Genomic DNA, 72,089 nt, shown 5'->3' with positions numbered 1-72,089 from the left:
TCTGTTGGCGCCTTCGGGCAAATACGCTTTCCCTCTTGCGCTCGCGCATTTCCAATCGAACCGTTTTCTGTTTTCTCAGTTAAAACCCTGGAACTTTTCTGTTTCATTACAGATAAGTCCCTGGACAGAAACCTTTATAACTTTTAAATGAAAAGGGATTTTTGAGTGATTCTTTTTCTGCAAATCTTCAAATTTTGTCTAGTTTTTTATGGGATTTATTTGAATTTGTTTTGGAAAAGTTTCTGTGCGCCCATTGGTTTTGATGTTAGTACCCGTTTCGTGATTGCCATAGGTTCCAGAAGAGGTGACGGAGCCGCGAACTTCGCCGAGCTAGACTCCGACTTCTCCGAACCAGGCAAGTGTGTTTTGAACATTTGATATGATAAGTGTTTTGCATGTTTGCTTGAAAGTTTGTGTGTGGCATATGAGTGTCGGTAAATACCTCGTTGCTTGTAAGGCAACTACCCGCATGTTCCAAAGTTGCGATGATCTCTGATGAGAGATGGCCTAATCATGTGGTGACATGAAGGGCAGCAAGGTGGTACTGTTGTAGCATACCAGCCTTGTGTCATCCGACTTTCTCCGACGTTAACGTGGACGGAGTCACGTTATCGTTCTTTTCCCGCATGTTCCAAAGTTGCGATGATCTCTGATGAGAGATGGCCAAATCATGTGGTGACATGAAGGGTAGCAAGGTGGTACTGTTGTAGCATACCAGCCTTGCGTCATCCGACTTTCTCCGACGTTAACGTGGACGGAGTCATGTTATCGTTCTTTCCCCCTTCCGTGCTACCACATGTCTCATTGCCAGGATGCGGTTTAGTAAGTTGGTAACCTCTTTCCGTGTACACACCAAACAGAGAGGCCGGGATGATGGTACCTTGGCCCAGGATTAAAGCCAGTCATCCGGTCAGGGGGCATGGGTGTTTCCGGTTGGGACCGAGAGGGGGGGCACCCCCTTAGAGCGCGCGTATAGAAATTTGATCCCATGCTACGCGAGGTTGTAGCCTCCCCGTCTCAAGGTTTTTCATGAACGTTGCCGAGGGTGATCCCTGGCTTTGGAATGTTGAATTGGGTGTGTACTGGTTAGACGCGTTTCTTCCAAAACACCGTAGACGGAACTAGTCCCCGTGACTACTGAAATCCGTTGGCTGTGGTTAAGTACAAACTCTGCAGAGTCAATTCCTTCCAAATCATCGTATCCATGATCTAGTAGTCAGTATATCCATATCTATCCGCGTGGAAAACTTGTCACCGGTGAACAAGCTCAAGTGGTAAATCCAGATTTATTGTTATTTCTGTGGATGGACTAACTTTATATTTGTCTCGTACTTGTGATAATTTATGTTCCCGAACTATTGTATTATTGAGCTGTATTATAAGCCCTTTATGTGACGTCGCGCAGACGTCCGACTGTGGCGTGTTCTTGTTTCTTACTTTAAATATAAGCCCTTTATGTGATGTCGCCCAGACGTCCGACTGTGGCACGTACTGCTTTTATTTTCTGTTATGAGCCCTTTATGTGGTGTCGCCCTGACGCCCGACTGTGGCATTATTATTCTGCATTTTCCTCTCGAGGAGTCATTCAAACACTCGTTTGGCACCAACATTATTATTCTTGCAGTTTCCTCTCGAGGAGTCATTCAGACCCTCGTTTGGCACCAGTATTATTATTCCGCAGTTTCCTCTCGAGGAGTCTTTCAGACACTCGTTTGGTACCAGTATTACTATTCTACACTTTCCGCTCGAGGAGTCTTTCAGACACTCATTTGGTACCAGTATTACTATTCTACACTTTCCGCTCGAGGAGTCTTTCAGACACTCGTTTGGCACCAGTATTACTATTCTGCATTTTCCGCTCGAGGAGTCATTCAGAGACTCGTTTGGTACCAGTATTACTATTCTGCAGTTTCCGCTCGAGGCGTCATTCAGACCCTCGCTTGGCACCCCGTATTTATTATCTCTATGCCTGAACGCACTGGTTAATTGTTCATATGCTTCATGTTTACATTTGTTATATCTTATGTCCGAACTGTCTTGCGAGTACTTTCATAGTACTCACCTGGCTTGTTGATTTGGCCAGATGTTGACGAAGGTGATCTCTTGGATGAAGAGTTTGATAGCGCGTCCGACGCCTAGAGGAGTCCCAGTCAGTCCTGCGCGATCCCGGATATTGGTCACTTGTATTATATACGCTTCCGCCACCCGCAATAAGTCTCCTCGAGCCTCACTCCGACGCTCGAAGAGCTGTAGTCTTCTGGAATCATATCACTCGCTTCGCGGTGATATTTCCACCACCGTTATTTTCGCGAGTTAGTAGTTTGCCACCCTATCCGCCGTCTTGTTTTATCGGCGTGCATGTAATAAATTGTTGGGCAGTCTCCGCTCAACTTTGTATTATATTCAGTACTCCTGGTATTTTTCTTCTGTGCCCAAGATATTGTCTACCAGTGAGAAGGAATTCTTCCTCGCTGGTCCGTAAAAGGGATTGGTCTCTCAATAATTATTTTATTGAAAAACTGGTCGTGACACTAGATGAGTCACGCCCTGGGCCGCAGGCAGGCAAGTCTAGGTACCCCCGTTCCCAGAACGCCGACAGTAGCCCCCGGGCCCAAGGCGCGCTCGGACTTGGCTTCGAGGCAAAGCAAAAGGGCAAGTGCGGAGCGCCGTGGGCCCCAATAGCCTACGGCCTTGATTGACGCGTGGCGACTGATTGGACGTGGGCGTCTCCACTTTCCCATGCAGCCTTGATTTCCGCCTGGCTAGGCAACCACCGTTGCCTACACAGCACCACTCCCATCACAGGCGAACGCTCCGCAGCTCCCTCATCTTCTGGCAAACAGTGGATCCTCTCCTCTGGCCTGGTCTCACACCTGCTCTTTGTCAGGACCGGTTTTCGGGATATTAATTTCCCAGAAAATGGCCCTTGTGCTCACCAGCCCCAGGATTACTGTTAGCTGATGAGGCACCAACTCGATACAGAAATTCCAAGCAAAGTACATAATATGTAGTACAAGACCATTCTGGCCTATGAGTACAACAACTGGTTTCTAGTGGTTGATGGCGGAAGCGGTTTGTGGTTCATCTGTGTCTATGGGACTCCCTTTCCCACAGGAACAGCTGACCAGGATAACTCCTATCTTCGCGAGGCTGCTATCATCATTGCATAGGTTCCGGGGCTGTCATCGCAACGCTCCTCTCCATGCGAGAAATCTGGCCAAGACAATAGCCAGGGACAAGCCAGTGAGTACTTTTGAATGTACTCGCAAACATTAAGAGCACGGGTATAATATAACAAAATGATAATCATGCTCCGAAATATTCTATGATCATAACGTCAGTCATGAAATAAACAAAATCCAGGATGCACGCATGCAGGTTGTTCATATAAAATATGAATATGCAATACGGAAGTAGAAATAGAATGCACCGACCGAGTGTCTGAAGCGACGCCTCGAAAGGATAATAAGATAAACCATGCCTCAGTCGGGCGTCTAAGCGACACCACATAAAGGGCTTATAAATAAAGGACATAACGAGCATGCCACAGTCGGGCGTCTATGCGACACCACATAAAGGGTTTATAAATAATAGAAATAACAAGCATGACACAGTCGGGCGTCTGAGCGACACCACATAAAGGGCTTATAAAGTAAATAAATAACAAGCGTGCCACAGTCGGGCGTCTGAGCGACACCACATAAAGGGCTTATAAAGTAAATAAATAACAAGCGTGCCACAGTCGGGCGTCTGAGCGACACCACATAAAGGGGCTTATAAAGTAAATAAATAACAAGCATGCCACAGTTGGGCGTCTGAGCGACACCACATAAAGGGCTTATAAAGTAAATAAATAACAAGCATGCCACAGTCGGGCGTCTGAGCGACACCACATAAAGGGCTTATATAAGAATATTCACAGTGAATATCCAGGAGGTAGAACTGTCCCAGGGATACTCAATAATTCAAGTAATAAAAAGGGTTAGTCCAATCTAATAATAATCACAATCATCATAAGTCACAAGTCATGATCCATGTTCCGGTTTAGCAGTTTTTCCTCCGAAGACCGACACTAAACCCATCTCAGACTATAGTCCTTACCCATGGACACGGCTATTCGAATGGTTTTAACCTCTGCAGAGGGTGTACTCTTTACCCACGAGTAACGGATTCCTTTAGTCCATCGGGACTAATTCCATTTACGGTCTTTTAATTGAAAACACACCTGACCCGCACACACCAGCTTAACTTACCGGTGTCTGGAATCACCCACGACACCTGTCGAGCAAAACTCTAAGTCGGGAGGCTACAACCTCGACTTAGCATGGGATCAAATTTATATCACGCGCTCTAAGGGGTGCCCCCCTCTCGGTCCCAACCGAAAACACCCATGCCCCCGGACCAGGTGGCATGCCTACCGGATGCAGCCGGTATCTTCCACCATGGCCTCTCTGTACGGTGTGTGCTTGGAAGGGGTTGACAACTTACTGAACCGTACCCTACCTGCGGCAGGGACAAGTAGTAGTACGAAACAAGTATGGGGGAGTTAGTGGAACAAGACTCGATCTACGGCCGACTCAGGAGGTTCAAGTATTCCCTGTATGATTAGCATAACAAATATATCTCAACTAACCGACATAATCACCACTCATCATACCTCATCATGCCATACCGGACACACTCGTCTCGACGAGGAACTAGGGACAAGCTCGTGTCTACCCAAGACAGAGACTTTCCCGGCTTCCTTCCGGTATGCATGAAAAGCATATGAGGATGATTACTATCACCAGCATATCCATCTCTAACAGCATAGAATCTTCATTATGCACTCATGCGTATGATTGTATCGTCACATAAAATGACGAATGCTCCATGTCAAGGTGGTGTTGTAACCGTATCAAACAACACACAAAAATATTACGCCAGGGTTCAGAATGCTTGCCTTCAAGAGTATGCAAGGGGGTGCACTTTTTGAAAGTTGCTTTCCTTCTTCAAAAATCCTATTTTGAGGAAATTTATATTAACACATAATTTTAAAACAGTACAAAAAAGGTGTCTGGAAAATTTTCAAATAAATATGAAAATAAACTAGACAAAATTTGAGAAACAACAGAAAAAGAATCAAGTCATTTGTACTTATATTTAAAAAGTTATAGCCAGTCAAAGTTTAGGCAAAGTTCTGTTTTTAAATAAAACAGAAAAAGAAAACGGTTCAAATAGAAATACGCTTTCGAGACGGAGGAGACGTACTTTTGGGTTTACGCTTTCACTTAAACCAGCGCGGGCCGTCGCTGTGTCACTGACAGTGGGTCCCTTGGGCCCACTGGTCAGGTTTGACCAGTCGCCTCTCCCTCCTCTTCCTCTGTCCGAGCGGAGGCGGGACTCCGGCGATCGCCGTCGACGAACGGCGGTTCCCCACGGGGTTCTGAGGGCAGGGATGGACCCTCTGGTCCAGGGCGGTCCTCCCAGTGGTTGACAGGCTGGCGGGGGTGGAGGGGGTCACCGGCGGCGAGCTCCGCGGCGGACGGTGGTTCGGGAGCAACTGGGGCTTTGAGCTACGGTGGTTTTCGATCAAGTTTGAGAGGTGGGGTGGCTCCGCAAGGTCTAGGAGAGTCGAATGGCGGCGTTGGATGGACCGGGGAGGTCCTGGTTGCGACGAGCGGGACTGGAACGTGGCGGCGGCCGAGCTCACCGGAGCGGGGGAAGACAACCTTCCTTGGTCGATTGCAGGCTATGGGAGTGCTAGGTGGGTGCATTGAGCTTTCCTGAGTGACTGGACGAGCTCGGGGCTCCTCTTATAGGCGGCCAAGGTCGGTCCCCGCAGCGGCCGTGGATAAGAACATCGGCGACCGCCGTTCTGTAGCTGCAGGGCGACGTGGCGAGCGGATGAGGATGGACTGTTCTAAGGGGCAGCTGGCGCGCTGGAGTGGCTCGGACTGGTGCCGTCCACGGCAGGGGCTGTCGGAGCGGCAGTGGCGGCTAGCGTCGGTGGCGCTGTGGAGCTCCAGGAGCGGCTCTGCGGCGAGGGAGGAGTCGGGCGTGTTGGCGGTGACTGGCCAAGGGTTAGCACGAGCGCGGGGAGGGCGGCAGTGAGACGCGGCGGCTCGGTGCGCGCGCGTGCAAAACGTGCGCTCTGGGCGCGCCCAGCGCATGCACGCGAGGTGTTCGGCAAAATGCCAAGGCATGCCAGGAGGCTTGGGTGGGGCTGGGGATTACCAGGTCTAGGCTAGGGTTTGCAAGGAGATCAGTGGACAAGTTTGTAAGGTCAGGGGATCAAGTTCACAGTGCAAACTAATGATCATGGCAAATCTTTTCAAGCACTCAAGGTGTTCGACAGAATGCTAAGTGCATCTTGGAAACTCTTGGAGTGGCCAAAAACTCCAGACCAGTGTCTCTTTAGATGTAGGTGGTGGTGGCAAGGTTAGTTGGTCAAGACCAGAAACTTGTTAGTGCAAGTTTTTGAGAAAACCAAATCTGGACAGAAACTAAAGGCTGTAATTGCATGAACCAAAAATACTCCAATGGGTCCACTCTCCTGGACTAAAGGGTTTTGTAGGGAGGACTACAAGCAAGAAAAAGCTCATGGGCACTAGAGCAAAATAAATTAGGGTTGCAGTAGAAAAAGCCAAACTGGGCTAGAGAGTAAAAGAGGATGATTTGCTCAAATTTTTCAAATCACACTCATAGGTTTTTGCATAAAGTTGAATTATATACTCCTACTGACCTCCCCTAATTTTGGTGGAAGTTTTCAAGAAATATTTAAATAGGTTGAAGTGCAAATCACAAACTGGGCCAGATTTGAAAACTTGAGGTAGGGCTCAAAATCTCCAAATGACTAAAAGAGATTTTTGCATAAAAGTGATGTGGGAACATCACATGACATCTCCAAATTTTGGTTGGAATTTTAGATACATTTATCAAATGGTTGCAGTGCAAAAGAGGCTCCAAATTTATGAAAAATCATTTTAAAAGAATAAAGCTCAGCAAAAACAATTATGCAAATAAATCCACTGATAAAGAATTGTTTTATTGAGAGAGTATACAAGTCCAATAATATTTTTGTAAAGTTTCCACTTGAGGTAAAAACCCACAATATTAAAAAGAAGAGGGGTTCTGAAATCAAAAGATAAATCCAAAAAATAAAAATTTAATTTTCTGGCAAAATTTTAATTAATAAAACAAGGTCAAAATTTTGGGGTGTTACACTCTCCCCGCCGCCATGGCACCAAGCCAGAAGAAGAAGGGGAAGAAGGAGTCCCATACCTCGGCTCCCATGCCGCCGGTCTTTGAACCCGTTGTCGAGCGGTCGGTGGTGCTCAACCTGGAAGCGATGGGCAAGGTGCGCCCAACGCTCGCCGCGGCCTCCATTGAGTGGGGGGCGACGGTGGCCTGGCCTGCTTCCCGCGCCGAAATCGACATGATGGCCAGCGAGGTCCCCCTCCATCTTCACGCCCTCTAGGCCGGTCTGACCCCCCTTCTCCGACTTCTTCAATGCGGTGCTTTCGCATTATCAGATCAACGTGCTGCACCTTGATCCCCAATCTATCATCCTCCTTGCTGTCTTCGCCTTTGTCTGCGAAGCCATGGTGGGCATTGCCCCCTCGGTGGCCCTGCTTTGCCACTTCTTCTCGCTGCACCTGACAGATGCTCTCCAGCGCTCAGGGTGTGTACCCTTTCAAGCTGTCGCGGCGACGGCCGGCTTAGGGATCGATTTTGAACTCTCGCCGGTCGTCGGTGGCTTTAGGAAGCAACGGGTGTTTGTGGATGTTGGCATGTGTAATCCCTTGCTGCTGCTTCCATGGATTCCGGCCGCCCCAAGCTCCGGCTGGGAGCAAGCAAGGCTCGCCGATCAGCGGCTTGCTCCTGTCTGGCTCTGGCTGGCCAGGTTGAAGTGCCTCCGGGTGACGGCGCCTATGGTGGTGAAGGAGTTCATCCGCTGCGGTATTGCTCTGCTTCAGCATCACTCTCGGCCGATGTGGACCTTCTCCGGCAACCGGGACAGCATGAGGCTTCAGGTGCCGGCTCTTGCTCTTGAGGCGCGGCGCACGGTGCTCGAGCTCCTGACTGGTGACCCAGCGCCAGCCAGCCTGCCGGAAGAAGGTTGTCTTCTATACTGCCCGGCTGGCCTTGAAGGGCCTCGTGAGAGCCCTGTCTTCGTGGCTCCCTTGGCTACCGCCAGCGCGGTGATCTCCCCGGAAGTGGGCCCAGGGGGGCGACCACCACCGGCTGCCGGCAGCGCGGCTTCTGAGGAACCAGCACCGCTCAGGGCTCCTGAAGGGTCGTCTCGCGGGCCCTTGGAGAGCCGTCCTAAGGAAGCGGCACAAAGGACGATGCAACCTGATTCTACTGAGGCTGAAGCCCCCGAGGCCCTGTCGAGCCGTCACGAGGAGGGAGCCGAGGTCTCCACGCAGTCCAGCACCCCTGAGGTCGCCTCCTCAGGAGCCACAACAGCCGCGCCCAGTGCTAGCGACCGCACCTAGGGCTTCGGCCGGCTCCGACTTAACTTTGACGCGCTCCAGAAGAGAAAGGGATCTCCAAGCTGCAGCGGTGATGCCTTCCAGCCATTTAAACAGAGGAAGTACATCGCCATTGACAAGTGAGTACCTCATCTTTGCAATTTCTTGAGTGTTGCTTCCCTTCCTGACCATTCCTCAGGTCCCTTTCTGCCAAGGCGACGAAGTCTCCCGAGAAGCAACCTCCTCCTGCCCCGAGTCCTCCGCTGATCCTGAGCGCCCCTAGCCATCCTGCCGTACTTGACGCGAGGTCGGCCATAGAGGAGGGCTCACCGGCCTGGCATCTCGACCCCACGTTCTTGTCGTTCCTCCTTCGCGGTCTTGCCCAGGGTGGGGAAGGTGTGCTCAGGGCTCCTCCTCTGGTTATTGGCCAAGGCTGGGTGACCTCGGCCCTTGCATCTTCTTCGAACAACGAGCCTCCGCACCTCCGGGCCCCTGCTAAAGCCTGGAGGACGACTGGAAAGGGCCCGGCCTCCAGCCCCCTGCTGGGAGGAGACGAGCCTCTCCGAACTTCTTCGATGACCTCCGGCGTGGAGGACGGACCCGGCCGTGCGTTCGAGCTTGCGCGCAAGCGAGGCGCTGTTCATCATGAGCTTTTCCGGGAGGCGATGGGTGCACTGAGCCGTCTTAGGGCAGACCTTATGGATGTTGACGCCCGCCTTGAATCCGAGGGCCTCCGGCTAGTGGATGAATGGCATCAACTGAAGGTGGCCATCAACCTGGGCGTCTCCAGCGCCAGCGCACTAATGCGAAGGCCGAGACATCCCTTGCAACCTAGCGTGAGGCCAGCGCCTGAGCCTTGGAGGAGGCCAGGGAGGCTGACCACCGCCGCGAGGTCACAGAGAAGCGCAGGTAGGAGCTCCAGGCCTTGAACGCCTCCCTGGAGCAGCAAGCTGAGGCGCGCGCGGCTTCCTTGATGTCAATGAAAGGGGCGCCTTCCGAAGAGGAGGAGATCTTAAGGCGTGAGGAAGCGCTGATGTTGGAGGCCATGGAGCGCAGCCTTGAGCTCGAGCGGTTGGAGACGAGGGAGCGCCTAGTCACCCAAGCGGAAGTTGCTGCCAGCGCGCGCGAGGCCAGGATCCAGGAGGAAGTTGACCGTAGGGTGGCGAAGGCTCGTGAGGGTCTCGCTAATGAGTATGCCCTGAAGTTGAAGTTCTTGGAAGATGAAGCTGAGGGTAGAACCGCTGCCCTCCGGTCGAAGCTGAATGAAGCGGAGCAGCGTGAGAAGGCCGCCGCTGCAGCCCTGATCTCCGTTCAAGCCGAGTTGGCCTCCGCCTGCGCTCAGCTGCTCCCGCTTCAGCGCCGAGTTGCAGACGCCGAGTCCTTCGCGCGGTAGAGCAGGGAAGAGGTGCTCCGCCGGCAGACGTTGCTGCGCGAGCACACTCCCATGCTCAGGGACCTCAGGACAAGTGCCAACCTGGCGCTTGGCGCCATCTGCGACAAACACGCCCCTCATCCCCATGCCGAGGACTATGCCAGCCATCTTCACTTCTTCACCGACGTCGTGACGCGCCTGGAGGACCGGGCCGAGAGGGCTCGCGAGCTTGTCGAGGAAAAGAGCCGGGGCCTCCTTGGACGCGCATTCTCCCGCGTCCTCAGCCATCTTCAAAATGCCGACATAACTTCGACTTTGACGCAGCCATCGCCCCAGCGTCCGGAGTTATCCGAGACAACCTGGCGCGCTGGGTGGATGATAATGTGGACGCTCTGGTCAGGGCCTTCGCCACCGAGGACGACAAGGCCGTGGTCATGGTGGAAGAAGGCGGCGCGGTTCACGATGGTGAAGACGACGCCAGTGACAGCGCCGGCAGCATGCACGAGAGCGTCTCGGACGATGCTGCGAGCGACATGTCTGACTGAGCTCGCGCTGCTCCGTTTTGACCCTGCACGCAAAGACTTGGAGATGGCCCCGCAGGGTGTGAGAGCATTTGATGGGGGGAGCCCCCTATGTGTATAAATTGATGTTTTACTCTTCTTTTTCCCATCTTAAAGCCGAACATGGGGCATGCTTCCGTGAGTTCGCGAGCTCCTGAGCAGGGTTGCCATTGCGACTCATCTTGATCTACCTAGCCTTGTGTAGGTTCCGAGGCTGTTGGCACGCCTCTCTCCTGAGATAAACCGCTAGGGGTCCGTGGCCCGTAGCCTCCTGAGCAGCATGCGGCCCCGCTCTCGGGAGCCTGGCCAGGGCATCCTACAGACCACGGCAGGATGTGTACGCGGCAATTTTGTGGCGCACACGCTCTTGCCCCGAGGGGGTCCTGCCGAGGCTGCATAGACCCGCCTGGTGGGATAGGCCGTCCAGCCCCCGAGCCGGAGGGCCCGAGGCGCGAGCCTTAAAAACGAGGTACACGACCAGAAAGTGATAGAACCAGGAGAAATCAAAGGAAAACTCCCCCACTTTTTGGCAACGAGAAAGACTTCAAATTCAATGCGAAAGGGCGATGAACCAAGTTACAAAGAAAAGAGAGAGGAAAGCAAATAGCCGCGTCCGGCACCTAGCTAGTTTTCTTGTCTTCCACCAGCGCGGAGCTAAGTGCTATCACTGGTCGTGAGCATAGTCATTGGGGGACAGTGTCGACGGCCAGCACGGAGCATGGTGCTTCCACTAGGACGTGGGCAGGAGCCCCCGAGGCCTGAGGGCGGCACTCCGGAGACTCCGGGGCGTGTACAGCCCCACTCATTATTACGTGAGAGTGTCACAAGCGGAGAACTTCACAGGCGTGAGCCTTACTTCATATCGCCAGACGAGGGCCCCGCCTTGCGCCACCCCTGACCACCGTTGGGGCGTCCGAAAACCAGGACGAGACCAAGGGGCAAGGGGGACGCTACCGGCGACCACGGGCCCTCTGCCGGGGGGGGGGGAGGGCTCACTGGCGCTCCCCCGGCAGAGGACCTACCTCCGTACGGCGCCTTGCTCCATGCGGCATGGGGGAGGCCGTGGCTCCAAGCCTCCCACGCGCAGCCCCCAATGTTCTGCTCCGGTTGGGGGCGGAACCGCCGCCCTTGGGTCTCCGACCACCGTCGCAGTCTGGTCCACCTGTAGCCCATGGTTAGTGCACACCTGCTCCTGTGATACCTGCTGTACCCCGTCGTCATCGCTGAAGGGGTCGGCAGAGCCTTCGGGCGACTCGTGGAAAGCTCCTGCTTCCAGCGTTCCACCGTCCCATGCTGGCCCGAGGAGCGTATTGGGGCCCTCCTCGAGTATGTACTCCAGGTTCACCATGCGGGGCACATAGGCATCGACGGCTGCCCCCCTCGGGGCCACCACCTGAGCGCCCCGCCTCTTGAGCTCCTGGCCGCGGCACCGGCCCTGGCGGCTACTGGGTTGCACTCCAGCGTGCCCTCGTGGTAGGCCGCTAGCGCCTGCTCCCGCCCGTGATGAAGTTGCTGCGGTAGGACGGGCAGCGTCAGTGGCCATGTTGGTGTCATCAGGCTCCTCCATTGCCCGGGGTGTGTGCGAGCTTGCCGGGGCCTTGCGCGTGCCTTAGCCATAACCTGCAGCGTGGGCAAGGAGCAGAAGGGCGGCGCAGCCCTACAGGCACAGTCCAACAGCTCGGCGACACATTCCAGCAGCGCGTCGCCGCCACTCTCGGCCAGCCTGCACCGTAACAGCTCCCGTGCCACGATGAGAGCGGCCCGCATGTTTGCCTGCTCCCGCCGGGTGTGCGGTGCTGTCGCCGTGGCGTAGCTTGAGGCCCTCGCGCGCCGCGGTGTGAGGGTGGACGGTGCCGGTCCGTGTCGCCCGCGTCCCGCGGTGTTCGGCGGTGTGCGGGCCGCCTGAAGTGAAGAGTTGAGGTCTTCTTGGGTGGACACTGCTGCTCTGACGGGCCAAGCTACCCAACGGTCGGCGTTGGTCCTCGGGTTGCCAGACATCAGAATCGCGGAGCGTCGACGGATCAACTGACGAAAGAGAGGCTTCCGCGCACCCCTAACTAGCGCGCCAAATGTCGGATTACGGGTTCCGGCAAACCCTTGAGGTTCGAACACTGGGGTGCGCATGAAGACCTCCCTCTCTCTCTAGCTCGCTCTCGCCACGATCTCAAGGCCTAACTCAACGAACTCGAAGAACAAGAGACACAGAGATTTATACTGGTTTGGGCCACCGTTGTGGTGTAATACCCTACTCAAGTGTGGTGTGGTGGATTGCCTTGTAGGCTGGGGATGAGAAAGTACAAGGGAAGAACAGCCTCCTAAGGAGAGGTGTTCTTGGGCTCGGTGAGCTGATGAGTGCTAGGGTGGTCTCAACGATCCGTCCCCTGATGAGTTGGCTCTTCTATGGTGGTGGCTAGTCCTATTTATAGAGGTCGTAGTCCTCTTCCCAAATATTGAGCGGGAAGGGATCCCACAATGGCCAAGTTTGAAGGGGGACAACTAGCACAAGCTATCCTGACAAAAGTAGTCTTCGCCTGCCAAAGGCTCTAGTGGTGATGCTGTCCTGGGCTCCACGATGACCTTCATCCTGCTGGTCTTGGTCTCATTGCACCGATATGGAAACCTTGCCTGATGCCTCGGGACTCCTCGCCTGCACTTGCTCTTTAGCACCAAAGAGGAAACGGGTACTCTGTGCCCGCTGGCACCCACCTGGTGCCGGCCTGGTCTTTCACTTTCTTGGGGGTCCAGGGCCCCTTAGGTTTCCCTTTAAACTTTCCTTGAATCACTGCCGCAGTTTCACGAGGCCCTGCAGGCTTAGCTTTACGCTTCTGTTTCCGATTGGAATTGCCTCCACAGGTGTCCTGACCGACTGGTTTGCTCTTTCCACTGCGGAGTCGATCCTCTTCTTCTCCGTTACCGTACCGAGTGGCTATTTCCATCATCCGAGTCAGAGACATATCTCCCATCCGACCAAATTTCAGGACCAGTTCTCGATACTTAACACCTTCCTTGAAGGCACAAACTGCTGGATGCTGGGACACATTTTCCACTGTGTGATGCAAAGTGGTCCACCTCTGAATGTAATCTCTCAGAGTCTCATTCGGTTTTTGCATGCAATGCTGCAATTCTGTTAATCCTGCTGGCCGTGGGCAAGTTCCTCCCAACTGAATATACTGCTTGGTGTTAACTGAGTCAACCATGCTCTGGCTGAACCTTCCAACATCAGAGGAAGATGCTTCATGGCCACTTCATCATTGCCGCCACCAATTTGCACAACCACTCGATAATCCTCTAGCCAAGTGTCAGGCTTGGACTCACCAGTGAACTTGCTGACTCCAGTTGCCAACCTGAAGTTGGGAGAAATCACCGCGGCCCTGATGGCTCCGCTGAAACACTCTGGACCTGAAACATGAACTCTGCTGCCAGTCGGATGATCTCTGTCATGGCCCTCTCTGTGTGCTTTGTTCCTGTCGACTAGACCTTGAACGAGAATAGATCTCACATCAAAGCCTGGCTCCCTTGGGTCGACTGGTATTCTTCGCTCGCAACTTTGAGGGCGTCTGTCATCATATTGTCGAGGCACATATGATCCACTCCTCGGAGGAGGTGTGGGCACTCGACGACGGTCATCACGGCCGAGTCGGTGATCATACTGCTCGTGGTTCCTATACTGAGCCTGCCGATGCCCATGTCCCTCACGCCGCGGTGGCGATCTTGGGCTGTGGGCCGTCTGAACTGTATCTGCCATCACAGATCTGCTATGAATCCTATTCCGCGACTGAGATACTGCTGTGCTCTGCTCTCCTGCTTCTCCGAGTAAGGCCCGGATCTGCATCAAACCTCTGCCAGCCTCTGACTAGGAAGGCTGAATTGACTCTGCTATACGGGCCGCAGCTGTGAGATTTTGAATCGGAGTGCGGTATACATGAGGTTGAGGCGGAAAAAGCTGTCGTCGACTGGACTCAGGGATCCGCTGCCGAGCACGCTCGTCGAGTGCATGCTGAAGGTTCTCCAGTCGAGTGCGCTCAGCCAAATTGGCCAGGCACGCCTCCTCCAAGGCCCGAGCCTCGGAGGTTTCCCCAACGATGGGCATGTGGAGCGCATCCATGTTGTGGCGGCGAAGCTCTTCCCTCTGCTACGAAGAAAGGGGTTCGGGGCGGTACTCCTCGTGAACGCGTGACGGATCGCTGCCAACATCACCGCCGTCGTCGCGGCGGAAGCCAGGCGGACTACGTGGTCCGTGGACCACCAAGACTTCAGCTGCAGGGTCGCTGCTATCGCACTCGGATGCGGTCTCGACGGAGCCAGTCGACAGGTCGAACAGGCCATAGAGAGTTTCGTCAGGCTCGATTGCCGTGACTTGTGGGGTGGCCGACTAAAGAACCACCGCGTGTTTCACCCACTGCTGAAGCTGCGACCGACCGGATCGCTTGTGTCGGTGAACAACGGGGAGCGAGGACACCACGGGAGCCGACCAATACTGGGTCAACGGCTGCCGAAGAAGGACGTCGCGAACACATGCGCGAAAGGGCGTCGCCCCGCGGACGGGGAGCGTCTCAACGTCAAGGGGAGCTTCCTGAAGCCAGGCGGAGTCGTCTGCAACAAAGACGAGCGCGCCGATACGGATCTCGCGGCCCTCAACCAATCCACCGCCGGAAACCATGATGATGGGAATCGGAAAAATCACAACCTCACCAAAAAGTCGCTAAGACACCTGCCCCAAGGTTGGCGCCAACTGTCGTGGTTCTAAGACTGACAGTAGAATGGGGGGTAGGTATGAGGAGGCAAGATCCCAGCTATGGTAAAGTTGTACACACAAGGTTTACGAGTTCAGGCCCTTCACAGTGGAAGTAATAGCCCTACGTCTCAGTGCCCGGAGGCGATCGAGTGGATTATATGTGTGTGGAGTTACAGGGGGTGCGGACCCTTGTCCCTGAGGAGGGGGGTGGCTTATATAGAGTTCGCTAGACCCCTCCCGCCCTCAGTTACACAGGGTTTAAGGTACATAAAGATGGGGCGTTTCTGGTAAAGCTAGTAATAAAGGTAAATAAATGATCATTAAGCCTACAGAGTAAACGTCCGACCATTGCTGTACAGAGCGGCTTTCGATCTTCTGGTCGTCGAGTGACTATTGTCATGGTCGAGTGACATTGAATCTTCCGACTGGAATGCTTCTGGTCGAGTGGATGATGGTATCCCTTGAATGCTTCTGACTTTAGGGTGATGTCCTAGGGGAGGGTGTTTAGGTCAAGCCTATGACCCTACCCTAGGTACATAGCTTCATCACTCCAGGCCTTGAAGTCTTCTCTCGAGCAGCAGGTTGAGGCGCGCAGGGCCGTCTTGGCGTCAATAAGGGGGGTGCTCTCCGAAGAAAAGGAGATCCAGAAGCGTGAGGAGGTGCTAATGCTGGAAGCCTTGGAGCGCAGCCTTGAGCTTGAGCGGCTAGAGACGAGGGAGCGTCATGTGGCCATGGCCGAGGATGCCGTCACCACGCGCGAAGCCAAGATCCAGTAGGAGGTTGACCGGAGGGCGGCGAAGGCTCGTGCAGATCTTGCCAACGAGTACGACCTGAAGTTGAAGTTCCTGAAGGCCGAATCAGAGGGCAGGACTGCCACCCTCAGGACAAGGCCGGACGAGGCGGAGCAGCGCGAGAGGGCCACTGTGGCCGCCTAGACCTTCGCCCAGGCTAACCTGGCCTCCGTGCGTGCTGACTTGCTCTCGCTTCAACAACAGATTGATGACACCGTGTCCCTTGCGCAGTAGAATAGGGAGGAGGCGTGTCGTCGACAGATGCTTCAGCGCGAGCACGCTCCCATGCTCCAGGCTCTCAGGGTGAGGTCCAACCGAGCGCTGGGCGTTATCTGCGAGGAGAGTGTCCCTCATCCCCGCGTCGAAGATTATGCCAGCCACCTCTGGTTCTTTACCGAAGTCATGACGCGCCTGAAGGACCAGGCTGCGAGGGCTCGCGAGCTTGTCGAGGAGAGAAGTCGGGGCCTCCTTGGGCGCGCGATCTCACGCGTCTTTAGTCATCTTCAGAGCCTTGACCCCTACTTCGACTTTGACGCCGCCATAGCCCTAGTGCCCAGGGCTATTTGGGACAACCTGTCGCATTGGGTGGACAATCATGTGGACGCTTTGGTCAGGGCATTCGCCACCGAGGACGATGCAGTGGTGGTCGCGGTGGACGAAGATGGCGCGGTCGACGACGGCGAAGACGACGCTGGCGATAGCGCTAGCAACGCGTACGAGAGCGACTAGGGCGACGCGGTGAGCAGCACGTCTAGTTGAGCCCTCATTCCTTCGCTTGAACCTGCACACAAAGATTCGGACACGGCCCCGCAGGGCTTGAGAGCATTTTGGAGGGGGAGCCCCTCGTGCATGTAAATTGATGTTCTATCAATAAGCCAGACCTGAAATGTGCCTTGTGAACTTGTGGGCCCTTGAGTAGGGTTGTAGCTGAGACTTATCTTGATCCTAACAAGCCTTGAGCGGGATTTGAGGTTGCTGATGTGCCTTTCTCCTGGGGGCTCCCCAGGTTTTAGATCTCCTAAGGAACCTGCTGGTCCGCCCGAGAGAGCCTCGCGAGGAGCGAGTGCCAGGCTACGGCAGGGCGTGTGCGCGGTGGTCCTGTGGAGATTGTATTCTTGATCCTAGGGGGTTTGTCGCCTCCCGGGCTTGCCCGAGCGCGGTCAACGTGCGCATACCACGCCCAGCCCTCGCTCGTGAGGCGCTCGCAAGGGGTGAGGTAGTAGGTATGAGCCTCGAAATAAAACACGCAACCAAAACGCAGGAAATCAACACGAACAAGAGAAGACTCCCCCCACGCTTGACAGCAAAAAAGACTTCAAGTTCAAACCAAAAGGGCGGCGAATCAAGTTACAGAAAAAGGGATGAAAGCAAATGGCCACGTCTGGCACCTAGCTAGTCTTCTTGTCTTCCCACCAGCGCGGAGCTAAGTGATTTCACTGGCTGTGAGCATAGTCATTGGGGGACAATGTTGAAGGAAATATGCCCTAGAGGCAATAATAAAGTTGTTATTTATATTTCCTTATATCATGATAAATGTTTATTATTCATGCTAGAATTGTATTAACCGGAAACTTAGTACATGTGTGAATACATAGACAAACAGAGTGTCACTAGTATGCCTCTACTTGACTAGCTCGTTAATCAAAGATGGTTAAGTTTCCTAGCCATAGACATGAGTTGTCATTTGATGAACGGGATCACATCATTAGATAATGATGTGATTGACTTGACCCATTCCGTTAGCTTAGCACTTGATCATTTAGTATGTTGCTATTGCTTTCTTCATGACTTATACATGTTCCTATGACTATGAGATTATGCAACTCCCGAATGCCGGCGGAACACTTTGTGTGCTACCAAACGTCACAACGTAACTGGGTGATTATAAAGGTGCTCTACAGGTGTCTCCGATGGTGTTTGTTGAGTTGGAATAGATCAAGATTAGGATTTATTACTCCAATTGTCGGAGAGGTATCTCTGGGCCCTCTCGATAATGCACATCACTATAAGCCTTGCAAGCAATGTGACTAATGAGTTAGTTTCGGGATGATGCATTACGAAATGAGTAAAGAGACTTGCTGCTAACGAGATTGAACTAGGTATTGAGATACCGATGATCGAACCTCGGGCAAGTAACATACCGATGACAAAGGGAACAACGTATGTTGTTGTAACATCCCAAATTTTCAATTTGGAATGTTATACATTAGATCATCATTGCATATCATATTTACTGCATTTTTGTTTGATCCTAGCCTACGCAACTCAAGGACCCGCGGAGAGAGTTGGGGATTTCATTATTTCCATATTCGAGTTTTCTCGAATTTTGAAAAGAGGATCGTTTGATTTTAATTATTTTCTCTTCGAATATTTCTTTTATAAAAATAAAAGAGAGAGGATAAAATGACTTCCTCAAAATAAAGAAATAGCAGAGATTTAATATTACAATCAAATAAGAATTTTATTCAGAGTTTTATCGCTATTTTATTTGAATTAGGAAAAATATGCGTTTTTTCAAAATTTCATTTTAAGCCCAAATAAATGTTCACCTTGTCCGGCCTATTTTTAGAGGACGAGGAAAATTTATTTCGGGATTTTTGGAGTCCGTTTAGTATTTATTTTCGTTCTTTTCTGCACGTAGGAATTGTTTTAAAGAAAAAGTCAAACCGACTCCGGGCCGTACCTGAGCGGGACTCCGCCCGGGGGGCCTTTATAAGCCGCCACCCCAGAGCCGCCAAAGCCCACCAGCGCCGCCAGCCCAACCCGTGGCGCCGCCCAAACCCTAGCCCGCGCCGCGAGGTAGTCGCCGCCGTCTCGGTTTTCGCGAAAGAACAGACGTTTTTTTTCTAAACCTAGATCCGTTTTGGTTTATTTTTTTTCGGTTTAGTTGTTTAGCGAACGCCCGTTTGTTAGTTTGTTTTAACGAGCAGTTTTCACCGTTTAGCCGCAGACAGCGAACGTTCGTTCGTTAGCCTGTTCGCCAGTTTTTCTTTTTCTCGGATTTTCCGCGATTATTTTCGATCGCGATTTCTGATCCGATTTTTGTTCTAGTATAACTTTTCGCTCGTTTATCGGAATCAGATGATTCAAGCGTTTAGAGTTTTGTCTCGAAGCCCTCTTTCCGTTTAACCAACTTAAACAAGATTTTGCTACTGTAAAATTTGACTTTAGTCCAGATTAGTAAACGAAGCTTGTTTCTTTCATCGTTTGAGTTGTGTTGCTTCGTTTGATTCGATTCTTTTTGCAAACCGGAGTTCTTAAGTTGAGCTTTCTGGTTAGATCTTTTATTTGAGTTTTACCCGTGCCCTTGCTTGATTGCTTATTGTATGCTTGTTTGTTTGCGATAGAGTACCCGGAGTGTGAAGCATGCTACTACAAGTCTCTAGGTTTCGCGGATCATCAGCAAGGCAAGTAACACTTTGATCATACCTATTTCATACCCAGTTTTACTGCATTAGATCAATCCTCAAACAATTGCATGGTTAGGATCTGATTTTAAATTGTGGGATTGGGAAGTAGATGAGGTAATACCTATTCACCTGTTTATTATCAAACCCCGGGAGTTACTTCTACGTTGCTTATATTGCTATGCTATGCTCGTAGACGTGGTTTGGGTTTGAGAGTATTCATGACAGATGTGAGATTGTTAATTAATGGTTAACTTAAGGTGGCAACTTTAATACACATCTGGGTGGTCGGAGGCACCTGGGGAATTCTAGTGATTGCCTGTATTTTTGGAAATCCCGGGGATTCTCCTATGGACTGCCACCCAGGCTCAAAGAGATCATAAGATTATTCATGCTAGAAACTTCCGTGTGCAGCCACATGCCATTATGGGCTCTAGCGTAGTTGAGTAAGTTGTGGGAAACCTTTCCATGATGGGCTAGCAGATGTAGGGGATTGTAGGTGTACCGGCCTATCTATCGGTTAAGGGGACCTCTTTGGAAAGACTGTGTCTCGGTCATCCGTTTCTCAAACATCATGTAGTGCGAAAAAACCAACGGAGGAGATCGAGTCTTGTGGGGAAAAGTGCACAAACCTCTGCAGAGTGTACAAACTAACCGTGGTTAGCCGTGTCCCTGGTTATGGACATCTTGAGTATCTAGTTTCTTGGATTATCATGTGGATCTCATCACTCTTAATTATAAAAGTTGATTGGGTTATTAGTTACTTTTTAATTGGGATTGAGATGGGGTTTACTATTGTCAATGCTTAACAACCACCATGATAGTTAAATAAAATATATTCCTTTGTTGTAGGGAAAATTGGCTTTTCGCAAAACATATTAACAATACAGCCTCCACCAGCCATATATGCATGTAGTGATAGCTTTATTCTGTTCATTACTCTCTTGTGTTACATTGCCAGCATATTCCATGCGCTGACCCGTTTTCGGGCTGCAACATATCATGTTGCAGACTTTTCAGACGGCGATTAAGGAGCCTTAGGTCATGGTCTTTCACTTAGTGATGCCATTGGAGTTGATGGACTCACTTTATCTTCCAAGCCTTCCGCTGTTATCGTATTAGATGGCCTTAAGCCATATTTATTGTAATAAGTTCTCTTTTGAGACATTCGATGTAATAAGTGTGTGATTGCTACTCTGTTATAAATCCTTCAAGTACTGTGCGTGTCAGCATTACCGATCCAGGGATGACACTGATGCACAGAGATCAGACTGTTTGAGGTCTGGTCGCTACAAAGATGGTATCAGAGCACACGCTGACTATAGGACACGACCACTAAGCTAAAGCCCTAGATCACTACTCTCTTCTCATTTTTGACTCCTCTCCATTTTTCTACTCTTTAGGATGGCGGATGCAAGGATCAAGTTCACGCATTTGGATGAAGACACCCCTTTTGGACGCCACTTGAAGGAAGTCATTAGGTACCTGAACATTGGAATACCAAGCTTCACCGGGACTTACAACGCCACTTTACCAGAAGAGGAGCGCTGGATGATTCAAGTTCAAGTTCCAGGAAGGACATTCACGCCTGTCACTGAGTCCATAGAGTTTTCTTTTGATGCACCAACCTGGAGTCTAGGAAAGAGTATGGCAGCTCACATCACCATGGGACGCATTGGAGAAGTTTACCACAATGATCTCAAGGACACTATCTACCAGATTTGTGGGCGCCGAGATGAGAAATGGGAGATGATCAGCACCAGGAAGGATAGATCGATTGCCGCTTTCATCCAGGAGTTAAACCAGCACATTCGACGCCAGGAGAACCAGATGTGCGCAGGCATGACAGATTTGAAGAAGGCGATGACAAGGATCACGGAGCTGGAGGAAGAACTCAAGGCTACACACGAAGATTATGAGGAGGAAATCATCGTACTAGTGGAAAAGAATGACGACCTGACAAGGAAGTTAGGAGTTTTCATGGGAGATCCCTCGCCAGGAGGAGAAGATGACGATTCCACTTGCCCGGAGAACTACATCATCATCGACGACACCGACTCGGATCCTGACGATAGCGATGATGACTATGTTGATGAAGCTGGAGCAGATATCATGGAGTCTTCGACTGATCAATTTTTCTAGTCGACCACCATATCAGTAGTAGTATTCCACCATGTATATAGTATAGTCCAAGCACTTTGGTAGCGATAGTTCCAGAACGATTGTATGCCCTTCTTTGATTGATTCAGTGAAATGTTTGTGTTTGTCTCATGTGCATATGGGTAGTGTTTTTCCCCTAGAACTCATTCTATTATGTTTTCTCATCTCTTCTAAACCTAGCAGATGCCTCCGAGACGCGACAATGGATTTGTTTTCCCACCGGAGCTCACTCAGTTGATCCAGCAGCAGAATGCATTGATGCAGATATTAGTCCAGAATCAGAACCAGGGGAACAACAACAACAACAACCCACCACCACCACCACCAGTTGATCACTTAGCCCGTTTTCTTAGGCTAAATCCGCCGGTGTTCTCCAGTAGCACCGAGCCGATTGTTGCAGATGATTGGCTCAGCAAAATTGAAAGGGAGTTGACTACTGCAGGATGCACAGATGTGGAGAGAGTGCGTTTTGCCGCACATCAGCTTGATGGACCCGCAGCATCATGGTGGGAGAATTTCATAGTCACTTACCCTATTGACACTGTGACATGGGACCAGTTCCAGCAGGATTTTTGCACTGCCCATGTTTCAGCAGGAGCTATGGCCATGAAGAAGCGTGAGTTTTGCAACTTACGCCAAGGAGGGCGCACTGTTGGGCAGTATGTGGATGAATTTAGTAAGCTAGCACGTTATGCCCCAGATGACGTCGCTACAGATGCAGCTAAGAAGGAGAAGTTTCTGGAAGGACTGAATGATGAGCTGAGCATGCAGTTGATGGTGGCAAATTTCAATAAGTACCAGGATTTGGTAGATCGAGCTCTCATGCTTGAAGGGAAGCAGCAGCAGATTGACAGCCGCAAGAGGAAGTATGGACAAGGGAAGTATAATTCTGGAGCTCATCAGAGACCCCGTTTCACCCCGAACTCGGGAGGACTTGTTCATAACCATGGGGGCCACAATCATAATGGAGGAAGTTCACACAACCATAGTGGCCCCAAGAATGGGAATGGTAATGGAGGAAGCAGCGGACAGAACCGTTCCAACCCGGCAACACCCGCCAAGAAAGATCTAAGCCACGTTACTTGCTACAAGTGCCAGAAGACCGGACATTACGCCAATGAATGTCCTGAAGCTAAGAATGGGAACAACAATGGAAGCTCTGGGAAGAAGCCCAACCCTTTCAACAGGGGACAAGTGAACCACATTAACGTGGAGGAGGTTGAAGCCCAACCAGATGTAGTAATATGTAAGTTTTTGGTTAAGTCATTTACCGCAGTTGTTCTTTTTGATACTGGTGCATCACATTCATACATATCAAGGGGATTTGTGGATAAGTATAAGTTGCCCACTAGAGTTCTTAAGACACCCATCCTAGTATCCTCACCGGGAGCAGAGTATATGGCAAGCCATGGATGTTTTCAGATGCCATTGACCATAGGTAGGCATGTTTTCCCCTCAGATCTGATAATTTTGGAGTCGCAAGGTTTGGATGTGATTCTGGGTATGGATTGGCTATCGATGTATGGAGGAAACATTGATTGCGCCAGTAAGATGATTTTGCTTACCACCCCAGAAGGAAGAAGGATCAAGTATGTATCCCGGCATGTTCCAAATAGGACGCAAGTAAATTCCTTATCAGGAGTTGTACAGGAGGAAGTACCAGTGGTGAAGGATTTCCAGGATGTATTTCCAGAAGAATTGCCAGGCATGCCACCGGATAGAGACATTGAGTTTTTGATTGAGCTTTTGCCAGGCACAGGGCCAATATCTAAGAGACTGTACAGAATGCCCGCAAAGGATTTGGAGGAAATTAAGAAGCAGATTAAGGAGTTACTGGATAAAGGTTATATTCGTCCAAGTTCGTCACTTTGGGGATCACTAGTGCTTCTAGTGGAGAAGAAGGATGGATCGTTAAGGATGGTTGTTGATTATCGAGGATTGAATGAGGCGACGATCAAGAACAAGTACCCACTGCCGACGATCAATGATTTGTTTGATCAGCTGCAAGGAGCTAAAGTGTTTTCCAAGATCGATCTGCGATCAGGGTACCACCAGCTGAAGATTCGAGAGCAGGATATACCCAAGACAGCTTTTACCACGAGGTATGGGCTATATGAGTATACAGTTATGTCATTTGGCCTGACTAGCGCACCTGCCTCTTTTATGAACATGATGAACAAGGTGTTTATGGAGTTTTTGGATAAGTTCGTCGTGGTGTTCATTGATGATATTCTGGTCTACTCAAAGAATGAAGAAGAACATAAGGAACATTTGCGTTTGGTACTTGGGAAGCTCAGAGAACATCAGCTATACGCCAAGTTCAGCAAGTGTGAGTTTTGGCTGAAGGAAGTTGGATTCCTTGGACATGTTATATCTGGAGAAGAAATTGCAGTAGACCCCACCAAGGTTGTCATGGTGACAAATTGGGAGTCACCCACGTCAGTTGAAGAGATCCGGAGTTTTCTTGGACTCGCAGGATACTACCGGAGGTTCATTGAGAATTTCTCAAAGATTGCGAAGCCCATGATGGAGTTGTTGAAGAAGGACACCAAATTCAAATGGACTGAGGAATGTAAGGCTAGTTTTCAGGAGTTGAAGAGACTCTTGGTTACATCACCAGTGTTGATTCTGCCAGATCAACGCAAGGATTATGAAGTGTATTGCGACGCTTCTCGTCGAGGGCTTGGAGCCGTACTTATGCAGGAGGGAAGAGTTGTTTCATATGCCTCACGACAGCTTAAACTCCATGAGTTAAACTATGCTACGCATGATTTGGAGTTAGCAGCCGTAGTACATGCGTTGAAGACATGGAGACATTTTCTCATCGGAAACCATTGTGAGGTATACATGGATCACAAGAGTTTGAAGTATATCTTCACGCAGAAGGAGTTGAATCTCAGGCAGAGGAGATGGTTAGAGCTCATTAAGGATTATGATATGAGATTGCACGATCATCCCCGAAAGGCTAACGTAGTAGCCGATGCGTTGAGCCGCAAAAGTCATGTCAATACACTCATGACCGGAGGATTACCCAAGTAGTTACCAAGGAGATTGCCGAAATAAAGGAAAGAATGAGTAAAGGAAAGGCTAAGGGATTTCGTGAAGATGAGCACGATACCTTATGGTTTGAGGACCGCGTATATGTGCCAAATGATCAGGAGATCTGGAAGTTGATTCTGCAAGAGGCCCATGATTCGCCATATTCGATTCACCCAGGAAATACCAAGATGTATCTGGATTTGAAGGATAGTTTCTGGTGGACCGGAATGAAGAAGGATATTGCAGAGTATGTTGCAGTTTGTGATGTATGTCAGAGAGTGAAGGCAGAGCATCAGAAGCCAGCAGGATTGCTACATCCATTGCCGATACCCGAATGGAAGTGGGATAAGTTAGGCATGGATTTTATCATGGGATTACCCAGGACTCGCTCAGGCTATGACTCAATATGGGTTGTAGTCGATCGTTTGACGAAAGTAGCTCACTTCATCCTAGTGAAGACCACTTACACCAGTGCTAAGTTGGCAAAGATATACATGACCAGGATCGTATGTCTGCATGGAGTTCCGAGGACCATTGTATCAGATAGAGGAACCCAGTTTACTTCAAAGTTTTGGAATCAGTTGTATGAAACTTTGGGAACCAGGCTAGAGTTCAGTACAGCTTTTCACCCGCAGACGGATGGACAGACTGAAAGAGTCAATCAGATTCTGGAGGACATGTTGAGAGCTTGTGCGCTAGACTATGGATCTAGTTGGGACGATAATTTGCCGTATGCAGAGTTCTCATACAACAATAGCTACCAGGCCAGTTTGAAGATGGCACCATTCGAAGCATTGTACAGAAGGAGGTGCAGAACACCATTGTTGTGGGACAAAGTTGGAGACTGACAGTTGTTTGGACCAGATTTGATTAAAGAGTCTGAAGAGAAGGTTAAACTGATTCGCGATAGACTCAAGGTAGCCCAGTCCAGGCAGAAGAGCTATGCGGATTCAAAACGCAAGGAGACAGTTTACGAAGTCGGAGATAGAGTGTATCTTCGTGTATCCCCACTTCGAGGAGTAAAGCGCTTTGGAGTTAAGGGAAACTTAGCGCCACGTTTTGTGGGACCATACAAAGTTTTGGAACGTATGGGAGAAGTTGCTTACAATTTGGAATTACCCCAAGGATTGTGAGGGTTCACGATGTGTTCCACATTTCTCAGTCGAAGAAGTGCCACGCAGAGATGGCTGACATTCCTCTGAGAGATACAGTACCGCTGGAAGCGATACAGTTGAATAATGATTTGACCTATGAGGAGAAACCAGTCAAGATACTCGAGTTTGCCAGCCGTGTCACACGCAGCAAGGTTATCAAGTTCTGCAAAGTTCAGTGGAGTCACCATACTGAAGATGAAGCCACCTGGGAACGGGAGGAAGACCTACAGAAGGATCACCCACACCTATTTTCTAGCCAACCCGAATCTCGAGGGCGAGATTCAGCTTAAGGGTGGTAGGTTTGTAACATCCCAAATTTTCAATTTGGAATGTTATACATTAGATCATCATTGCATATTATATTTACTGCATTTTTGTTTGATCCTAGAAATCCTACGCAACTCAAGTACCCGCGGAGAGAGTTGGGGATTTCATTATTTCCATATTCGAGTTTTCTCGAATTTTGAAAAGAGGATCGTTTGATTTTAATTATTTTCTCTTCGAATATTTATTTTATAAAAATAAAAGAGACAAGATAAATTACTACCTCAAAATAAAGAAATAGCAGAGATTTAATATTAAAATCAAATAAGAATTTTCTTTGGAGTTTTATCGCTATTTTATTTGAATTAGGAAAATATGCGTTTTTCAAAATTGCATTTTAGGCCCAAATAAATGTTCACCTTGTCCGGCCTATTTATAGAGGACGGGGAAAATTTATTTCGGCTGACGAAACTCTCCTTCGACACTCTGCTGGATCGTGAGTTGGTGGGACGTCACAGAGCTGAACGTGTGCTGAACTCGGAGGTGCCGTGCGTTCGGTACTTGGATCGGTCGGATCGTGAAGATGTACGACTACATCAACCGTGTTGACAAAACGCTCCCGCTTACGGTCTACGAGGGTACGTGGACAACACTCTCCCGCTTGTTGCTATGCATCACAATGATCTTGCGTGTTTGTAGGATTTTTTTGAAATTACTGCGTTGCCCAACAGTGGCATCCGAGCCAGGTTTATGCGTGGATGTTATATGCACGAGTAGAACATAAGTGAGTTGTGGGCGATAATAGTCATACTGCTTACTAGCATGTCATACTTTGATTCGGCGGTATTGTTGGATGAAGCGGCCCGGACCGACATTACGCGTACGCTTACGCGAGACTGGTTCTACCGACGTGCTTCGCACACAGGTGGCTGGCGGGTGTCAGTTTCTCCAACATTAGTTGAATCGAGTGTGGCTATGCCCGGTCCTTATTGAAGGTTAAAACAACACATACTTGATGAAAAATCGTTGTGGTTTTGATGCGTAGGTAAGAACGGTTCTTGCTCAGCCGGTAGCAGCCACATAAAACTTGCAACAACAAAGTAGAGGACGTCTAACTTGTTTTTGCAGGGCATGTTGTGATGTGATATGGTCAAGACATGATGCTAAATTTTATTGTATGAGATGATCATGTTTTGTAACAGAGTTATTGGCAACTGGCAGGAGCCATATGGTTGTCGCTTTATTGTATGCAATGCAATCGCCCTGTAATTGTTTTTACTTTATCACTAAGCAGTAGCGATAGTCATAGAAACAATAGTTGGCGAGACAACAACGATGCTACGATGGAGATCAAGGTGTCGCGCCGGCGACAATGGTGTTCATGACGGTGCTTTGGAGATGGAGATCAAAGGCACGAGATGATGATGGCCATATCATATCACTTATATTGATTGATGTGATGTTTATCTTTTATGCATCTTATTTTGCTTCGATTGACGGTAGCATTATAAGATGATCTCTCACTAAATTTCAAGGTACAAGTGTTCTCCCTGAGTATGCACCGTTGCGAAAGTTCGTCGTGCCGAGACACCACGTGATGATCGGGTGTGATAAGCTCTACATTCACATACAACGGGTGCAAGCCAGTTTTGCACACGCAAAATGCTGGGATTAAACTTGACGAGCCTAGCATATGTAGATATGGCCTCGGAACACTAAGACCGAAAGGTCGAGCATGAATCATATAGTAGATATGATCAACATAGTGATGTTCACCATTGAAAACTACTCCATCTCACGTGATGATCGGACATGGTTTAATTGATTTGGATCACGTGATCACTTAGATGATTAGAGGGATGTCTACCTAAGTGGGAGTTCTTAAGTAATATGATTAATTGAACTTTAATTTATCATGAACTTAGTACCTGATAGTATTTTGCATGTCTATGCTGTTGTAGATCATTGGCCCGTGCTATTGTTCCTTTGAATTTTAATGCGTTCCTTGAGAAAGCTAAGTTGAAAGATGATGGTAGCAATTACACGGACTGGGTCCGTAACTTGAGGATTATCTTCATTGCTGCACAGAAGAATTACGTCCTGGAAGCACCGCTGGGTGCTAGGCCTGCTGCAGATGCTACTGATGATGTTAAGAACGTCTAGCAGAGCAAAGCTGATGACTACTGGATAGTTCAGTGTGCCATGCTTTACGGCTTAGAATCGGGACTTCAACGACGTTTTGAACATCATGGAGCATATGAGATGTTCCAGGAGTTGAAGTTAATATTTCAAGCAAATGCCCGGATTGAGAGATATGAAGTCTCCAATAAGTTCTACAGCTGCAAGATGGAGGAAAATAGTTCTGTCAGTGAACATATACTCAAAATGTCTGGGTATAACAATCACTTGATTCAACTTGGAGTTAATCTTCCTGATGATAGTGTCATTGACAGAGTTCTTCAATCACTGCCACCAAGCTACGAGAGCTTCGTGATGAACTATAACATGCAAGGGATGGATAAGATAATTCCCGAGCTCTTCGCGATGCTAAAGGCTGCGGAGGTAGAAATCAAGAAGGAGCATCAAGTGTTGATGGTCAACAAGACCACCAGTTTCAAGAAAAAGGGTAAAGGGAAGAAGGGGAACTTCAAGAAGAACGGCAAGCAAGTTGCTGCTCAAGTAAAGAAGCCCGAGTCTGGACCTAAGCCTGAGACTGAGTGCTTCTACTTCAAAGGGACTAGTCACTGGAAGCGGAACTGCCCCAAGTATTTGGCGGATAAGAAGGGTGGCAGGGTGAACAATGGTATATGTGATATACATGTTATTGATCTGTACCTTACTAATACTCGTAGTAGCACCTGGGTATTTGATACTGGTTCTGTTGCTAATATTTGCAACTCGAAACAGGGACTATGGATTAAGCGAAGATTGGCTAAGGACGAGGTGACGATGCGCGTGGGAGATGGGTCCAAAGTCGATGTGATCGCTGTCGGCATGATACCTCTACATCTACCTTCGGGATTAGTTTTAGACCTGAATAATTGTTATTTGGTGCCAACGTTGAGCATGAACATTATATCTGGATCTTGTTTGATGCGAGACGATTATTCATTTGAATCTGAGAATAATTGTTGTTCTATTTATATGAGTAATATCTTTTATGGTCATGCACCCTTGAAGAGTGGTTTATTTTTGTTGAATCTCGATAGTAGTGATACACATATTCATAATATTGAAGCCAAAAGATGCAGAGTTGATAATGATAGTGCAAATTATTTGTGGCACTGCCGTTTGGGTCATATTGGTGTAAAGCGCATGAAGAAACTCCATTCTGATGGACTTTTGGAATCACTTGATTATGAATCACTTGGTACTTGCGAACCATGCCTCATTGGCAAGATGACTAAAACTCCGTTCTCCGGAACAATGGAGCGAGCAACAGATTTATTGGAAATCATACATACTGATGTATGTGGTTCGATGAATATTGAAGCTCGTGGTGGGTATCGTTATTTTCTCACCTTCACAGATGATTTGAGCAGATATGGGTATATCTACTTGATGAAACATAAGTCTGAAACATTTGAAAAGGTCAAAGAATTTTAGAGTGAAGTGGAAAATCATCGTAACAAGAAAATAAAGTTTCTACGATTTGATCGTGGAGGAGAATATTTGAGTTACGAGTTTAGTCTTCATTTGAAACAATGCGGAATAGTTTCGCAACTCACACCACCTGGAACACCACGCGTAATGGTGTGTCTGAACGTCGTAACCGCACTTTATTAGATATGGTGCGATCTATGATGTCTCTTACCGATTTACCGCTATCATTTTGGGGTTATGCTTTAGAGACGGCTGCATTCACGTTAAATAGGGCACCATCTAAATCCGTTGAGACGACGCCTTATGAACTGTGGTTTGGCAAGAAACCAAAGTTGTCGTTTCTTAAAGTTTGGGGCTGCGATGCTTATGTGAAAAAGCTTCAACCTGATAAGCTCGAACCCAACGGAGAAATGTGTCTTCATAGGATACCCAAAGGAAACTGTTGGGTACACCTTCTATCATAGATCCGAAGCCCCCGTCAAAAGAAGTGAGTGGGAGGAAAGTAGAACTTGATGAGGTAACTGTACCTGCTCCCTTATTGGAAAGTAGTTCATCACAGGAATCAGTTCCTGTGATCCCTACACCAATTAGTGAGGAAGCTAATGATAATGATCATGAAACTTCAGATCAGGTTACTACCGAACCTCATAGGTCAAACAGAGTAAGATCCACATCAGAGTTGTATGGTAATCCCGTTCTGGAGGTCATGTTACTAGACCATGACGAACCTACAAACTATGAGGAAGCGATGATGAGCCCAGATTCCGTGAAATGGCTTGAGGCCATGAAATCTGAGATGGGATCCATGTATGAAAACAAAGTGTGGACTTTTGTTGACTTGCCCGATGATCGGCAAGACATCGAGAATAAATGGAACTTCAAGAAAAAGAGTGACGCTGATGGTAATGTTACTGTCTACAAAGCTCGATTTGTCGCGAAAGGTTTTCGACAAGTTCAAGGAGTTGACTACGATGAGACCTTCTCACCCGTAGCGATGCTTAAGTCTGTCCAAATCATGTTAGCAATTGCTGCATTTTATGATTATGAAATTTGGCAAATGGATGTAAAGACTGCATTCCTGAATGGATTTCTGGAAGAAGAGTTGTATATGATGCAACCTGAAGTTCTTATCGATCCAAAGGGTGCTAACAAAGTGTGCAAGCTCCAGCGATCCATTTATGGACTGGTGCAAGCCTCTCGGAGTTGGAATAAACGTTTTGATAGTGTGATCATAGCATATGGTTTTATACAGACTTTTGGAGAAGCCTGTATTTACAAGAAACTGAGTAGGAGCTCTGTAGCATTTCTAATATTATATGTGGATGACATATTGTTGATTGGAGATGATATAGAATTTCTGGATAGCATAAAAGGATACTTGAACAAGAGTTTTTCAATGAAAGACCTCGGTGAAGCTGCTTATATATTGGGCATCAAGATCTATAGAGATAGATCAAGACGCATAATTGGACTTTCACAAAGCACATACCTTGATAAAGTTTTGAAGAAGTTCAAAATGGATCAAGCAAAGAAAGGGTTCTTGCCTGCGTTACAAGGTGTGAATTTGAGTCAGACTCAATGCCCGACCACTGCAGAAGATAGAGAGAAAATGAAAGATGTTCCCTATGCTTCAGCCATAGGCTCTATCATGTATGCAATGCTGTGTACTAGACCTGATGTGTGCCTTGCTATTAGTTTAGCAGGGAGGTACCAAAGTAATCCATGAGTGGATCACCGGACAACGATCAAGAACATCCTGAAATACCTGAAAAGGACTAAGGATATGTTTCTCGTTTATGGAGGTGACAAAGAGCTTGTCGTAAATGGTTACGTCGATGCAAGCTTTGACACTGATCCGGATGACTCTAAGTCACACACCGGATACGTATTTATATTGAACGGTGGAGCTGTAAGTTGGTGCAGTTCTAAGCAAAGCGTCGTCGCGGGATCTACGTGTGAAGCGGAGTACATAGCTGCTTCGGAAGCAGCAAATGAAGGAGTCTGGATGAAGGAGTTCATATCCGATCTAGGTGTCATACCTAGTGCATCGGGTCCAATGAAAATCTTTTGTGACAATACTGGTGCAATTGCCTTGGCAAAGGAATCCAGATTTCACAAGAGAACCAAGCACATCAAGAGACGCTTCAATTCCATCCGCGATCAAATCAAGGAGGGAGACATAGAGATTTGCAAGATACATACAGATCTGAATGTTGCAGACCCATTGACTAAGCCTCTCTCACAAGCAAAACATGATCAGCACCAAGACTCCATGGGTGTTAGAATCATTACAGTTGTAATCTAGATTATTGACTCCAGTGCAAGTGGGAGACTGAAGGAAATATGCCCTAGAGGCAATAATAAAGTAGTTATTTATATTTCCTTATATCATGATAAATGTTTATTATTCATGCTAGAATAGTATTAACTGGAAATTTAGTACATGTGTGAATACATAGACAAACAGAGTGTCACTAGTATGCCTCTACTTGACTAGCTCATTTGATGAACGGGATTACATCATTAGAGAATGATGTGATTGACTTGACCCATTCCGTTAGCTTAGCACTTGATCATTTAGTATGTTGCTATTGCTTTCTTCATGACTTATACATGTTCCTATGACTATGAGATTATGCAACTCCCGAATGCCTGAAGAATACTTTGTGTGCTACCAAACGTCACAACGTAAGTGGGTGATTATAAAGGTGCTCTACAGGTGTCTACGATGGTGTTTGTTGAGTTGGCATAGATCGAGATTAGGATTTGTCACTCCGATTGTCGGAGAGGTATCTCTGGGCCCTCTCGGTAATGCACATCACTATAAGCCTTGCAAGCAATGTGACTAATGAGTTAGTTGCGGGATGATGCATTACGAAATGAGTAAAGAGACTTCCCGGTAACGAGATTGAACTAGGTATTGAGATAACGGCAATCGAATCTCGGGGAAGTAACATATAGATGACAAAGGGAACAACGTATGTTGTTATGCGGTTTGACCGATAAAGATCTTCGTAGAATATGTGGGAGCCAATATGAGCATCTAGGTTCCGCTATTGGTTATTGACCGGAGACGTGTCTCGGTCATGTCTACATAGTTCTCGAAACCGTAGGGTCCGCACGCTTAATGTTTGGTGACGATCGGTATTATGAGTTTATGTGTTTTGATGTACAGAAGGTAGTTCAGAGTCCCGAAGATGATCACGGACATGACGAGGAGTCTCCAAATGGTCGAGACAAAAAGATTGATATATTGGACGGCTATATTCGGACACCGGAAGTGTTCCGGGTGATTAACCGGAGCGCCGGAGGGGTTACCGGAACCCCCCAGGGAAGTATTGGGCCTTAGTGGGCCTTAGGGGAGAGAGAGGGCAGCAGCCCAGGAGGTGGCGCCCCCCAAGGGGAGTCCAAATTGGACTAGGGGAGGGGGGAGCAGCCCCTCTTTCCCTCTCCCTCTCCCTCTCCTTCCTTCCCCCTTCCTCCTCCTAGTTGGACTAGGAAAGGGGGAGTCCCACTCCTACTAGGAGGAGGACTCCTCCCCCTCCTTGGCGTGCCCCAAGGGCCGGCGGCCTCCCCCTTGCTCCTTTATATACGGGGGTAGGGGGCACCCTAGAGGCACAACATACATTGTTCTTAGCCGTGTGCGGTGCCCCCCTTCACCATAATCCACCTCGGTCATATCGTTGCAGTACTTAGGCGAAGCCCTGCGCCGGTAGCTTCATCATCATCGTCATCACGCCGTCATCCTGATGAAACTCTCCCTCGACACTCTGCTGGATCGTGAGTTCGTGGGACGTCACCGAGCTGAACGTGTGCTGAACTCGGAGGTGCCGTGCGTTCGGTACTTGGATCGGTCGGATCGTGTCCGTGGACAAAACGCTTCCGCTTATGGTCTACGAGGGTACGCGTTGACAAAACGCTTCCGCTTACGGTCTACGAGGGTACGTGGACAACACTCTCCCACTCGTTGCTATGCATCACCATGATCTTGCGTGTGCGTAGGAATTTTTTTGAAATTACTGCGTTCCCCAACAAGTGTCAACGGCCAGCGCGAAGCATGCTGCTTCCACTAGGACGTGGGAGGGAGCCCCCGAGGCCCGAGGGCGGCACTCCGGAGACTCCGGGGCGTGTACATCCCCACTCATAATTACGTGAGAGTGTCACGAGTGGAGACCTTCACACGCATGAGCCTTGCTTCATATCGCCAGATGAGGGCCCCGCCCTGCACCACCCCCGACCACCGTTGGGGCGTCCGGAAACCAGGACGAGACCAAGGGGCAAGTGGGACACTAGCGGCACCCTCGGCGACCTCGGGCCCTCTGCCGGGGGGAGGGGGGGGAAGGGCTCACCGGCGCCTCCCCCGGCAGAGGACCTACCTCCATGCGGCGCCTTGCTCCATGCGGCGTGGGGGAGGCCCTGGCTCTGGGTCCCTCCCGTGCAGCCCCCAGTGCGCCGCTCCCACCAGGGGCGGAGCCACCGTGCTAGGGTCTCCGACTGCTGCCGCGGTCTGGTTCACCTGCTGCCCATGGTTAGTGTACGCTTGCTCCCGACATATAAGGCTGTACCCCGCCGTCGTCGTCGCTGAAGGGGTCGGCGAAGCCTTCGGGTGACTCGTGGAAGGCCCCCGCTTCGGGCGTCTCGTCGACCCATCCTTGCCCGGGAAACGAGTTGGGGCCTTCCCCCGGCATGTACTCCAGGTTCACCATGCAGGGCACGTAGGCGTCCGCGGTTGCCCCGCAGAGCCATCACCTGGGGGCCCCGCGCCTTGAGCCACTAGCCGCGATGCCTGGCCCTGGTGGCCGCTGGGTGGCACTCCAGCGCGTCCTCGCGGTGCACTGCCAGCGCTTGCCCCTCCTAATGATGGTGCTGTCGTGGCAGGACGGGATGCGCCGGGGTCTATGTTGGTGTTGTCGGGTTCCCCTAGCACTCCCGGAGGCGCGCGAGCTCGCCGGGGCCTCCCGCGCGCTTCTTTTACGACCTGGGCGTTGGCAAGGAGCAGAAAGGCAGCGTACCTCTGCAGGCAGCGTCCAGCAGTTCGGCGACGTGCTCCAGTAGCGCATCGTGGCCGCTCTCCACCAGCCTGCATCCTAGAATTTCCCGCGCCACGATGAGTGCGGCTCGCATGTTCGCCTACTCCCGTCGGGTGTGCGGTGATGTTGTCGCAGCGTAGCCTGGAGACCGCGTGGCAGCGTGCGTGCGCCGCAGCGTGAGGGCGAAGGGCGCCGGTCCACGCCGCCTGCGTCTGGCGGCGTTGGGCGGTGTGCGAGCCGCCTAGAGCGCGGACTTGAGGTCTTCTTGAGCGGACGATACCGCCGGGCTGGCCAGTCAGCCCAGTGGTCGGCATGAGTCCTCGGGTCGTCAGCCATAGAGACCGTAGGGTGACGGCGACCTGATCGATGGAAGAGAGGCTTCAGCGCACTCGTACCTGGCACACCAAATGTCGGATTTCGGTTTCCGCAGACCCTAGAGAGGTTCGAACTCTGGGGTGCGCACAAAGAACACTCTCTCCCCAGCGCGCTCGCTCAACGATCCAACCACCTAGCTCGACGAACCAAAGGAACAAGAGACACAGTGTTTATACTGGTTCGGGCCACCTTGCGGTGTAATACCCTACTCCAGTGTGTGGTGGATTGCCTCGAGGGGCTGAGGGTAAACTAGTACAGTGGATGAACAACCTCAGGAGGTGAGGTGTTCTTGAGCTCGATGAGCTGGTGAGTGTGAGGATGATTGTCGGTGTCAAAACCGGCGGATCTCGGGTAGGGGGTCCCGAACTGTGCGTCTAAGGCGGATGGTAACAGGAGGCGGGGGACACAATGTTTACCCAGGTTCGGGCCCTCTCGATGGAGGTAATACCCTACTTCCTACTTGATTGATCTTGATGATATGAGTATTACAAGAGTTGATCTACCATGAGATCGTAGAGGCTAAACCATAGAAGCTAGCCTATGATTATGATTGTTGTTGTCCTACGGACTAAACCGACCGGTTTATATAGACACTGGAGGGGGCTAGGGTTACACAGAGTCGGTTACAAGGGAGGAGATCTACATATCCGAATTGCCAAGCTTGCCTTCCATGCCAAGGAGAGTCCCATCCGGACACGGGATGAAGTCTTCAATCTTGTATCTTCATAGTCCAACAGTCCGGCCAAAGCATATAGTCCGGCTGTCCGAGGACCCCCTAATCCAGGACTCCCTCAGTCGCCCCTGAACTAGGCTTCAATGATGATGAGTCTGGCGCGTAGATTGTCTTCGGCATTGCAAGGCGGGTTCTTCCCCCGAATACTCCATAGAAGATTTTGAACATAAGGATCGTGTCCGACTCTGCAAAACAAATTCCACATACCACCGTAGAGAGTATAATATTTCCACAAATCTAACCTGCTGACAACTTTTCATAACGTGAGATCACGCCATGGCCCGGTCATTATTCGAACCGTTTTTCTCAACCAGCTACTGCACATATTGCGAGGCGGTTTTCTTGGCACGTCTTGTCGAAGTAGAGATCGTGTCCCCTTATCACGGGATTCTCATCAATACGGGTGTGGGTAACCCAACCGTGCCATCAATCATGGTGCTTGGGGAATAAGCGAGTTTACCGGGCTAGTGGGGAGGCGGAGGATCCCTGCTGCCTTTATAAGGGGATAAGGACTCCCTTTCGCACCCACGCTTTATTCTTCCCGATTCATTCCCTCCGCTCGAGCTCCAACGCCCAAGCGTTCATCTTCTCCGCCCACAAAGGCCTTCCGAAAATGTTCGGATCCGGAGCAGGAGGCAAGTCGATGGCCACTACCGTCCGGGAGAAGGATATCAAAAAGCTTCGGGAGGCCGGGTACCTGGCCAAGAAAATCAGCCACCGTCTCCCGACGGCGGGACAGATCGTCCCTACTCCGGAACCCCACGAGAGGGTTTTATTCCTCCCTCATTTTGTCCGCGGGCTAGGGTTTCTCCTTCACCCGTTCGTTCGCGGCATCATGTATTATTATGGGATTGATTTCCATGATCTATCCCCCAATTCCTTCCTCAACATCTCGACATTCATCGTCGTGTGTGAGGCTTTTCTCCGCATCTTGCCACACTTCGGCTTATGGCTGAAGATCTTTAATGTGAAGCCCAAGGTAGTGAGCGGCGAGCACGCCGAGTGCGGGGGCGCTATGGTGAGCAAGATGCCCAACGTTACATGGCCAACAGGTACTTTTAATGATTCCGTCAAAGAGTGGCAGCAGCAGCGGTTTTACATCACTGAGCCGCGCGGCACAGGATGGGCCGCTGCTCCCGAGTTCCGACCCGGAGCCCCTCTGCGGCTTACGTCCTGGCCTAAAAAGGGCCTGAACTGGTCTTCGTCCGACGAACTGTCAGTGCTCCAGACGCGCGTTAAGGATATGGAAGACAAGAACATCGAACTCGTGAATGTAGTCCAGGTGATGTTAGTTCGCCGGATCCTGCCCTGTCAACACCGGACTTGCAATCTATGGGAATTCGATCCAGCCAAGCACCAGACCCTGCGAGAGCTCTTTGGCTCCTTGCACAAAGACATCTGGAAGGTGCTTTTCAAGTCTGGCAAATCATGGGCGGACTCGGCCGAGGACCGCGGGTGCCAACTGTCCCGCCCTGCAAGCTCGGTCAACTATTTTACGTTTTATCCGCATAACCCAAGGAAATGCTTAGTGTGTTTTCCTCAACTCCCCTAGGGCTGGACGAAGAAGGCGGAGCGGATCCACTGTCTGGCCCCGCTGCCCGAAGGACCGGCCAACCCACTTCTGACGAAGATGCTGGTGCCGACGCCGTATAAGGCGCAGAAGAAGAAGGCCGAGAAGGAGGCCAAAAAGACCCGGGGTGGCCTTCGTCACCGCGGCACTTCAGACACAATATCCGAAGGTTCCAATGCCCGTTCTGCCTCCGAAGAGGACAAGGAGGGGGAGGAAGACGAATCCCCAGTGGGGGGGGGGGAAGAAAGAAGAGGGCGGCCTCCATACACTTGGAGGCCGAGTCGCCTAAAAGAGGAAAAGCTCATCTTCCGGAAGAGTCCACTGCCGCCGCCGACAACAGCGCGTCGTGGGATCCCAGGGCCCAGCCCTTGGTGAACTCGTGAGTATAAAATCCGAACACATTTATGCGTCCAGTTTCATCATGGCGTAATATTTTGACCTGAGCCATACTTTTTGTAGTCCGGCGCGGTCCCGCACCGAACAATCCTCATCAGGGATTTGCTGAGCTCGGATGCTATGGAGAGCGGGACACCCCCGAAGGCCCCTTCCCCGTAACATGTGGATAACACCGAGGCTTCGTCCCAGAAGGACCCCGGTCAAGCAGGGGAGGAAGAGATCGTGAGAGCGGCGCCTGGAGGTCAAACTTCAAGGGCTGGAGACATGGGGGAGAAGATTCCCATGGGAGTCATCGGCGGGAGCCATCTTGAATTCGGCTCCTAGCCGGACGCAATTCCGGAGACCAATACGGCTCTAGAATCAAGCAGGCGGCCTCCCTCAGATGGAGGGGGCGTGCCTGTTCCACCGGCGATCTCTGTCCATCCAGAGGTGCCAGATGCTTTGTTGGCGGCGCTGAAGAGCGCCTCCATCGTCGATAAACACCATGCCCTTATGGGTGCGGTGATTGAGAAGATTCAGTCTGCTGAGAGTGGACTGAATGAAGCCTGCATCAGCCTTCTAAAAGGCTTTGAGGTATGTTTTATGAGGTTTCGAACAATGTCATACTATGGATAGTAGCCCCTGATACACTGTTCGGTTAAAGAAAGAACCGGACAGAGGATCCAATTTAATGTTCGCAGGAAGACTCAGTTGGTGACATCTATCTCTCTTTTATAAGCAGGCGTCTGCAGCGGTCGCTGCCTCTCATACTGCGGAGGTCTCTGGACTGAATCAAAGTCTGGAGCGGACCAAAGAAGAACTTGGCCAGTTAAAAAGGCAGTTGGAAGATAAGCAAGGTATGCCCAAGCCTTGTTCGCGTTTGGTGCGAACGAATTTCAAGTAAGATAAAATATGTTCCATGATTTTCTCTAGGGACGATGACCGAAGTCGAGGCTCTTAAGAAGGCTGTGGCCGAGGCCGAGGGAAAGGCAGCCGTAGAGCAGGCTCTTCATGAGAGGCACGAGGCTAGGGTTATTGAAGCTGAGCAGAAGCTTCAAGAGGCCGTTAAGAAATGCGAGACCTTGGAGCAGAGTTTAACGGAAAAAAAATCCGAACTCACCAGGGCTCATCAGGCCGCGCGCGATGCCCGGGGGGAAACCCAAGGCACCCTGCAGGACATCCAAGAGGCGAGGAAGATCGCCGCGGGTAAGGCTCTTTTCCATGTAAATCTAGTATTTGAGGAGAAAATCATGTTTCTAATTTTGAGTTCGGATTTCTCCAGCGATGTTTGCGGATCTGCCTCGCAGCATATCGAATGCCGCCCAATTCTACCGAGCCGAAGAAAGGAATACTGCGGATAAGCTCTTCTGGTCGCAGTATCTAGCACCGAATTATCCGATGCCTTTCGTCGACCAACTAAAACAGCTGATCGAACTGCATAGGGCGGCCGAACTAGCCATGAAGGATTTGATTATCCAGCTATGGCCCGCCGAGCCGATTCCAAGCAGCTACTTCGGGCTCGTGAAGCGGCTTGTGGGTGCCTGCCCTCGACTTGACGTCATCAAGCGGTCAGTCTGTATAGAGGGTGCGCGAATGGCCTTCGCCCGCGCAAAGGTGCACTGGGGGAAGATGGATGCTGAAAAGTTGATGACCGAGGGACCACCCGAGCGGAAGGAGCACCGCAAGGCTGAATTATATTATGAAAGTGCCTTGAAAGGATCCTGCCTTGCGGCGGAGCAATGCACCAAGGACGTTATATTTCCATGAATGCAAATCATGTTGTAATGTTTGGACAAGGTCATTATTTATTGCCTGTTGTATAAAAGTTTATCCTCCTACGTGGCCGTTTTATGTATTAATCCTGAGAGTTGGCCAGTCGTCAGCTTCTGCCCCCACGTAGGAAGTACGGGGGTGTTCGGGATAAACCTGATCACTCTTTATCTCAGTTTTGGGTCCTTCGAAGGAGGTGTTCAGCACAACGAACCAGGCAATCGGACTATAGGGCTTTATCACTCTCACTTAGCCATAGGAGCTTTAGGAAGGTAGGCGCAGCCCCTGGTGTTTGGAAGACCGCATGAGGGGCTCTATAGGCACCTGATCGGAAGAGAAACCGATCCATCGCACGCTGCATTGGTTATGGCATTATGCGGGAGAAATCCTTAAAGATTTTAGAACCTCTCGAACAGCTGACCAGCTCTCGCCGTATCATGACAGTCAGTTTTCGGCTTTCTCTACTGAGGTGCTCGTCCGGAAGAACCGGGACACAATCGTAGTAGTTCTCCCTGTGCCACCTTAGCCGATATAGCGGAACGTAAGGCAGCAAAACATGGGAGCCGGGCAAACCCAACATTTGACCGAAGACATGATTCGGAGCTGATGCATATAATGCTATAAGTTCGGGGTGCCGAACTTCCATGAAGGTGTTCGGACTTTATTGCCGTATTATGGGTAAAACGAAGCACCTGGCATATTTAGGGCATATCGCAGTGTACGGATGCCACTTGACCAAAGAATTTCAATAAGAAATATCAGTAGATAAGCGTCGTATAAATCCACATACTGTATTTGAATAGTACGTCGATGCGTATAAGTACAGGTAATGTGATAAAAAAGAAATATGACTATGGAACCTGCCGAGACCAGGGGGAAGAAGCTGTATGCGGATCCGGAGTGTAGTGGGATGACCATAGCGGGGAATATCTAAGGATTCCCTTGCGCGTTCAAGCTGCCTCCATATCGCCAGTCCTGGTCCGCGCAAAGTTGAACCTGCAAGGAAAATGTAAGAAATGCTTGCGTTCCGTAGAGCGGTTGAGCCGCGGTATGTGGCCTGTCCTAGCCTTTGCCGGGGTGTTTTAATTGAGCTCTGGAAGAGCCTTTTTATTCTGCCGCGAAGCAGTTCGGAGTCCTTTGGCGGTGTCCGGCAGCCTGGCCGTCGACTCGAGGTTCGATTGAAAAGCTGCCACTTGTTTCATTCGCTGTTAAAGCAGCGGTATACTCTGTGGTACCAAGGGAAAGTTCGGCTTTGCCATTAACCGTGATGACGCCGCGCGGACCGGGCATCTTGAGCTTATGGTAGGCATAATGTGGCACCGCGTTGAATCGAGCGAACGCGGTTCGTCCTAGCAGTGCCTGATAATCACTGCGAAAAGGGACGATGTCAAAGATTAACTCTTCGGCACGGTAATTGTCTGGTGATCCGAAGACTACCTTAAGGGAGATGGAGCCTGTACAACTGGCCTCCACACCTGGTATAATACATCTGAAGGTGGTTTTAGTGGGTTTGATCACCGAATGATCGATGCCCATCTTGCGCACTGTGTCTTGGTAAAGCACGTTTAGACTGCTGCCTCCGTCCATAAGGACTCGTGTGAGGTGGAACCCGTCAATTATTGGGTCTAGGACTAGTGCGGCTGGATTGCCCTGATTGGTGTTAACTAGACGATCCATGCGGTTGAAGGTGATCGGCCTGAGTTTATATTGTGGGACGACTGGTTCCGTTAAGTCGATATCCCTAAGGGTGCGCATCCAGTCCGGGTTGGGAGTGTGGGTGCTGTTTACCACGTTCACCGTTTGGATTTGCGGGGGAAATTTCTTTTGCCCTCCTGTACTCGGTGGTCTGGGCTCCTCGTCGCCATCATCACTTTGAGACCCCTTATCTTTGTTTTTGGCGCCTGACCTGCCGGCTTGTTTGAAGACCCAACATTCTCTATTGGTATGATTGGCTGGCGTTCCCGGGGTGCCATGAATTTGGCATGGGCAGTCGAGTATGCGGTCCAGACTGGACGGACCCGAATTATTATTTTGGAGTGGCCCCTTCCACTGGCTGGACTTAGAGCCACTAAATCCGGCATTGACTGCCATATCTTCGGTGTTTTCACCATGTTTGCGGCGCTTGTGTTTGTTGCGCCGGGGTTTGCCGTTGCTATCTCTGGCCTCTGATGTGCCAGGGTTGCTTGCTGTGTTGTTGCTACGGGCCAACCAGCTATCTTCGCCCGCGCAAAAGCGGGTCATGAGTGTCGTGAGGGCTGCCATGGATTTTGGCTTCTCTTGGCCGAGATGTCGGGCGAGCCACTCGTCACGGATGTTATGTCTAAAGGCCGCTAGGGCTGCAGCATCCGGACAGTCGACAATTTGGTTCTTTTTAGTTAGGAACCGCGTCCAGAATTTCCTGGCTGACTCTCTGGGCTGTTGTGTTGTGTGACTTAAATCGTCAGCATCCGGTGGCCGCACATAAGTGCCCTGGAAGTTGTCCAGGAATGCGTCTGCCAGGTTCTCCCAACTTCCGATGGAGTTTGCCGGCAAGCTATTCAGCCAATGCCGAGCCGGTTCTTTGAGTTTTAGCGGGAGATACCTGATGGCGTGTAGATCATCCCCACGGGCCATGTGAATGTGGAGGAAGAAATCCTCTATCCAGACCGCGGGGTCTGTAGTGCCATCATATGATTCAATGTTTACGGGTTAGAACCCTTCTGGGAATTCATGATCCATTACTTCATCAGTGAAGCATAGGGGGTGTGTGGCGCCTCTGTGCCGGGCTATATCACGATGTAGTTCATATGAGTCTTGTCTGCTGTGTTCGGCCCGGCCGGATTTGCTTTTAGTATATCTGGCGTGACGGTTGTCATCACACATTGAGGCGCGCCCCCGTATTCCGTAGATCGATCTTGCATGTCCTGCTTTGTTTTCCAATACGTCTCGCAGGTCCTTCGTATTACCCTGGGCCTTAGTATTTTTGTTTGACTGTTGGCGGGGTGCGGGCTGGACTTCGGCCTGATACGCCGCTTTGTCTCGGCCACGAGGTGGCCGGTCAGGCGCATCATACGCTGGAAGCGTAGGCTTTAATGCTTCCTCCTCGAGTTGGGGTAGCAACCTGCGCTTTGGGTAACTTTTGGTTGGGCGCTCGAGTTCGTATTCCTCGGCCGCTAGGACCTCAGTCCATCTATCCGCTAGCAGATCTTGGTCAGCTTGAAGCTGCCGTTGCTTCTTCTTCAGGCTATTTGTTGTGGCTATAAGCCGGCGCTTGAAGCGCTCCTGTTCGACGGGATCCTCAGGCACGATAAATTCTTCGTTGCTGAGGCTCACCTCGTCTTCAGAGAGAGGCATGTAATTGTCATCCTCGGATTCTCCGTCTGCTGCCTGTTCCTTAGGGCTAGCTTGCCCATCCTCCCGCTCGAGGTCTGGCTGGAGGGGATTGTCTTCGTCTTCGGCATTATCCGCAGCGTTATTGTTTCTTGTGCCGGTATCACCGCTTTTGCTATGGCGGGGCTTGGAGCGGCGCCGTTGACACCGGTGCTTAGATTGCTTCTCGAGGGGATTATCTTCTGTTGCCTTATTGCCATCGCTCTCTTTGGGAGTGTCCACCATGTATATATCATATGATGAGGTGGCAGTCCACCGTTCTATGGGCGGTGCTTCCTATTCGTCTCCTGCATCGTCGTCCATACCGTCAATGTCTTCGGAGCCGAGATCGAGCATGTCGGTTAAGTCGTCGACAGTGGCTATCAAGTGGGTGGTGGGTGGGGAACGAATTTCTTTGTTGTCCGCTTCCCACTCAAGCCGAACATAGTTCGGCCAAGGGTCTCCTGACAAGGAGAGAGACCTTAATGAATTTAGCACGTCGCCCACGGGCGAGTGCTGAAAGATATCCGCGGAGGAAAACTCCATGATCGGCGCCCAATCAGATTCGATAGGTACAGACGTAGGTAGTTCGGAGCCCATGGCCGGGGACGAATCCAAGTGTCCGGCAACACAGGTCTCATAGGAGGTGAAATCAGTATTCGGCTCTATCGCCACTAAGTGTGTGGCCTCCGTGACGGGGTCCATCCACCCGTCCTCGGACGGCGCACTCTGCTCTGGATTTAGGGCCGGAGTAGCCACAGGTGTGATCTCCTGAACACCGTCCGACGGCAGAGTTAGGTCATGCTCGTCGTGCCTGTGTGGCGCACCTGACATAGGCTCAAATCCGTCAAAGGTCAAGTCTCCACGGATATCGGCCGAATAGTTTAAATTTCCAAACCTGACCTGACGGCCAGGGGCGTAACTCTCGACCTGCTCCAGATGGCCAAGCGAGTTGGCCCACAGTGCGAAGCCGCCGAATACAATGATCTGACCGGGGAGAAGAACCTCACCCTGGATCGCATCGTTTCCGATGATCGAAGGAGCCATCAAGCCTTATGGCGACAGCACAGCGGAACTCTCAATGAAAGCACCAATGTCGGTGTCAAAACCGGCGGATCTCGGGTAGGGGGTCCCAATCTGTGCCTCTAAGGCGGATGGTAACAGGAGGCGGGGGACACAATGTTTACCCAGGTTCGGGCCCTCTCGATGGAGGTAATACCCTACTTCCTGCTTGATTGATCTTGATGATATGAGTATTACAAGAGTTGATCTACCACGAGATCGTAGAGGCTAAACCCTAGAAGCTAGCCTATGATTATGATTGTTGTTGTCCTACGGACTAAACCCTCCGGTTTACATAGACACCAGAGGGGGCTAGGGTTACACAGAGTCGGTTACAAGGGAGGAGATCTACATATCCGAATTTCCAAGCTTGCGTTCCACGCCAAGGAGAGTCCCATCAGGACACGGGACAAAGTCTTCAATCTTGTATCTTCATAGTCCAATAGTCCGGCCAAAGCATATAGTCCGGCTGTCCGAGGACCCCCTAATCCAGGACTCCCTCAATGATCGAGATGATCCATTCCTCGCTATGGTGGAAAACTGATTCCCCGATCCCCCTCTGCTATGGTGGTGGCTAGGTCCTATTTATAGTGGCCTTGGTCATCTTCCCAAATGTAGGTCGGAAGGGATCCCATAATGGCCAAATTTAAAGGGAGACAACTAGTACAAGTTATCCTGACAAAAGTAGTCTTCGCCTGCCGCTGCCCTGGGCTCCACGATGACCTCCATCCTGCCGTCTTGGTGGTCCTTGTTCTTGTTGCACCGATATCTAAACCTTTGCCTGATTCCTCGGGACTCCGTGCCTGCGCTTGCCTCCTTAGCACCAAAGGGGAAACTGGTACACTGCGCCCGCTGGCGCCCGCCTGGCCTTGGTCGTCATGGCTCATGTCACATGAACCTCGCGAGATGCACATTACATAGATATCTCCGCTCCTCGGGAGCCATCCTAGTGAGGCTAATCCCAGGGAGGTCTTGCCATCGTCCGCCTCGCGAGGCTTGGCCCCTCGCAAGGGTCTTGAGCTGTTGTTGTCGATGCTGGGCCATAACAGTCCGTTGATGGAGCCATGTCATGTGCCGCAGGCAGGCAAGTCTGGGTACCCCTGTTCCTAGGACGCCGACAAAGACTATCACAAACGTTACCAATAGCCTAAAGGAACGAGCAAACACTATCAACAGGAAGTAAGTGGAGTGAATCTTGGGTTCAAGAACCCAGAGATGGAATACCTACTAACTAAATGGCATCACGGGATGCTTTTGAGGATGATGGCCAGAATTATCACACTAAGAATACAAAGCATAGCCAGATTACTAGGTAGTTCTCTAAGATATCCTAGTTTCATAATAATAGCTTCAACATATATGTCGAGGCAATGGAGTACCTCAAGACACTGATTAGTGTGGTTAACCTGGTCCAAAGGAACATCGGGAACCAGAAGAAGGGATTTGCAATCAGACTATTTAGAAACCCGGGATGACTCGGACAACATAACGGTTGTAAATGCTCAAAAAGATTTGAGACATCCTGCAAAATGGTGGCATAACCACTCAATATCACAATATCAAGGTTTCGAGACCAACTGTTAACTCACGGAAGTAGTAGAAACTGAGCCGAGACTTGAATCCATCAATCCTATAAGTCTACGAATTAGTAACACGTCATCCTGATAGAAGAATGAGAAGCCTAGTTCTTAATCCCCATAGAAAAGAAGAGGTTGACCCAGATCAGAAGGATATAAGGTGAAGGATTAAAAAGAGCCTTACGTTCCCTTCCACAAACAATTCCCTTATATAACTAAAGCATTTCTAGACTCGACTTCGACCAGTTTGGCTTGGTAATCCTACAGGCAGTCAGGCTCTGATACTAAAGCTGTCAGGACCCCGATCCCAAGTCTCACCGATCTAGCATGTAACACACCATATCACTTTGCAGCCTCACGCACGGTCCCCATGGCTGCAGCCTTACCTAGGCCGGGACCGTTTGCGCCTTTTAGCTCACGTATATGATTGTGCTTCTAGCATCCATATGACAAAGAACCCAGGCCGACATGACTAGTCGTAAACCCAAGGTGGCACAAACTTACAAGGATAGGCATACGTAACCCAACAATGAACGTGTCGGTCATCAACGTATGAATTCAAGTCGTAGCAAGCTACAAGGACTTAAAGGAACAACACGTGACATTTCCCTAAAGGGACAGACACAGGAACAAAGAGGGGTACATGCCGGCCAACCTAAGTGTTCCGGAGCAGTAACGAACTACTATGGCTCAGTGGAAGCACCAGGAGACATTTCCCCATAAGGAAGGCTACCAAGAATGAACAACTATGTGTCGGATCCCACACATAGCAATACACGTTACACGTACGCATAACATGCAAGCATGTGATGTACAACATGGCATCACAGCATAACTCAACAACTCATAGAGATAAAGGCCCAGAAGAGCCATCATAACATTTATTACAAGTAGCGAGTCTCATGACCCTTCACTCAAGTCAACCAAGCCAAGCGGAAGCATAAACATGTCTGAATACAGACATCTGAAAAGAAAGAAAGCTAGAAAGCCTATCTATATACAAGAGCCTCCATAGGAACCAGACCTCTGTCTTGGATTCCCAAGCTAATCGTCGAAGCCCACGCAGAACTACTAGCCAGACTGAAGTCTCTCTGCAAAACATAAATTAAGCAAACGTGAGTACACATGTAATCAGCAAGACTTGCATCAGAACTAGCTACATATGCATCAGTATCAACAAAGGGATGGTGGAGTTTAACTGCAGCAAAGCCAGCTTTGACCCGGTGGCTATCCTGAACTACGACTACGAGTACTATCTTTGAGGTGGCGCACACGAGTCCACATATTCACCATATCAATACACCACTATGGATCCGCTCCCGTCTCCCTATGAGAAGGCCATCCATAGCACCCACGCTTATCTTGCGCATTTCAGAGTATCCACTTCAAGTTATCTATGAACCATATAAGTGTTCCAAGTAGTCCATATCCGCGGACGCGACTATTCGAATAGATCATATTACCCTGCAGGGGTGTACTTCTTCACACATGCTCTCACCACTTATCGCCGTTTACACGACATGTACTCGGCAACCTTCAAGCAGAAGCCCAGCGAGGGTGTCGGCCATGACCCGACTAACCACACAAGACTCTAGTCCAGGTTTATCGCCTATTCGAGTTCCATCCGCAAGGAAGTCTGGCCGGGGTTTCAACTACAGCCCCAAATGATGTGAGCAAGGTTCCCAAGCCCACCATCTGGGTGCCACTTGGTACACCGTGCCACTGTGCCTAGTCTGTCCCAAGCCCACTTGTACCGGGTGCCACTTGGTAGACTACTAGCACTACCTACAAACAGTAGAAACTAGTTGCAACTCCTGGACAGAGATCAAGGCGATTAATAAGTCGAGAGAGCTTGGAGTGCGTGGAGCCCAATGTGTGGTAGTAACTGTCTTGGATCACAAACGCGGAACTCAGTTCCTGAGGACCGTTTCAATGAGACAGCCCACCATGTACTCCTACATGGCCTCTCATTGCTACCTTTACCAAATCGTGTTCACACACTTAGCTCTTATCAGTAGGACATGTTCATCACCATCCCAATCCATCCCAGATGAATCAGACCCGACACAACTCTAAGCATAGCAGGCATAACAAGCAAGCATGAATTAGTAGTCACATCATGGCTCTAACAACTCCTATTCATGTTAGTGGGTTTCAACTATTTACTGTGCCAAAGACAGGTCATGCAGAGGAATGGGTTCAACTACCGCAACATGTAACAGTTGAATCGTTGTTGTCCTAATGCAATAAAACAGAGGAGGGGTGAGAGAGTGGGATTGTATTAGAATGCTCAAGGGGGTTTGCTTGCCTGGCACTTCTGAAGATGATATAGCTCTTCATCGGTGTCATTGATCTCAACGTTGGAACGAACGTCTACCGAGAGGGAACAACCACCGACAAACACAAAAAGGAACAACATTCACTGCAATGCGCAACCACATGCATCATATGTCATATTAAGGTACTGAATTCACCTAATTCAATATTTAGACAGGTTAGTCAGAGTGGAATTCAAACAAGATCAAATTCCAACTCCAAATGTTATTTCAAAGATTGACCTAATCATCATTTGTCCTATTCAGTGAGGTTAACTTCCTCAAACATGCATGAAATTGGTATAAAACTATTCTTTGAATTTTTCAGATAATTTTTCATATATAAATTATTTCATCTGGAGTGACAGTTTAATTTCTATGATTTTCTAAAGTTTTAACTATTTTTTGGATTTTCCTGATTATTGAAAAAGCCATAAAAGCTTTACTGTATCAGCCTTGCATCATGCTTGCGTCAGCATGGCAAAAGGGCCAGCCCAGGTCAAACCTGACGGCTAGGACCCACACGTCAGTGGCTTACTTCACTAATAGTTGCTGTTAGCGCTAATTATGTGGTTAACATAATTAACCCAGGGGCTGGCCCCACATGTCAATGACTCAGGGTGGGGTTCAAACATGGTCAACCCGGGTCAAACTCGCCGGAGTTGACCCGTGGCTCATCGCCGGTGAAGCCAGAGACGGCGGAGGCGTTCGGGTTTTGTCCCACGGCGACCAAATCGAAGGCCGAGGTCATCTACGGAAGGAGGAGACTCGTCCATGTCGAACGGTGCGAGTGGGAGGAGCTAGGGTGGAGCGAGCTCGCCGGACTCGAGCTCGTGGCGACGGCCGGCGTTCAGTTGCGCTCGGAACCGGCGTTGTGGTGCACGTCAGGTGAAGCGGTGGGGTGCTACGTGCTCCTGCAGACGTGCTGAGCATGGTGACGCCTCAGGCGCGAGGTGAGTGGCTGAAACGACGGCAGAAAGATGGCCAGCGGCGGTGCGGTTTCGGCTCCGACGGCTAACATGGCTAGGAGATGAGATCGAGCTCTGGGAGCACGGGGAAGACAGAGGGTCTCACATCGGGGTCGAAGCGGAGCTCAGCAGGCCCGGTGAGGCGTCAGAGACGGCGTAGCGTCTCCGGCGATCTCGGTGCAGTGGCGGCGGAGTCGGGCTCGATGGCGAGGCTACACGGCTCCCGGCGATGCGTGGCTCGGTGTACCGGACGAGGAAGACGAGGCGAACCCCCGGGACATGTCGGGGGAGGGAGCTGACGGCTGTGGCTACGTAAAATACGGTGGCGAGCTTGCGGTGGCTTCGGCCATGGCGATGCAGAGGCGAGAGGGAGAGTGAGGAGTTAGGCGGATTGGGACGGCACCGAGGAGGTCTCTCACATCGTCGTGCTGGCCTGGGGAGGCAGGCAGGCGCTCTGGTGGCGTGGCGCATCGTGCGCGAGCGCGCGTCAGCTACGCGCCTGGCCGACTGGCGCCACGAGGACGACGACGCCTGGTGGGCTGGGCCTAGCAGGCCGGCCACTGTAGCAGGTAGGCCAGGTAAGTTCTCTCTCTTCTATCTGTTTTCTCTTTTGTTTCTGTTTTCTAATATTCCAAGCTGTTTTGAATTTGGCTTGCACACCAAACCAATTTTACTTCTTCTGAAAATTATTGTGGGAGCTAAATGGATTATTCCAGAGACCCACAAAATGTTTCAGAATTATTGGAGCTAAAAATATAATTATAGAAATTTTATAGCTCCAATGCAAATATTATTGGATTAATTAAGAGACCATAAATGCCGTAGAAAAATGTGAATCATCTCTAGTTAAGGTTTTCACCTTTTTCCATAAATAATGAACATTTTTGAAGGGCATTTTGGGTTCATTGAAAATATTTTGAGTTTGACCTAGTTAGTTTGATTTGGTGCTAGGGTTTCATCAATCCCCATTTCATTAGCAATTAACAAGATGCATGGATGCATATGCAACTATTGGAGGCAAAAATCCTAGGGCTGCGACACCAAGTTCATAGAAGCGCAACACACAAGGCGTTTTACTCGTGAAGGGACACTAGTGAGCTGTGAGCGCAGTCATTTTGTAAGGGCATTAAATATATTATGTTGTAATTGTAAGCACCACTCGAAAGGAAGGTGAACCCCTTCACGGTTAAAGAAAACCTTTAAGGTGGCAACTGACGAATATATCACCGTAGCTTAAAAATATATAGTACTGTTGATTCTCAATTAGAATTTTTTAAGGCTCCGTAGACTACTAAAAAGCCATAATTTCAGTTCAGTGAAAAGTGTAACTTCCACCAGATTTTACGGAAAAGTACAACCCCAGTTTATTGAAAAGTGTAACATCCACTTGATATTTAAAAAGATTAAATTTATGGCCACTCGTACTGAAAGAGCAAACACAAATTCCTCTAAATCGACATAACAAACTGTACACGAGATAACGAGAACCCTCCGATCAAATCAACTTAAACATATCCTACTGCGCATATTACGTCAATGATATGCCACTCAGATCAATCTCTATGATCAAATGTTCTGTTAACCAGACGCCGTGGTTTGCCAATCATCGTAACACTATGTGTCCTTGATCCCCTCCCGCAACTCCCTGATTTTAGATTCCACCCGAATCATGCCTCCCGGGCCCTTCTTTCTCTAGGCACCAGATCAAGAAGAACGGATTCGCAACGACCTTGTGCCGCTGCTCCTCCCTTCTCCCGTCTCATGCGCTTCCCCTTTGATCTGTATCTTTCTCCTACCCCTTCCACACGGTAGAGACGGCTAGCGCACGCGTGTGGTTTGCTTCAATTCTAGTACATGTGTGTGTGCTACGCTTTGTGAGGGGTGATGGTGAGTTGAGGGGAGCGTGACGGTGTCTAGGAAAACCCCGAAGTTTCTCAGGCGAAGAAAGGTGACACGACGACAGGCCGTCTTATGGTGGCCGTGGTGGTGGACCAGGCGACGGCAGTCCCGATGATGGTGCTGGCCGCGGGCATGAATACTACCAAGGACAGGGTAGCGGTGATGGTGCTGGTGGCAGCGGTCGTGGCCGTGGTTACTACCAAGGGGATGGCGTTGGCCGTGGGTACTAAAAATGAGGCGGTGATGGCAGTCGTGGCCGTACGTACTACCAAGGTGGCCGCAAGAGCCGGTACACTATCGGTGAGCTGCCATTCAACACCAAGGAGTTTGAGGTCACCTTACCTAACAACAATTCAGGTCCTTCTAGGCAAAGGTAAACTCAGTTTGTCTGTCAGTGTGCCGCACGACATGACAAGATGAGGTTCCCCATGACATATATGTTTGTAGGAGGGAGAGGAAGTTCAAGGTGACCATCAAGCACACCACCCTGGTCAGCCTAGAGCAGTTGCAGATGCTCATGGACAGGATCTCCATGGAATACTGGCGCAGCCGCTGCACGTGCTTGACATTGTGTTGCGCGACATCGTGCTCAACGAATGGAATAACATGGGCTAACAACAACTCTCTACCCTTTGCATTGTTAGTCATGATTGAATATTTTGCATGCTTTTCTTATTTTTAGGGGGGCTTGTTGTCACTGTGCACCTCAGGTTCATCCCGGTAGTCCGATCTTTCTTCTCACAGACCATCAAGGCACCCATCAAGTTAGGCCAGGGTATCGAAGGATGGAACGGGTTCTACGATTGCATCAGACCTACCCAGAGTAGATTCTCCCACAACATAGGTTGGTGACATGTATTCCTTGCATTCAGTTTCTACTTACGTGCAACATGTTATGCCATGATGCATGAATGATGGGGAAATATTAATATATTTGAACTTTGGATTGCAGACATGTCATCAACTGATGTCATCACGGAGATTGTTAATAGGAGAGCTCTCATTCACGGCATTGACGATCTTGATTATCTAAAGATATGCATATTTTTCGTATCTACCAGTTCGCTCTCATCGTGGGCCAAACAACTCTATCTCATAGATAGTAATATCCTACTCTTAGCACCTGTTTTCACTTGGTGTAGCAGCTTCTTCTTATTTTGTCTCCTCAAACACTTCATCCATGAGAACCAAGTTTTTATCAATGATATATTCTAAATGTAAGTGCAACTCTATTAATTTACGTACCATGCCTTCGGCCACCATGTTTTGTTCGAAGGGTGAAGGCAGATTCTCTGAACCTAAAATAAGGGCGAATGATACATACAATATGCCGGGTCTAATGTGAAGTAGTACATACATCAGAAATCAAAGTAAAATTTAGAGACTCTCCATAATCTAGACTTCTCGGTTTCTTAATCGGTGTCTTTCTTACTAAGATACTGGTGCAGCTTAAGGTGCTGGTGCTCAACCCCACACTACGAAGCATGACTATGATTTTCCAATACCCAAATGGGTAGTTACTGCTCGCCCCCTTTCTTAATTTAGACTTGTTTGAGCACACAACATTCCGATAACTTTCTCTCCTGGATCCAACCAAAGAAGGAAGGTGTATGGCCTCCCTCAAACAAAAGAAGGAAGTCCGGGAGATTACCAATAGAAAATGACCACAGCTGAAAAGTGCTCAGCTCAAGGAAATAAGGTGGTGTGAGCTTTGAAATCATGTCCCTCTTTGTTACACACCTCTTCTTGGTGAGTATGTGTCATTCTTTTAGTTTCCCGACTATCGATAAGCTGAACACTTTCCTTTTAGTGCTCTTGGACGTAGATATGTGTGGTGGCTTTCCACTTTCTGATATTTTTTTCCTTAGTGAATCGTTGAATATAATGAGAAACATAGGAATGGGGTATATTTGCATAGATACCTTATTTATTAAATATTTATATTCTACAACTTCTTTTGGTTGTATGGTTTGGAAGGTAGTAACTGGGAAGTTAAATGGACTTTCTTACATGCCAGCCTATATGCCTGCATATATTTTAACCCAGTTCATAGAAGCACAACACACAAGGCATTTTACTCATGAAGGGATACTAGTGAGCTGTGAGCGCAGCCATTTTATAAGGGGATTAAATATTTTACGTTGTAAATGTAAGCACCACTCGAAAGGAAGGTGAACCCCTTCACGGTTAAAAAGAACCTTTAAGGTGGCAACTAACGAATATACAACTGTAGGTTAAAAAAATATAGTACCGTCGATTCTCAATTAGAATTTTTTAAGGCTCAGTAGACTTCTAAAGAGTCATAACTTTAGTTTAGTGAAAAGTATAACTTCCACTAGATTTGATGGAAAAGTACAACCCCGGTTTATTGAAAAGTGTAAATCCACTTGATATCTAAAAAGATTAAATTTATCGCCACTAGTATTAAAAGAGAAAATATAAACTCCTCTAAATCAACACAACAAACTGTACACAAGATAACCAGAACCCTATGATCAAATCAACCTAAACATATCCTACTGCGCATATTACGTCAATGGTATGCCACTCAGATCAACGTCTTTGATCAAATGTTCTGCAGACCAGACATCGTGGTTTGCCAATCATCTGAATGCTCTGCGTCCTCGATCCCCTCCCACTACTACCAGATTTTTGATTCCACCCAAATCATGCCTCCCCGACCCTTCTTTCTCCAGGCACCAGATCAAGAAGAACGGATCCGCAACAACCTTGTGCCAAGGCTCCTCCCTTCTCCTATCTCATGCACTTCCCCTTTGATCCGTTTGTTTCTCCTTCCCCTTCCACAAGACAGAGACGGCTAGCGCACACGTGTGGGTCGCTTCCCTTCTAGTACATGCGTGACTGCTCTGATTTATGAGGGGGAGATGGCGAGTCGAGGGGAGCGCGGCGGTGGCCGGGCAAACCCCGAAGCTGCTCAGGTAGAGCATGGTGGCCGTGGTGACGGGCCGTATTCAGGAGGCCGTGGTGGTGGACCTGGTGGCGGAATTCCCAATAATGGTGCTGGCCGTAGGCGCGAATAGTAGCTACAAAGGACAAGGTAGTGGTGACGGTGCCAATTGCAATTGGCGTGGCCGTGGTTACTACCAAGGAGATGGCGTTGGCCGTGGGTACTACCAAGGAAGTGGTGATGGCAGCCATGGCCGTACGTACTACCAAGTTGGCCGGAAGAGCCTATACACTATCGGCAAGCTGTCGTTCAACACCAAGGAGTTTGAGGTCACCTTACTTCACTACAAGCCAGGCCCATCTGGGCAGAGGTAAACTCAGTTCGTTAGTCAGTGTGCCCCACGACATGACAAGTTGAGGTGATCAGGTTCCCCATGACATATATGTTTGTAGGAGGGAGATGAAGTTCAAGGTGACCATCAAGCACGCCACCCTGGTTAGCCTACAGTATTACAGATGCTCATGGACGGGATCTCCACGGACATACTGGCGCAGCCGATGCACGTGCTCGACATTGTGTTTCGCAACATCGTGCTCAACGAATGGAATAACATGGGCTAACAACAAGTCTCTGCCCTTTGCGTCATTAGTCATTATCGAACATTTTGCATGCTTTTCTTATTTGTTAGGGGCTTGTTGTCAGTGTGCACCTCAGGTTCGTCCCGGAAATCCGGTCTTTCTTCTCATAGACCATCAAGGAAAACATCAAGTTAGGCCAGGGTATCGAAGGATGGAATGGGTTCTACCAGAGCATCAGACCTACCCAGAGTAGATTCTCTCTCAGCATAGGTTTATGATATGTTTTCCTTGCAATCAGTTTCCACTTACCTGCAACATGTTACGCCAGGATGCCTGAATGATGGGGAAATATTCTTACTTTCCAATTAATGTATTTTGAACTTTCGATTGCAGACATGTCATCTTCTGATTTCATCATAGAGATTCTTAATAGGGGAGATCTCATTCACGGCATTTCCGATCTTGATTATCTCAAGATATGCATATTTATCGTATCTACCAGTTCTCTCTCATCGCGGGCCAAGCAACTCTAATAATATCCTTCTCTTAGCACCGGTTTTCACTTGGTGTAGCAGCTTCTTCTTATTTTCTCTCCTCAAACACTTCATCCATGAGAACCAAGTTTTGATCAATGATATATTCTAAATGTAAGAGCAACTCTATTAATTTATGTACCTTGTGTTCGGCCACCATGTTTTCTTTGAAGGGTGAAGGCAGATTCTCTGAACCTAAAATAAGTGCGAAGGAGACATACAATATACCGGGTCTAATGTGAAGTAGTACAATCGTAGTAAATTAGAGTAAACTTAGAGAGTCTCCCTAATCTAGACTTCTCGGTTTCTTAATCGGTGTCTATCTTACTAAGATACTGGTGCAGCTTAAGGTGCTGGTGCTCCACCCCACTAAGAAGTATGACTATGATTTGCCAATACCCAAATGCGAAGTTACCGCTCACCCCCTTCTTAATTAACACTTGTTTGAGCACACAACCTTCCTATAAGTTTGTCACCTGGATCCAACCAAAGAAGGAAGTATGGGAGTTTACCGGTAGGCAATGACCACAGCTAAAAAGTGCTCAACTCAAAGAAAGAAGGTAGTGGGAGCTTCGAATTCATGTCCCTCTTTTTTACACACCTCTTCTTGGTGACTATATATCTATGAGCTGAAAGCTTTCCTTTTAGTGCTCTTGGGCGTAGATATGTGTGGTGGCTTTCCACTTTCTGATATATATTTTTCTCAGTGGATCATTGAATATAATGAGAAACATAGGAATGGGGTATATTTGCATAGATACTTTTTTTGTCAAATATTTATATTTGACAACTTTGTTGGGTTGTATGGTTTGGAAGGTAGTAACTGGGAAATTAAATTGACTTGCTTACATGCAAGGCTATACGCTAGGATACATTTTATCCAAGTTCATAGAAGCGCAACACACAAGGCGTTTTACTCATGAAGGGACACTAGTGAGCTGTGAGCGCAGTCATCTTATAAGAGGATTAAATATTTTATGTTGTAAATGTAAACACCACTCGAAAGGAAGGTGAACCCCTTCACGGTTAAAGAGAACCTTTAAGGTGGCAACTAACGAATATATCACAGTAACTTAAAAAAAATACTACTTTTGATTCTTAATTAGAAATTTTTAAGGCTCAGTAGACTTCTAAAAAGCACTAATTTTAGTTTAGTGAAAAGTGTAACATCCACAAGATTTTATGGAAAAGTACAACCCCTGTTTATTGAAAAATGTAACATCCACTTCATATCTAAAAAGATTAAATTTATCGCCACTAGTATTAGAAGAGAAAACAAAAATTCCTCTAAATCAACACAACAAATTGTACACGAGATAACCACCCTCCGATCATAAACTTAACATATCCTATTGCCCATATAACGTCAACGGTATGCCACTCAGATCAACGTCTCTGATCAAATGTTTTGCCGATCAGACGCCTTGGTTTGCCAATCATCCTAAAGCTTTGCGTCCTGGATGTCCTCCCGAAACTCCCTGAATTTTGTTTCCAGCCGAATCATGCCTCCCCGACCCTTCTTTCTCTAGGCACCAGATCAAGAAGAGTGGATCCGCAATGACCTTGCGCCGCCGCTCCTCCCTTCTCCCGTCTCGTGCGCTTCCCCTTTGATCCGTATCTTTCTCCTTCCCCTTCCACAAGGCAGAGATGGCTAGCACACGCTTGTAGGTCACTTCAGTTCTAGTACATGTGTGAGTGCTACGCCTTGTAAGGCAGAGATGGCGAGTCGAGGGGAGCGCGGCGGTGGCTTGGCAAACCCCAAAGCTGCTCAGGTAGAGCATGGAGCCATGGCGATAGGCCGTCTTGCGGAGGCCGTGGTGGTGGACCAGGCGATGGCAATCCCGATGATGGTGATGGCCGTGGGCATGAATACTACCACGGACAAGGTTTGCAGTGATGGTGCCAGTGGCAGTGGCCGTGGCCATGGTTACTACCAAGTAGATGGCGTTGGCCGAGGGTACAACCAAGGAGCCCGCAAGAGCCTGTACACTATCGGCGAGCCGCCATTCAGCACCAAGGAGTTTGAGGTCATCTTACCTGATTACAAGTCATGTCCATCTGGGCAAAGGTAAACTCAGTTTGTCAGTAAGTGTGCACCACGACATGACAAGATGAGGTGATCAGGTTCCCCATGACAAGTATGTTTGTAGGAGGGAGAGGAAGTTCAAGGTGACCATCAAGCACGCCACCCTGCAGCCTACAGCAGTTGCAGATGCTCATGGACAGGATCTCCAAGGACATACTGGCGCAGCCGCTGCACATGCTCGACATTGTGTTGCGCGATCAACGAAGGGAATAACATGGGCTAACAACTGCTCTCTACCCTTTGGTTATTAGTCATTACCGAGCATTTTGCATGCTTTTCTTATTTGTTGGGGGCTTGTTGTCACTGTGCACCTTAGGTTCGTCCCGGTAGTCCGGTCTTTCTTCTCACAGAGCATGAAGGAACCCATCAAGTTAGGCCAGGGTATCAAAGGATGGAACGGGTTCTACCAGAGCATAGACCTACCGAGAGTAGATTCTCCCTTATCTTAGGTCTATGACATGTTTTCCTTGCATTCAGTTTCCACTTACCTGCAACATGTTACGCGAGGATGAATGAATGATGGGGAAATATTCTTACTTGCCAATTAATGTATTTTCAACTTTGGGTTGCAGACATGTCATCGACTGATTTCATCACGGGGATTCCTAATAGGAGAGCTCTCATTTCGCGGCCTTGACAATCTTGATTATCTAAGATATGCATATTTGTCGTAGCTACCAGTTCTCTCTCACCATGGGCCAAGCAGCTCTATCTCATAGATAATAATATCATACTGTTAGCACCGATTTCCACTTGGTGTAGCAGCTTCTTCTTATTTTGTCTCCTCAAACACTTCATCCATGAGAACCAAGTTTTGATCAATGATATACTCTAAAACTAAGATCAACTCTATTAATTTACGTACCTTGTCTTCGGCCACCATGTTTTCTTCTAAGGGTGAAGGCCGACTCTCTGAACCTAAAATAAGGGTGAAGGATACATACAATATGCCGGGTCTAAAGTGAAGTAGTACACACATAGGAAATCAGAGTAAAACTTAGAGAGTCTCCATAATCTATATTTCTCTGTTTCTTAATCGGTGTCTATCTTACAAAGATACTGGTGCAGCTTAAGGTGCTAGTGCTCCACCCCACACTACAAAGTATGACTATGATTTGCCAATACCCAAATGGGTAGTTACTGTTCGCCCCCTTTCTTAATTCAGAGTTTTTTGAGCACACAACCTTCCTATAACTTTCTCACCTAGATCCAACCAAAGAAGGAAGATGTATGGCTTCCCTCAAACAAAATAAGGAAGTACTGGAGTTTATCGATATGCAATGACCACAGATAAAAAGTGCTCAGCTCAAAGAAAGAAGCTAGTGTGAGCTTTGAATTCATGTACCTCTTTGTTACACACCTCTTCTTGGTGAGTATGTGTCATTCTTTTAGTTTCTTGACTATTGATAAGCTGAACACTTTCTTTTTTTACTGCTCTTGGACATAGATATCTGTGGTGGCTTTCCACTTTCCAATATTTTTTTTCTTGGTGGATCGTTGAGTATAATGAGAAACATAGGAATGGGGTATATTTGCATAGATATTTTCTTTCTTTTAGTTTATCGACTATATATTGATAAGCTGAACACTGTCCTTTAGTGCTCTTGGACGTAGATATGTGTGGTGGCTTTCCACTTTTTAATATATTTTTTCTATGTGGATCGCTGAATATAATGAGAAACATAGGAATGGGGTATATTTGCATAGATACTTTATTTATTTATTGTTTATAATTCACAACTTTGTTGGGTTGTATGGTTTGGAAGGTAGTAATTGGGAAATTAAATGGACTACCTTACATGGCAGCCTATAGGCCTGGATACATTTTAGCCAAGTCCATAGAAGCGCAACACACAAGGCGTTTTACTCATGAAAGGGCACTAGTGAGCTCTGATCGCAGTCATTTTACAAGGGGATTAAACATTTTACGTTGTAAATGTAAGCACCACTCGAAAGGAAGGTGAACTCCTTCATGGTTAAAGAGAACCTTTAAGGTGGGAACTAACGAATATATCACCGTAACATAAAAAATATAGTACTGTTGATTCTCAATTAGATTTTTCAAGGCTCATTAGCCTTCTGAAAAGCCTTAATACCAGTTTAGTGAAAAGTGTAACATCCACCAGATTTTATAGAAAAGTACAACCCCTGTTTATTGAAAATTGTAACATCCACTTGATATCTAAAAAGATTAAATTTATCGCCACTAGAGTTAAAAGAAAGAACATAAATTCCTCTAAATCCACACAACAATCTGTACACTAGATAACCATAACCATCAAATCAACTTAAACATATCCTACTGCCCATATTATGTCAATGGTATGCCACTCAGATCAACGTCTCTGATGAAATGTTCTACCGACCAGACGCCGTGGTTTGCCAATCATCCTAAAGCTCTGCGTCCTCGATCCCCTCCCGCAACTCCCTGATTTTCGATTCAACCCAAATCATGCCCCCCCGACCCTTCTTTCTCTACGCACCATATCAAGAAGAGTGGATCCGCAATGACCTTGCGCCACCGCTCGTCCCTTCTCCTGTCTCGTGCGCTTCCCCTTTGATCTGTACCTTTCTCCTTCCCCTTCCACAAGGCAGAGACGGCTAGCGCACGTGTGTGGGTCGCTTCACTTCTAGTACATGCGTGAGCGCTACGCTTTGTGAGGGAGAGATGGTGAGTCGAGGGGAGCGCGACAGTGGCTGGGCAAACTCCAAAGTTGCACAGGCAGAGCATGGTGCTACGGTGACAGGTCGTCTTACGGAGGCCGCGGTGGTGGACCAGGCGATGGCAATCACAATGATGGTGTTGGCCGTGGGCACGAATACTACCACGGACAGGGTAGCGGTTACGGTGCCGGTGGTGTCGGCCGTGGCCATGGTTACTACCAAGGAGATGGTGTTGACCGTGGGTACTACCAAGGAGGTCGCAAGAGGTTGTACACTATCGGTGAGCTGCCGTTCAACACCAAGGAGTTTGAGGTCACCTCACCTGACTACAAGCCAGGTCCATCTAGCAAAGGTAAACACAGTTTCTCAGTTAGTGTGCCCCATGACCTGAAAATATGAGGTGATCAGGTTCCCCATGACATGTATGCTTGCAGGCGGGAGACGAAGTTCAAGGTGACCATCAAGCACGCCACTCTGGTCAGCCTACAGTAGTTACAGATGCTCATGGACAGGATCTGCACGGACATATAGTGGCGCAGCCGCTGCACGTGCTCGACATTGTGTTGAGCGACATCGTGCTCAACAAAAGGAATAACATGGGCTAACAACAGCTCTCTAGCCTTTGCTTGGTTAGTCATTATCGAACATTTTGCATGATTTTCTTATTTGCTGGGGGCTTGTTATCACTGTGCACCTCATGTTCATCCCGGTAGTCCGGTCTTGGTTATCACAGACCATAAATTAGGAACCCATCAAGTTAGGCCAGGGTATCGAAGGATGGAACGGTTTCTACCAGAGCATCAAACCTACCAAGAGTAGATTCTCCCTCAGCATAGGTCTGTGACATGTATTCCTTGAATCCAGTTTCCACTTATGTGCAACATGTTACGCCAGGATGCATAAATGATGGGGAAATATTCTAACTTGCTAATTAATGTATTTTGAACTTTGGATTGCAGACATGTCATCGACTGATTTCACCACGGAGATTCTTAATAGAAGAGATCTCATTCACGACATTGACGATCTTGATTATCCTAAGATATGCATATTTTTTGTATCTACCAGTTCTCTCTCATCGTGGGCGAAGCAACTCTCTCTCATAGATAATAATACCCTGCAATTAGCACCAATTTTCACTTGGTGTAGCAGCTTCTTCTTATTTTGTCTCCTCAAACACTTCATCCTTGAGAACCAAGTTTTGATCAATGATATATTCTACAAGTAAGAGCCACTCTATTAATTTACGTACCTTGTCTTCGGCCACCATGTTTTCGTCGAAGGGTGAAGGCGGATTCTCTGAACGTAAAATAAGGGCGAAGGATACATACAATATGCTGGGTCTAAAGTGAAGTAGTACATACATAGGAAATCAAAGTAAAACTTAGAGCGTATCCATAATCTAGACTTCTCGGTTTCTTAATCGGTGTCTATTTTACTAAGATACTGGTGTAGCCCAAGGTGCTGGTGCTCCACCCCGCACTAAGAAGGATGACTGTGATTTGCCAATACCCAAATGGGTAGTTACTGCTCGCCCCCCTTCTCAATTCAGACTTGTTTTAGCACGCAACTTTCCTATAAAGTTCTCACCTGGATCCAACCAAAGAAGGAAGATGTATGGCCTCCGTCAAACAAAAGAAGGAAGTACGGGAGTTTACCGATCAGCAATGACGACAACTGAAAAGTGCACAGCTCAAATAAAGAAGGTAGTGTGAGTTTCGAATTCATGTCCCTCTTTGTTACACACCTCTTTTGGTGAGTATCTGTCATTATTTTAGTTTCTCGACTATCGACAAGCTGAACACTTTCCTTTTTAGTGCTCTTAGACATAGATATGTGTGGTGGCTTTCCACATTCCGATTTTTTTTTCTGAGTGGATTGGTGAATATAATGAGAAACATAGGAATGGGGTATATTTGCATGGATAATTTGTTTGTTAAATATTTATATTTGACAACTTTGTTTGGTTGTATGGTTTGGAAGGCAGTAACAGGGAAATTAAATGAACTTGCTTACATGCCAGCCTATACGCCTGCATACATTCTAGCCAAGTTCATAGAAGCGCATCACACAAGGCGTTTTACTCGTGAAAGGACACTAGTGAGCTGTGAGCGCAGTCATTTTATAAGGGGGTTAAACATTTTACGTTGTAAATGTAAGAACCACTCGAAAGGAAGTTGAACCCCTTCACGGTTATAGAAAACCTTTAAGGTGGCAACTAACAAATGTATCACTGTAGGTTGTAAACATCTAGTACTGTTGATTCTCAATTAGAATTTTTTAAGGCTCAGTAGACTTTCGGAAAGCCATAATTTTAATTTAGTGAAAAGTGTAACTTCCGCCCGATTTCACTTCTATACATGCGTGAGTGTTGATTTGTGAGTGGGAGATGGCGAGTTGAAGGGAGCGCGACGGTGGCCGGGCAAACCCCAAGTTGCTCAGGCGGAGCATCATGTCGCGGCGAGGGCCGTCTTATGGAGGCCGTGGTGGTGGACCAGGCGGCGGCAATCCTGATAATGGTGTTGGCAGTGGGCACGAATACTACCAAGAGCAGGGTAGCGGGGACGGTGGCGGTGGCGGCGGCCGTGGCCGTGGTTACTGGCGTCGGCCGTTGGTACTACCAAGGAGGCGGTGATGGCAGCCTTGGCCGTACGTACTACCAAGGAGGTCGCCAGAGCGTGTACACTATCGGCGAGTTGCCGTTCAACACCAAGGAGTTTGAGGTCACCTTACCTGACTACAAGCCACGTCCATCTAGGCAAAGGTAAACTCAGTTCGTTAGTCAGTGTGCCCCATGCCATGACAAGATGAGGTGATCAGGTTCCCCATGACATGTATGTTTGCAGGAGGGAGAGGAAATTCAGGGTGACCATCAAGCATGCCACCCTGGTAAGCCTACGGTAGTTGCATATGCTCATGGATGGGTTCTCCACGGACATACCGGCACAGCCGCTGCACGTGCTCGACATTGTGTTGCGCGACATCATGCTCAATGAATGGAATAAAATGGGGTAGCAACAGCTCTCCGCCCTTTGCGTCGTTAGTCATTATCGATCATTTTACATGCTTTTCTTATTTGTTGAGGGCTTGTTGTCACTTTGCACCTAAGGTTCGCCCCGGTACACCGATCTTTCTTCTAACAGACCATCAAGGAACCCATCAAGTTAGGCCAGGGTATCGAAGGATGGAATGGGTTCTACCGGAGCATGAGACCTACCCAGAGTAGATTCTCCCTCAGCATAGGTCTATGACATGTATTCCTTGCATTCCGTTTCCACTTACCTGCAATATGTTACGCCAGGATGCATGAATGATGGGGAAATATTCTTACTTGCCAATTAATGTATTCCAAACTTTAGATTGCATACATGTCATCGACTGATTTCATCACGGAGGTTCTTAATAGGAGAGATCTCATTCAAGGCATTGACGATCTTGATTATCTTAAGATATGCATATTTTTTGTATCTACCAGTTCTCTCTCATCGTGGGCCAAGCATCTCTCTCTCATAGATAATAATATCCTGCTCTTAGCACTGGTTTTCACTTGGTGTAGCAGCTTCTTATTTTGTCTCCTCAAACACTTCATCCATGAGAACAAAGTTTTGATCAATTATATATTCTAAAAGTAAGAGCAACTCTATTAATTTGGGTACCTTGTCTTCGGCCACCATGATTTCTGCGAAGGGTGAAGGCGGGTTCTCTAAACTTAAAATAAGGGCGAAGGATACATACAATATGCCGAGTCTAAAGTGAAGTTGTACAGACATAGTAAATTAGAGTAGAACGTAGAGAGTCTCCACAATCTAGACTTCCCGGTTTCTTCCTAAGATACTGGTGCAACTTATGGTGTTGGTGCTTCACTCCACTCCAAGAACTATGACTGTGATTCCGCAATACCAAAATGGGTAGTTACTGCTTGCTCCCCTTCTTAATTCAGAGTTGTTCGAGCACACAAACTTCCTATAACTTTCTTCCTGGATCCAACCAAAGAAGGAAGATGTATGGCCTCCCTCAAACAAAAGAAGGAAGTACGGGAGTTTACCGGTAGGAAATGACCACAGTTGAAAATTGCACAGGTCAAAGAAAGAAGGTAGTGGGAGCTTCGAAGTCATGTCCCTCTTTGTTACACACCTCTTCTTGGTGAGTATGTGTCATTCTTTTAGTTTCTTGACTATTGATAAGCTGAACACTTTCTTTTTTTACTGCTCTTGGACATAGATATGTGTGGTGGCTTTCCACTTTCCAATATTTTTTTTCTTGGTGGATCATTGAGTATACTGAGAAACATAGGAATGGGGTATATTTGCATAGATATTTTCTTTCTTAAATACTTATATTTGACAAATTTGTTTGGTTGTATGGTTTGGAAGGTAGTAGGTGGGAAATTAAATGGACTTGCTTACATGCCAGCCTATACGCCTACATACTTTCTCGCCAAGTGTATACACTAGTAGAAAACAGGGCTTTGGTCACAGGGCAATATTAACATTAGTCCCGGTTCAGTCACGAACCGGGACTAATGTGAGCAATTGTCCCGGTTCGTGCGGCTAAGGCATTAGTCTCGGTTCACCTGAGCCCTTTAGTCCCGGTTTGAGACACGAACCGGGACTAAAGGGTGCGATGCCCTTTAGTCCCGGTTCGTGTCTCAAACCGGGACTAAAGATTAGACCTTTAGTCCCGGTTTGAGACACGAACCGGGACTAAAGGGTGCCATGCCCTTTAGTCCCGGTTCGTGTCTCAAACCGGGACTAAAGGGCTCATTTTCAAACTCTATACCCCCTGGATCGCCTTTTCGGTTTTGTAAAAAGCAAAAAAAAATGATACAAACTTCAAAAATTAAAATCCTTCCAGATGTAGTTATGTTACTACATGTACTAGTTAGGAAAATTTAAAAACTTAAATTTGGACATGTTTTAAAACGGCTATAACTTTTGCATACGATGTCAGAAAAAAGTATAATATATCAAACATTGTAAAACGGCCTATTTGCAAATTTTTAGAATCCTCAAATACTAAAAGGAAAAAAAGTTATGCTCAAATTTCTGTTTTTTTTGAATTTTTGTTAAATCTGGTCAAACTATGGTCAAACTACTTATTCAAGAAGTATTAGTGTTACTAAATAATTATTCAAGAATATTAGTGTTACTAAATAATTATTTCAGTTTTTTTGAATTTTGGTCAAATCTGGTCAAACTGTCGTCAAACTGTGGTCAAACAATGGTCAAACTAATTATTCAAGAAATATTAGTGTTACTAAATAATTATTTCAGTTTTTTTGAATTTTGGTCACATCTGGTCAAACTGTGGTCAAAATCTGGTCAAACTATGGTCAAACTACTTATTCAAGAAATATTAGTGTTACTAAATAATTATTGTTTTTTAAAACAATAGTTTCAAATTCAAACAGTGAAATGTGTGACTTCATGCTCAAGCTAAATTCCTGAGGGTTAATAGGATTGACATCTTACTATTGTCAGGAAAACAACAAGTGCAGACTTAGAAACGAGGGAGAATAGAACCCGGAAGTTAAGCGTGCTCTATTCTCCCTTTAGTCCCGGTTGGTGTTACCGTTTGGTGCAGTCCATTTTCGAAACAACAAGACTTGTAAACGAGGGAGAATAAAAAAATAAAAAAAATTAAAAAAATTTTGAAAAAAAATCATAAAATTTCCTTTAGTCCCGGTTGGTGTTGGTGGAGCTCCAGGCTGCGGCCACGTGGACGGCCTTTAGTCCCGGTTCGTGTAAGAACCGGGACTAAAGGGGGAGGCTTTAGTAACGACCCTTTAGTCCCGGTTCCAGAACCGGGACTAAAGGCCCTTATAAACCGGGACAAAAGGCCCTTTTTCTACTAGTGACAAAAGCGCAGCACATAAGGCATTTTACACGTTAAGAGACACTAGTGAGCTGTGAGCGCAGTCGTTTTAAAAGGGGATTAAATACTTTACGTTGTAAATGTAAGCACCACTCGAAAGGAAGGTAATCCCTTTCACAATTAAACAAAATCTTTAAGGTGGCAACTAACGAATATGTCACTGTAGCTCTAAAAATATAGTACTATTGATTCTCATTTAGAATATTGTTAAGGCTCAGTTGATTTCTGAAAAGCCATAATTTCAGTTTAGTGAAAAGTGTAACTTCCACCAGATTTTATGGAAAAGTACAACCCCGGTTTATTGAAAAGTGTAACATCCACTTGATATCTAAAAAGATAAAATTTAGCGCCACTAGTATTAAAAGGGCAAACATAAATTCCTCTAAATCGACACAACAAACTATACATGAGCTAACCAGAACCCTCTGATCAAATCAACTTTAAACATATCCTACTGCCCATACTACGTCAATGCTATGCCACTCAGACCAACATCTCTGATCAAATGTTCTACCAATCAGATGTCGTTGTTTGCCAATCACCCTAACACGCTGCGTCCTAGATCCCCTCCCGCAACTCCCTGATTTTCAATTCCACCCGAATCAAGCCTCCCCAACCCTTCTTTATCTAGGCACCAAATCAAGAAGAACGGATCAACAACCACCTTGCGTCGACACTCCTCCCTTCCCCCGTCTCGTGCGCTTCCCCTTTGATCTGTTTCTTTCTCCTTGCCCCACCACAATATAGAGATGGCTAGCGCACGCGTGTGCGTCGCTTCACTTCTAGTACATGCATGAGTGTTGCGCTTTGTGAGGGGGAGATGGTGAGTGGAGAGGACTGCTGCAGTGGCCGGGCAAACCCCGAAGCTGCTCTGGCAGAGCATGGTAGCCGCGGTGACGAGCTGTATTACGGAGGCCGCGGTGGTGGACCAGGTGGCCGCAATCCCGATGATGATGCTGGCCGCCGGCCCGAATACTACCAAGGACAGGGTAGCGGTGACGGTGCTGGTGGCGGCGGCCGTGACGTGGTTACTACCAAGGAGATGGCGTTGGCCGTGGGTACTACCAAGGAGGCGGTGATGGCAGCCTTGGCCGTACGTACTACCAAGGAGGCCGCATGAGCATGTACACTATCGGCGAGCTGTCGTTCAGCCCCAAGAAGTTTGAGGTCACCTTATCGGACTACATGCCAGGTCCATCTGGGCCAAGGTAAACTAAGTTTGTTAGTCGATGTGCCCCACGACATGACAAGATGAGGTGATCAGGTTCCCCATGACATGTATGTTTGTAGGAGGGAGAGGAAGTTCAATGTGGCCATCAAGTATGCCACCCTCGTCAGCCTACAGCAGTTGTAAATGCTCATGGACGGGATCTCCACGGACATACCGGCGCAGGCGCTGCACGTGCTCGACATTATGTTGCGCGACATCGTGCTCAACGAATGGAATAACATTGGCTAACAACAACTCTTTGCCCTTTGCGTTGTTAGTCGTTATCGATCATTTTACATGCTTTTCTTATTTGTTGGGGGCTTGTTATCACTGTGCACCTCCGGTTCGTCCTGGTACATCGGTCTTTCTTCTCACAGACCATCAAGGAACCCATCAAGTTAGGCCAGGGTATCGAAGGATGGAATGGGTTCTACCAGAGCATCAGACCTACCCATAGTAGATTCTCCCTCAGCATAGGTCTAGGAGAATTATTCCTTGCATTCCATTTCCACTTACCTGCAACAAGTTACGCCAGGATGCATGAACGATGGGGAAATATTCTTACTTGCTAATTAATGTATTCCAAACTTTGGATTGCATACATGTCATCGACTGATTTCATCACGGAGGTTCTTAATAGGAGAGATCTCATTCACGACATTGACGATCTTGATTATCTTAAGATATGTATATTTTTCGTATCTACCAGTTCTCTCTCATCGTGGGCTAAGAAGCTCTCTCTCATAGATAATAATATCCTGCTCTTGGCACCGGTTTTCACTTGGTGTAGCAGCATCTTCTTATTTTGTCTCCTCACACACTTCATCCATGAGAACCAAGTTTTGATCAATGATATATTCTAAAAGTAAGAGCAACTCTATTAATTTACGTACCTTGTCTTCGGCCACCATGTTTTCCCCGAAGGGTGAAGGCGGATTCTCTGAACTTAAAAAATGGGAGTCTCCATAATCTAGACTTCTCGGTTTCTTAATCGGTGTCTATCTTAGTAAGATACTGGTGTAACTTATGGTGTTGGTGCTCCACCCCACTCTAAGAAGTATGACTGTTATTTGGTAGTACCGAAATGGGTAGTTACTGCTTGCTCCCCTTCTTAATTCAGACTTGTTTGAGCACACAACCTTCCTATAACTTTCTCACCCGGATCCAACCAAAGAAGGAAGATGTATGGCCCCCCTCAAACAAAATAAGGAAGTACGGGAGTTTACTGGTAGGCAATAACCATAGTTGAAAAGTGCTCGTCTCAAAGAAAGAAGGTAGTGGGAGCTTCGAAGTCATGTCCCTCTTTGTTACACACCTCTTCTTGCTGCGTATGTGTCATTCTTTTAGTTTGTTGACTATAGATATGTTGAACACTTTCTTTTTACTGCTCTTGGACATAGATATGTGTGGTGGCTTTCCACTTTCCGATATATTTTTTCTTAGTTGATCGTGGAGAATATTGAGAACATAGGGATGGGGTATATTTGCATAGATATTTTCTTTGTTAAATATTTATATTTGAAAATTTTGTTTGTTTGTATGGTTTGGAAGGTAGTAACTTGGAAATTAAATGTACTTGCTTACATGCTAGCCTATATGCCTGCATACATTTTAGCCAAGTTCATAGAAGCACAACACAGAAGGCATTTTACTCGTGAAGGGACACTAGTGAGCTGTGTGCGCAGTCATTTTTATAAGGGGATTAAATAATTTACGTTGTAAATGTAAGCACCACTCGAAAGGAAGGTGATCCCCTTCACGGTTAGAGAAAACCTTTAAGGTGGCAACTAACGAATATATCACTCTAGCTTTAAAAAATATAGTACTATTGATTCTCATTTAGAATTTTGTTAAGGCTCAGTAGACTTCTAAAAAACCATAATTTAAGTTTAGTGAAAAGTGTAACTTCCACCAGGTTTATGGAAAAGTACAACCCTAGTTTATTGAAAAGTGTAACATCCACTTGATATCAAAAAAGATTAAATTTAGCGCCGCTAGTATTAAAAGAGCAAACATAAATTCCTCCAAAGCGACACAACAAACTATACACGAGATAACCAGAACCCTTCGATCAAATCAACTTTAAACATATGCTACTGCCCATATTACGTCAATGGTATGCCACTCAAACCAATGTCTCTGATCAAATGTTCTGCCAACCAGACGTCGTCGTTTGCTAATCATCTTAACGCATTGCATCCTCGATCCCCTCCCGCAACTCCCTGATTTTTGATTCCACCCGAATCATGCCTCCCCAACCCTTCTTTATGGGCACCAAATCAAGAAGAACAGATCCACAACAACCTTGCACCAACGCTCCTCCCTTCTCCCGTCTCGTGCGCTTCCCCTTTGATCTGTTTCTTTCTCCTTCCCCTTCCACAAGACAGAGACAGCTAGCGCACGTGTTTGGTTCGCTTCACTTCTAGTACATGCATGAGGGTTGTCCTTTGCGAGGGGGAGATGGCGAGTCGAGGGGAGTGCGGTAGTGGCCGGGCAAACCCCGAAGCTGCTCAAGCAGAGCATGGTGGCCGTGGTGGTGGACCAGGTGGCGGCAATCCCGATGATGGTGCTGGCCATAGGAACGAATACTACTAAGGACAGGGTAGCGTTGACGGTGCCGGGGGCGGCGGGCGTGGCCGTGGTTACTACGAAGGAGATGGCGTTTGCCGTGGGTACTACCAAGGAGGCAGTGATGGCAGCCGTGGCCGTACAAACTTCGAAGGAGGCCGCAAGAGCCTGTACACTATCGGTGAGCTGCCGTTCAACACCAAGGAGTTTGAGGTCACCTTACCAGACTACAAGCCAGGTCCATCTGGGAAAATGTAAACTCAGTTTGTTAGTCGATGTGCCCCACAACATGACAAGATGAGGTGATCAGGTTCCCCATGACATGTATGTTTGTAGGAGGGAGAGGAAGTTCAAGGTGGCCATCAAGCACGCCACCCTGGTCAGCCTACAATAGTTGTAGATGCTCATGGACGGGATCTCCACGGACATACCGGCGCAGGCGCTGCACGTGCTCGACATTATGTTGGGCGACATCATGCTCAACGAATGGAATAACATGGGCTTGATGTCTACTACGCAACCTTCTTCTTGTAGACGTTGTTGGGCCTCCAAGTGCAGAGGTTTGTAGGACAGTAGAAAATTTCCCTCAAGTGGATGACCTAAGGTTTGTAGGACAGTAGCAAATTTCAATGATGCTCGCATAAAAGATAAGAATTGAAACATAAAGACAGCATCATGAAGAATATGACTAGCACATTTAAGTCTAACCCACTTCCTATGCATAGGGATTTTGTGAGAAAACAATTTATGGGAACAATAATCAACTAGCATAGCAAGGCAAAACAAGCAAATCTTCAAGATTTTCAACACATAGTGAGGAAACTTGGTATTATTGCAATATGTAGAAGCATATGATCCTCTCTCATAATAATTTTCAGTAGCATCATGAATGAATTCAACAATATAACCAGCACCTAAAGCATTCTTTTCATGATGCATAAGCATAAAATTATTACTACTCTCCACATAAGCAAATCTATTCTCATCAATAGTAGTGGGAGCAAACTCAACAAAATAACTATCATGTGATTGAAAATTAAGATCAAGATGACAAGTTTGATGGTTATCATTATTCTTTATAGCATACGTGTCATCACAATAATCATCATAGATAGGAGGCATGCTTTCATCATAGTAAATTTGCTCATCAAAGCTTGGGGGACAAAAAATATCATCTTCATCAAACATAGCTTCCCCAAGCTTGTGGCTTTGCATATCATTAGCATCATGGGTATTCAAAGAATTCATACTAGCAACATTGCAATCATGCTCATCATTCACATATTTTATGCCAAGCATTCTATGTAATTCTTCTTCTATTACTTTGGCACAATTTTCCTTTCCATCATACTCACAAAGATACTAAAAAGATGAAGCGTATGAGACAAACTCAATTCCATTTTTTTGTAGTTTTCTTTTATAAACTAAACTAGTGATAAAACAAGAAACTAAAATATTTGATTGCAAGATCTAAAGATATACCTTCAAGCACTCACCTCCCCGGCAACGGCGCCAGAAAAGAGCTTAGTTGACGGGGTGTGAGTTCCGCTTACCTAGCCTCCCCGGCAACGGCGACCTTCTTCCTGTAGACGTTGTTGGGCCTCCAAGTGCAGAGGTTTGTAGGACGGTAGCAAATTTCCCTCAAGTGGATGACCTAAGGTTCATCAATCCGTGGGAGGCATAGGTTGAAGATGGTCTCTCTCAATCAACCCTGCAACCAAATAACAAAGAGTCTCTTGTGTCCCCAACACACCCAATACAATGGTAAATTGCATAGGTGCACTAGTTCGGCGAAGAGATGGTGATACAAGTGCAATATGGATGGTAGATATAGGTTTTTGTAATATGAAAATATAAAAACAGCAAGGTAGCAAGCGATAAAAGTGAGCGTAAACGGTATTGCGATGCTAGGAAACAAGGCCTAGGGTTCATACTTTCACTAGTGCAAGTTCTCTCAACAATAATAACATAATTGGATCATATAACTATCCCTCAACATGCAACAAAGAGTTACTCCAAAGTCACTAATAGCGGAGAACAAACGAAGAGATTATGCTAGGGTACGAAACCACCTCAAAGTTATTCTTTCCGATCAATCCATTGGGCTATTCCTATAAGTGTCAGAAACAGCCCTAGAGTTCGTAGTAAAATAACACCTTAAGACACACATCAACCAAAACCCTAAAGTCCCCTAGATATTCCAATCTCACCTCAAGTATCCGTGGGTATGATTATACGATATGCATCACACAATCTCAGATTCATCTATTCAACCAACACATAGAACCTCAAAGAGTGCCCCAATGTTTCTACCGGAGAGTCAAGACGAAAACGTGTGCCAACCCCTATGCATAGGTTCATGGGCGGAACCCGCAAGTTGATCACCAAAAGATACATCTAGTGAATCAATAGAATAACCCATTGTCACCACGGTTATCCCATGCAAGACATACATCAAGTGTTCTCAAATCATTAAAGACTCAATCCGATAAGATAACTTCAAAGGGGAAACCCCATCCATACAAGAGAGTAGAGGGGGAGAAACATCATAAGATCCAACTACAATAGCAAAGCTCGCGATACATCAAGATCGTGCCAAATCAAGAACACGAGAGAGAGAGAGAGATCAAACACATAGCTATTGGTACATACCCTCAGCCCCGAGGGTGAACTACTCCCTCCTCGTCATGGAGAGCGCCGGGATGATGAAGATGGCCACCGGTGAGGGATCCCCCCTCCGGCAGGGTGCCGGAACAGGGTCCCGATTGGTTTTTGGTGGCTACAGAGGCTTGCGGCGGTGGAACTCCCGATCAATTCTGTTCTCTGCAGGTTTCAGTATTTACAGGTTTTTTGGCGTAGGTCTCATGTCAGGGGGGTCTCCAGGTTGTCCAGGAGGCAGGGGCCCACGCCCAGGGGGGTGGGCGCGCCCCCACCCTCGTGGGCAGCCCGGGACTCTCCTGGCCCAACTCTTTTACTCCGGGGGCTTCTTTTGGTCCAGAAAAAATCATCAAAAATTGGCACGTCAATTGGACTCCATTTGATATTCCTTTTCTACAAAACTTAAAAACAAGGAAAAAACCAAAACTGGCACTAGGCTCTGGGTTA

This window comes from Aegilops tauschii, chromosome 7 (assembly GCF_002575655.3).
Source record: "Aegilops tauschii subsp. strangulata cultivar AL8/78 chromosome 7, Aet v6.0, whole genome shotgun sequence".
Lineage (NCBI taxonomy): Eukaryota > Viridiplantae > Streptophyta > Magnoliopsida > Poales > Poaceae > Aegilops > Aegilops tauschii.
The sequence above is the reverse complement of the archived record's forward strand: the minus strand, read 5'-3'. Positions refer to the sequence as shown.